Source organism: Ruditapes philippinarum, unplaced genomic scaffold (assembly GCF_026571515.1).
Source record: "Ruditapes philippinarum isolate M1 unplaced genomic scaffold, ASM2657151v2 ctg3577_1_1_1_1, whole genome shotgun sequence".
NCBI classification, from domain to species: Eukaryota; Metazoa; Mollusca; class Bivalvia; order Venerida; family Veneridae; genus Ruditapes; species Ruditapes philippinarum.
Window position 1 is genome coordinate 55332 of NW_026864304.1, and position 63240 is coordinate 118571.

The 63240-nt window shown below is 31.8% G+C and overlaps 3 protein-coding genes across 7 annotated transcripts; 1 reads left to right on the plus strand and 2 right to left on the minus strand.

Annotated features, from left to right (window-relative positions):
* Window positions 1–4980: 4980 nt before the first annotated feature.
* Window positions 4981–23658, minus strand: LOC132725138 (asparagine-rich protein-like). The gene is made up of 10 exons (XM_060710221.1): window positions 23499–23658; window positions 16582–16649; window positions 11773–11925; window positions 10216–10317; window positions 9849–9995; window positions 8387–8616; window positions 7389–7529; window positions 6920–7010; window positions 6334–6410; window positions 4981–5401 (listed from the first exon to the last, which is right to left on the minus strand). Exons 2-10 carry the CDS (start codon window positions 16640–16642, stop codon window positions 5300–5302), a joined length of 1104 nt encoding a protein of 367 aa, XP_060566204.1. The 5' UTR covers window positions 16643–16649; window positions 23499–23658; the 3' UTR covers window positions 4981–5299.
* Window positions 23659–26321: 2663 nt separating this feature from the next.
* Window positions 26322–28760, plus strand: LOC132725140 (carbohydrate sulfotransferase 11-like). The gene is made up of 2 exons (XM_060710228.1): window positions 26322–27038; window positions 27609–28760. The coding sequence occupies exons 1-2, from the start codon at window positions 26903–26905 to the stop codon at window positions 28700–28702; spliced, it is 1230 nt and encodes a 409-aa protein (XP_060566211.1). The 5' UTR covers window positions 26322–26902; the 3' UTR covers window positions 28703–28760.
* Window positions 28761–28829: 69 nt separating this feature from the next.
* On the minus strand, window positions 28830–51678 carry LOC132725139 (solute carrier family 13 member 2-like). Of its 5 annotated transcripts, XM_060710222.1 has the most exons (15): window positions 51533–51678; window positions 49803–49930; window positions 48931–49078; window positions 47689–47715; window positions 46393–46479; window positions 45410–45577; window positions 43232–43408; window positions 41157–41285; window positions 40399–40485; window positions 39606–39710; window positions 38186–38271; window positions 37439–37572; window positions 36651–36812; window positions 35833–35970; window positions 28830–35303 (listed from the first exon to the last, which is right to left on the minus strand). In XM_060710222.1, the coding sequence occupies exons 1-15, from the start codon at window positions 51637–51639 to the stop codon at window positions 35109–35111; spliced, it is 1878 nt and encodes a 625-aa protein (XP_060566205.1). In that variant the 5' UTR covers window positions 51640–51678; the 3' UTR covers window positions 28830–35108. The 5 variants fall into 5 exon arrangements, with proteins under 5 accessions (XP_060566205.1, XP_060566206.1, XP_060566207.1 ...); XM_060710223.1 differs by lacking the exon at window positions 47689–47715; XM_060710224.1 differs by lacking the exon at window positions 46393–46479.
* Window positions 51679–63240: the final 11562 nt, after the last annotated feature.

Here is a 63240-nt window from a genome sequence, read left to right on the forward strand (position 1 = left end):
AAACTGGTTTGACATTTGATGATGTTATATTGATTTTATTATTATTTGCTGATGATATGGCCATCGTGGGCAAGTCACAAATAGAACTTCAAAATAATTTAGATCTTTTATATTCATATTGTAATACTTGGGGTCTCAAGGTAAATACTACTAAAGCTAAAGTAATGGTTTTTAGAAAGCGTGGAGGACTTCTACCCACAGAACACTGGACCTACGACGGCCAAATCCTAGATATTGTAAATGATTTTAACTACCTTGGTACTGTTTTTAACTATACTGGTAATTTCACACTTAATCAGGAACATTTAATAGGGAAAGCATTAAAGGCTCTAAATGTTTTATTTTATAACTGTAAGAAATTTGATTTAAAACCAAAAACATTATGCCAGTTATTTGATGCATTTGTAGGCTCAATCTTAGGATATGGATCTGAAATATGGGGGTACACAAAATCTAAAGAAATAGAAAGAATTCATTTAAAATTTTGCAAACGCTTATTAAATGTAAGACCTAATACTTGTTCTGCTGCTGTTTATGGTGAATTAGGAAGATATCCATTATATGTGTCCCGTTATGTTAGAATAATTAAATTTTGGTGCAAGTTGAAAAACTCGGATAATATCATTTTAAATACAATGTATAGAGAAGGTGTAATTGATTGTAAAAGAGGGTGTAAAAAATTGGGTCTCAAATGTGAAGAAGTTGTTATGTGATTATGGTTTTGCTGATATTTTTGATAGTGATAATTATATAGATCCTAAATTGTTTCTTCAAAAATTTAAAAGTAGAGTTATTGATACGTATAAACAAGAATGGGCCAGTATCCTAGATCGAAGTTCTGTTTTATGTAATTACAAACATTTTAAATCGTGTCTTAGTTACGAAAATTATCTTGACATTTTACCACGTAAATTTAGAATGTATTTTTGTCGATTAAGACTATCTGTTCATCCTCTCAAAATACAAACAGGAAGGTATGCCACTAATAGCATTCCTCGTGAACAAAGATACTGTCAGTGCTGTAATGTTTTGGATATAGAGGATGAGTATCATTTCATATGTGTGTGTTCAAGTTTTGTAGATTTACGTAAAAAATATATAAAAAGTTACTATTATAACAGGCCATCTATGTTTAAATTTACTGAATTATTGTGTATTAAAAATAAAAAAATATTAATAAATGTTTGCAAATATATCAAAGAAGCTTTAAAGCTAAGAAATACAATTTTGAACTCTCAATTGTAGTTTATCCTCTCATGAATTTGGTGCTTGTAATTGTTATGTTTATATTTACTATAATGACTCGCCATACATATATTCATGTGATTATGTTGTATATATTATTCAATTCATGTTAACAAGACGATGTACTTTGTATCAGTCTAGAAAATAAAATTTCTGTTCTGTTCTGTTCTGTTCTTTAGAAGGGAACACGACTACGTGAAGCCCCGCAATACTGTCGTGTCACCATCGTATTTTAGTACGATGTCATCGAGATGGGACTACGATGAGGACGAAGAAAGCAATTTTTAGTGGCTCAAGCGTTGCATGTTTATCATGGTGGACATATAAACGGCTAGACCATCTTCCTCATCTGTCACTCTTGCAGATCTCTACAGAGACATCAAAAGCTTTTATTATTTGCAATTAATTTACAATTATTTTCAGTTTATTTCCTGCAGAATAACATGATTTGATGATGAGTCAACCGAGAAAATGAAGGCAGCAGCATTGCTACTTTTAAGACACCTTAGAAAACATAATGAGGCCCACAGGCCCACTTTGGGTGGTATGAAAACGTTTTATCAAATATGATAAACAAGATCAACAAGGAAAGGCAACGTTCAATGAACGCAACCCCCACACAACCAAGCAACAAGAACCAAGTAACACAAAAGTACCCCCAGAAAAACAGGCAGGGCGCAAGGTAGAGCACGGATAGGCTTATCATTTAAATGATACATAAGACGAAATAATGGTAAACGACAAGGAAATCAAAGAAAACAAATCAATGTAGATATATTAAATAAATAAAACTAGGGGCAAAAGGGAAAATACTTACCGTAGACGAGAAAACAACAAGGGGTGCCGACAAAAGTGTCATCAAAACAGTACGAATTACAAAGACATGCATCTGAGGAAACAAGAGGGGCGCCGCCTTGGACCGATCAGCAGCATAGGCACTGCTAGGGAGTTTAAACCGGTTAATAGTGCACTAAACCTCACTCTTAGCCCCACCATGTTCCTATAAACGAGACGGTGTAAATAAAATGAATCCCCGCCAAGTAAATTTATAACAGTTGTTATGGTTTCAAAAGGTAAAATAAGTAAAACACCGAGATGTTTATGTAGATACATATAAAGGAATACCCATATGACCATAACAAAAGTATTCAATAATTTAAAAGAACACAGAGTAACAAACAATCACCTACAAGGGCCCGACGAAGCAAGGCAGAAGACGAACATTAAGGCAATTCAGTCCCAAAGGGAATAAGAACTGTCCATCATAGAGTATCCCACTTGGTCCGTCAGATGTAATCAAAAGAGGAAAGGACTAATTGTTAAAGTGTTGAACACTAAACATGCGGTATATCTAAAAACGTTTAGTCAAAACCTCTTTTGGTTAAACGTTTAATAATTTTAGTAAAGGCAACAACGCCAAAGATCTTGCGAAGTTTGTAAATAACATCTCCATTAAAATCATTTTTGAATCACTACTGAATTTTGAGATTAAATCAAAGTTACGATTGTTAAATTTTGTGAAATATCTACGTAATTTATAACAGCGGTAGCCCTGTTTGAGTAGCATGCTAGTAATGAAAATATTTAGCTTGTTAAAATCCTTCACGTTGCTAAAATTTCTAGCGAATCTAATTTACTGAGATACATATACCCCGTCAGATGTTGCATGCGGTACGTCTCCATCTAAATGTGGATAGTTTACTAAACCATAATCAAAGTCATCACTTTTATTATAGATTTTTGTGTGAATAGAATTGTTTTTTGATAGTAATATGAAGAGCCAAAATAAAGTTTAAACGTAGGTTAATTAGCTCTTAAAACTATCTGCGCGGTTGGCCGTGGGTTGTATACCACCCGCAGGTGAAGGTCACTTGACGCCTTAGTAACCACGTACGAAGGCATCGTACTCAAAATACGATGTCGGGTACCTATCCTGTGACCTTCGCGTGTCCTGCTGGTAAACTACTTTGTACAAAATTGCATCTTTGAGGTGACTTCGTGTGTGTATCGGATGCGATCGCGTGACCTTCTGTTGGAATCGTGTGTGGCTCGGATGCGATCGCGTGACCTTCTGTAGGAATCGTACTTGTTTCGGCTGTTGAGAGACTGTCGACCAATTTCGGGACTATCTTCGCACGAAATTAAAAACTTAATATTCGTATACCCATCTGGTGTCAAATTCGGGACAGTGTGACGCCCGCATAATAATTACAAAATACATTCACGATATGTACACGATATGTACACGATATATAACGATATGCACGATAAAGTTAGATTTCAATTCATTTCTGTCTTTTTTTATAACCATATAAATGTACATGTATTTGTTCAGGAAATATTGCTTCACGAAATAATAGTATGCTGATTGGAAGCTGTGATGAGCGTGGTTTCCTCGGATACATTGATGACGTAAGTTATTCTAGTTTAGTATTAAAGTGTTTTTCCATATATACTTTAAATATATATATCCTATATAAATTTCTTTGCATATTTTGTAATGTACGGAAGGGGAGCGAGATTTACATTTAACAATTATTGCAATTTAGGAAATATGCAATTGAAATAAAGATGTTATGAATATTGTCTATCTACATGCATATACGAAATGAAGCAGCCAAGGAAAAGGAAAGGCAAATATCAGCAGTGAACATTCTCTTCACGAAACCCTTCGAATTTTTCCCTAAGAGTTTTTAAGCTGAAATAAAAAGATGGAAATAAAACGGTCTAAGGTCATAGTGCTCATGAATTATTAGATCACAATAAATATTTAATTGTGTATAAAAGTTTATTCCATATAGAATTAAAAATTGACAAATTGTATAATAATAGTGAAATGAAAACATATTTCAGGTACGTTTATACAGATGTTTGGCCTACTGATCTTGCAAACATTCTCTTGCAATAGATACCATCAACAATTGGTGCTACTATCGGAATACTTTCTTTTAATCGTCTTTTAATTCTCTTTTTATTCTTTATTTTATAACAATACCTAATTATACATACCAACGAAGAGAAATAACGGAGATAGACTGATTACATAATGTATATACATGTGAAGATTAACTGTACAATTTCAAAAAGACTTATGCTTTTGAAACATGTTGTTAATTTTATTGTGCATATTTACTCTCACAGTAGACATTCATTGTATATAATATATCTATAACAAGCATTATAATGGTATTATATGGCTGCACTTGGGTATTATGATTTATAGAGTATTTTAGGGGTTATGTGTGAGCGTGCGTGTGTGTGCGCGTGTGCGCTTTTGTAAGGGTGATTGTATATCTGTATTTTCCTCTGATAGTTAATTCTTTTTTGCTGTCCGATTACTACTAATGTATTTGTTTATGGTCACACAATTGTACGTATGTGAACTACAAGCATGTATTAACTATACCATATCCTTATTATAGAAATAACAAATGAAATAAAAACACATGCTATGCTAAATTTATGACGAACTCCTGGATATTCAACTGACAATTGTTAATTCACAGTGAAGCCAAGATAGAAATGCTAATATTTGGAAGTAAACGACATAGATTCATTTGTTTGCCTTTATTATTATAATTGTTAATATATATCAGCGATACTATGTCCTTTTCGATAGAGAACTTTAATTGCTTAGCTATAGTCTTATTATCGTACGTACGTTGTCCTCGTGGGTAAGACACCTTTATGAATTTACTTGACAAAAATCCAGAATGTAAAATAAATAACAAACTGTTATATAAATACGATTTATTGGTTTATACATGAATGAAATAATGATATCACAAATTGTGCTAAACAGTACAATTGACTGATTAATGCATGATCTGTTTTTAAAATGAGAAGTCTGTTAAAAAGATAGGTTATAAATTATCAGTTAATTTTCTTCTGTTGAGTTTGATAAACCATATTTTCGCTGGAAATTATAACAAATGTTTGTCAGGAACCTTAAGTACATATCTCATCATTTTATGATGAGCAAATATTGAGTTGTCTTTTTATATAATGCGAGGCTCCTGTTAAAATATCACGGCAAATGTTTCTACACAAGATTTCATGGCATATTAAGACTTGATGCCCCTGCGTCCATTCCTCCATTCCCCAATGCATTGTAGTTGTTTCTTACTCCTTCAATAAGGCATCTGAATAATCGTAACTAAAAGGAAAAAAAACAACAAAAAAAGTGGTTTATTAACGGCAATTGATAAATAGAGTAGTATTAATATGAACATAGCTTCTTTTTTCTCTCTTCTGAACATTCTGGTAAAGTATAATTATGTAATTTTGTATATACAATGTAAAACATCTATCAAGACCTCGTATTAGTTCGAGCAGTGGGGTCATTTTAGCATATGACAGTATTTTTGTGCTCCTTGTTCATATCGATGCTTGGATATACATTCCATGCTACGGACATTGGTGAAGTATGCCGAATTTCTACCTTATTTAGGGATAAATCATAGGTCTGATTGTAAATATGTAATTATATATAAATAAGTTGGCCCGTGCTAAAACTAATAGTGTTATGACGATATCGAAACACCTGTTTGACACAATATAACTTTATATAAGCTTAGTCTGCAGATTGTTAAAGTGTCAAACGACGTTAGCCAAAAAATTAAGGCGTGAAAGTCGAATTTCATAACAACAAAAAAAACAAACAAAAAAAACATTAATTAGCGAATTGTACATTGTTATATTATCATATCATAATAATATTATGTTCAATTATGTAGATAACATATTTGTAAGCTTTATCAGCTTATTTCATTTTATAAAACTACACTTTCGTATTCAATTCAGTTAAAATAAAAGCAAAGACGAGACATTAAGAAGTTTTTGTTATATAATGTGATTAACTAGATGCATTCTCATTAGTTATAGAAAAGAGCGAACAAACGCATTTAAATGTGAAAATTATGTATATCATTAAACATTGTAAATTATTAAAATACAAAAATTTAAAGTTTTATTTAAACATTAACATCTAATTTCTATTCGAAAATATCTTAAAGTCTCTTTTATGGTCTGTTTTATTGCAATCAAAGAAAAAGCAACTCGATGAAAAAAAGCGCTCTAGATACTTACGTCATCAATATATCCAACGTAACCCCGCCCATTACAGCTTCCAATTAACAAACCATTGTAGCGGGTAGTCACATGACCTAAAATAGACAATGATTATTTATGTGATATCGGGTAGAGAGGTATACTTCAGAATAGAAGTGAACGTGATACAACATAATTGAAAGTCACCAAATAGGCGCTTGAAAAAATTATCCGGAAAAATGAGATCCTTTAAGAGCAATAAAAACCAAAGCAAACAGTTAAAGACAGCACAAAATAAGGTGTTACCAACGCCACAGAGTGTTGCTTTGTAAACTTTCTTATTTTTCTTTGAAAGTTCAGGAATTTTGTATGCAAATGATCAGTACGTCACACAAGTTTTTTTTTAAATATTCACGAATTAAAATTACTTGTGTGATAACAACAATAATTTTGTTTTTAACATCCACAATTTTATGTTATTTAGACAGAAAGTTGTCAGAACTTATCGTGATAGTCCTGGTAACTCTATTAGAATAAAAACGGGACATTAAATGTCAATGTCATTGCTGGAAAGAGACATGAAAGTCTTTCTTATATATCTGTTGATGTTAAAGAAGTGTGGTACCTTTAAGTGGTGCATTAGCGAATTCTTCGTCAACTTGTGCAGTGACCATGTTTCCATCATACGTCATTGTTACATTCTTCCAGGCTTTCTCCTAGTAAGGTTACACCAGAACAATGTGGTAATACAATAGAATGCATAACGTAATTGTTCAGTTATAAAAAGTTACACAAATGATCCAACAATAATACAATAATTTAAGATTTTTGAAGAAATAAAAAACCCGAAATTTATATAGATCTAATGATAATTGATAATATAGAAAAACATACTAAAAAGAAACGCACAGCAAATCACTTTTATTTCTCAAGACTCTCCGAGCTTTTACAGTATACATTTAAATACCCTTGACATATTTATATTATATTGAATTTAATTCGTGAACAGTAAGTAAATTAAGATTGTAAAACGTTACAAACAACCTAATATAAATGCATAATAAAAAAATGAAAATGTCATGTTTGTAACGTACTCTAAATGGAAGACGAAGTTCAACTCCTTCCGGGAATTTCCCAACCCTTGCTTCAACTCTGAATATCACTTCTTTGGTTTGTTGGTTAAGAGCAATTTCTACAGAGCCTAGCTGTCTTCCAAAGCAATTGGATATCAATACCTTAAATATCAGAGTAAAAATATATAGCTATTTCAATTATCAACTTAGTTTTTAGGAATATTTTATTTCAATCAAACATATATACGTAATATTCTTATAATAAAACACACAAAAAAGGATTGAGTAGAAAGCTGCACGCTTTTTCCAAAAACTGTTTGAATTATCAACTTGTGAATTATGTGGGGGGAATTTGTATAGGTAATTTTTAACCACAGACCATTAAACAAGAAGAATGGTTAAAGGATCTTCAAGAGAGCATTATATCTAATTCGCCATGTCTTTGTTGTTTTTTTTTTTTTTTTTGTTTTTTTTTTAAAAATCAATTACAAAACTTGTAAATAAGCGCGTGTTCCAATTAAGAGTTGGTGAGGCAAGACCGAGGTATAAAGATAGTTATCTTCTAGATGAAACTGATTTTTTTCGAGTTTCGTGAAATAGTGAGAGTTTTTTTATTAAACGATACATGTATATGCTTTCCACAACATAAATCACATAAATGTATAAATATATATTTGAATTTATGTACGACGACAGACAAAGTTACGCAGAAAAGCTGATTATGATTAAATCATGAACCGTTAAGATATAATAAATGTCCTTCAAAGTACAACGTTTGTTAAATAGATATAAACCTTTCATACAAGCTAAACCAAACGTATCAACGTAAAGTGACGTATTACTCTTATCAACAAATTTTTTTCTACTTCTTATAACATAAATATATGTTAAAAATGTAAATTCATTAACATTAGCATAAATTCTCAAAAAAGCAAAAATTTGTGTAATGAAAAAACTTTGTATTATTGAATTACGCGAAACGTTCGTGACAACATTTACTAATATTAATATAAATAAACCTGTTCATCTGAAACGCCCCCTGGAAATTCATAAAATCGTAGATTGACCGACAACTGTGTGCCAAGATCTTGGTTGGCATATTGCCAGACTGTCAAGGTTCCTGTACCATCAAAACGTCCGGCGTTGCTGACATTAACTACGTTACCGTTGTTCCCGATAGAAATCTGGTACCCGGCAGAATCCTCTATTTCTCTGCCGTTAAAATTGATCCACAGTTCTGGTTGACATGCTGAAAAAACATTTTCAAAATAAATGAAAAGTTTTATTTAGCATTATATCATCACCCCGCGGGAAAAATCTTACTTTAACCATAACCAATGGTCATATATATGGCATACAGTTCTACATAGTTATGTCTTTAATTGAAGATCACATGAACAATTAGACTTGGTGCTTGAAGGGGCGTCCGATAACCGAGTTGTTAAGACTTCAACCACCATTTGCCCCTCACCACTGTGGGTTCGCATTCAGCCAGGGTCTTCGGATTCTTTCATGTAAGAAAGCTATTCAGCTCGCTTACAGAACGTCGGTAAACTCAAGTACCAGCTCGTACTTGGCGCAATGCAAGGAGTGACACCTAAGGTCTTCCTTCGGCAGCAAAGCTGGAAATTTGCCATATGACCTGCAATGTTTTGGCGCGAAGTAAAACCCAACAAAAAAGTTACCAAAACCGTTGTATCCAACTGCTTCATGCCTATTGTGAGTTAATAAGACATACAAGTGTGTATTAAATAAAAGTTTAACTTTATTTAGACTATGTCTTACATGGTGATTAGACAGATATCAAGGGCCTAGCAAAATGTAATTTGGCTCGGATCTGAACGCTATATTTCCTCAAATCAATATCTATTAAAGATCATTTTATTCTAACTCGTTTTTGTACACATTCTATCAATTTCAAAACCCAGATGATTAGTTTGTCTTGAGGCACTGATAAATGACTATGCAACGAAAAAATGTTTTGTCGTATACTTCTTGAGGCATGGTTATTAAAATATTATTAAAGAATGCCCAAAATTGAAAATGTTGCAGGCTCGGTTTAATTTGAGCATGTTCATGGACGGTAGTAATAAATACATGTTACCGTTCATGACCCCGGCTTAAGCAGTATTCAACATTTAATATAAAATGGTACAATTTTGAATTTTTAAACATCCGCAGATGTGTCCATATTGGGGTTTATGAAACATTCAATAGGACACGTTACTGTCATTCAGTCCAGTAGCAAAATACGCTAAATGTTAGCGTTATACTGTAAGCGCGTCAATGAAAAATGACATTTTGTTTCATTTTAAACGGTTTTTATTTTGGGTATGTGATAAATAGAATATTAAATTCGTGTAAGTTAATTACTGAATTTATTGCACTCGTTGAATAAATTCATGCGTATGTTATCTTTCTTCTTAAAAATAAGTACAAAGATGTGCCTACATGTGTAAGTAATATCAATCTAATACTCACTATAAGTTTGGTATGGGTCTAGGTCATGACATGCACAGGAGCTTGGGTTATAAAGAGTTCCCATTGGACATTTGCGGGGTATCCAATCATATCCCAGGATAAACTGTTCATACATATGTTTGTCCGGAAGTGGTCGGAGAGTACATGCTAAAAATAGAAATATAAAATTAGAAGTTTCAAAGAATACTACAGAAACATTCTTTAAAGAAAGGATCTATAGCTCCGAAATAGGTTTACTTTTGGTTATTTGAAGTAAATTAATACGTATTAACAGAGTTGTATGCATTTTGAGGTAATAAATTAATTTTGAAAAATAAATATTTAGACTTGTATTGTTTAGTTGTGTGGGTGGGAATATTATACGCACGTGCTCTTGTCGTTACAGCTGGCGTTGTCATGATGGTACCGGGGTCAATTGGTCCGAACCGACCACCTTCAATTGTGCCCATACCAGCAAGCTCTGTAGGTGCTAAAATGTAACAGATAATACTAGCTCATATAATTTCAAATTTGTTGTTGATGTTTATTTAACTGGTTGTGTAATGGAATATTTTCGCCTTCAGTACTTTTCAAATAGTTTATGGGATAGGAATTTTCTAATTTATGGGATACGTTTCTGATGTAATATAAAATGTTTAAAGCTTTTAAGTATAAATTTTATCAATAAAGAATATACATTTGTATACGCTTGAAACTATGATAATATTAATAGCATATTAAGTATAATTATATGATAAGTAAAATTAATTTACAAGTTTGAATGATATTCTTTATTCATGTGGTATTCTTTTAAGGTTACAGAATGCACAGTGTCATGCATTTTAATGAAATATGGTTTCTAAGAATATGTGCAATAGAAGTAAACTATTAAAATTAATTTATGAAAGATGACGATGTCATTCATTTATCATTCGATTTACGAGGGTATTGTCTTTGTTAATATAATAACCATTGGCTAGGTTAGGAACTTTTAACATGATTTGCATTTTGTACGCTTAATTCAACAGAAGGTGTCAGATTTTGTTACATGTGACAAAATTTTGCATAAAATTAGCAATATGTACGTGATAATTAATCTGCTAATTGTCGTCTTAAATAAGAAAGAAATTTTGTTTGAGTTAGGGTAGGGACTGTTACACCATGTTGCCTCTACACATTTTATAATATAGCCGACTTACAATAAATTTGGCTCTTTGATGAATGAGTACAACTGAATTGTGTATATGAAATATAGACATACAAGGAATATGTACGGGAGGACTTGAGCTTACTGTTATTGTCAGATTGACTGTAATCTTACATTGTTAAAGGGCTGAATAACATTTTAATGTTTTTGATGCTAACACATTTCGTATTTCAACTATAGGATGTAATCTATACATGTGATACGTGTCGTTACATCTGAGATAACGATACCTTTTGCAATATCCAACTGATCGAAATAGCAAACAATTACTGATCGGAATTATTTTGGTTGCACTAACTGAGTGTCTTCTACATTATACGGTTAATATAGATACGAGCTTATAAATTAAAGAAGTACATGAACATGTATTTGAGTTTTTATTGAATTACTTATTTTGAAATCGTAAAACCTTCTTAGAATAACCAGTCTCGACTACTTGCCCCAACACTACATTACTGCCTTGTTTACAGTGAGGTTCATGTATCAGTCTAAAAACAAGACTTGGGAGCCAGTCCAGTCTGTGAATTACACTTTGCACTGATTTATCGATGCTTACAAACTTACATTCTATTTGAAGACATTTCATATAATAATGCTCGAATTATTATTAGGTTCTTTAAAGTCGTTTCAAAAGGTAGTTTAAAGTTACCTTTTTAAGTAAACTTTACAGAAATTTTTATAATGATGACATTGTTATGTTAGAAATACTTACAAAATACTATAAATCATGTTACTTACATCGATTAATTGGATTATCTACCCAACCGCATCCACAATGGTTCACATTAAATAAGGTATTTTCGGGGCATGGGAACTGTCTATTGCCTTGGAATGGGGCATTTATTTGAAACATTCTTGGGTTGCCATCTACTGCTTTTAAGAGACATCCCGCTGAAAATAAAGAATTTAAAATGAAGCTATATGTCTTAAGTACTAAAAGCACAGAAAAAACAAACAAATGTGTACTTCTTAAGAAGGGCAAGCATAGATTTCATAATGCTTGAATAATGTTAGATGTCTGTTACCTCAAACGGTAGCGATAAATGTGAAAAATGCGTCATTAAAGTAGCGAAATGAAAACAAAGTAGTATTTTGAATTCCATACAAAAAACTAAGTTACTATATAACTGTACTTATAGCAAAAAAAAACAGATGAAGCAGATGGTTCAGGTAATTGGGCAATGAGTAACATTTTGGATACTATAAAAGTACACTAACATTAAAGAGCTTTGAAGAAATATAAGTATTTATGAGGCCAAATGGGCCTTTAAGTTTTAAACGTTTTAAATAATCTGCATGTGTGGTCATTTTTAGTAGGAAATAGAATTGCATCCGTTGTTTAAAATAGTACTCAGTTTTATTGATATAACCGCACAATAAAGATGTTACATTGTCTTATTTCATGCTGGTATTACCAGTGCAAAACAAAATGCTGCACTCACACAGCTTCTTGATAGCCAGCACGTGAAATTAACTTTTTAAGTCAATGTTTGTTAGCAAATTGTATTAAAAGGGTCAAAATCATGTGCAAGTTTGTTTGATTAATTGAGCGGAAATGGGAAATTAGATTGATCAATTGAACCCTTTGTGCAGACACTTGTCACTAATTATGACAGTTATTAGATGTAACTTACGTGCCTAAACAATTTATTGACTTGTTTTCGCTCAATGAATAATTTGAAATTGATTTAAAGATTAAATATAAACTTTAATTGCTGCTGGTGCTGATATAAACAATTGTCAAATAATAAACGTTAATATCTTGGCGAATTCATTAAATTCAATTCTCATTTCAACATTTAGCATAAGGTTTTGGCCTACAATCTAGATTTATAAACAACGCAAATGGCAAATGATGATGTTATATAAAGACGTGATTTAGATTTAAGACGGTGGGTGTGTTTGGCAAAATTGTCAAAAAATCAGTTTTATGAAAGTAAAACCGCTGTACGGAACAGAACACGTGATATAAACATGTCATTTCGGTAAAAAAACATACAAAGATTTATTTCATAATAGCCACGATCTTAATGGTAATTTCGCAGTCGTGTTTAAAATTTGTGAATACTAATTTTGACGCTAGCCTAGGTTTGTCTATAAAATATACAAAGGGGCATTTGGCCCGTTTTCGTTTTGTTTAATAAAGATTTATCATTCTTGCGGAATAAAAGTGTTTCCAAAAAAGTATTCACTTATATCCAAAGAAATGTAAAAAGGAGAAACTAAGAGGTTATGCTTTTACTACCATTAAAATGGTATGCAAACTCCCCAAGACGTGTTTGCTTCCCTATAAAAATGTTGTTATTCCTTATAATTTCTTTTTAATTCAGAACAATATATCTTTATCAATAAAGTTGTTAAAGATGTTCAATGATTTCAGAGAATTAGATGGAACTAGATGGAATAATTTATAAGCGTCTGAAAATGCTATTTTGATGCTTTACTATTAAGAATTTAAGATACGACCGACTTCAGCCTGATGTAATAATGTTATTTGAAAATAAAGTATGTTTTTGGAAAGTCCTCAAACTTGTAGAATGTATATTTAACATTGTTTGATAATTAAGTTGTATGCACTGTGATGGAAAATAAAATAAATGGATTTGTTCGGAACTATCCACTATCAAAATTTTGGATATCAATTTGAAAAGTTGAAGATATATTGTGCTCAAATTTTGTATTTGAGATTCTTGAAAATTGCTACACCTCTCTTTGTAAATATAGAAGCAACATGTTTCGGCTTCACACAAAGTAGATATGTAATGTTTTAAACTCAACACACTATAGGAGGACACAATATGAATACATAGTGTCAATTAAAAAACAACTGGAATATTTTTTTTAAAGACCAATTTTACTTGAACTGAAATAATGTTTTTATTTAAAGTTGATTTTTTAATCCATTTACATGGAGCCTAGTCAGACAGCATGGATGTGAAGGCTTGCCTTGCTATATACTGGTAGCAAGGCTAATCATACCAGTTACCGCACGTAAAAGGTTTAAACAATGCGAGTACATGTGGTGGCTGATTTTGCCATGGCGTAACTTGCTCCGCGGGGCGACAGGCGAAAACACGACGAAGTCACCACAAAGTCGTACATTCCCTCCGCGGGACAACTAACGAAAGCACGAACATGCGACAAAGTAAGCACTTTGTGGTACTTTCACTTCGCGGGGCGTCATACGAAAACTCGAAAATACGGCAAAGTATAAACTTTGTCGTATTTCGCCTGGCGCCCCGCGGAGCAATAAAACGACATGGCATAAATCAGTCACTATAAGTACAACATATCTAGATTACTTTGTATTTCATTAGCGAGTTCTTATTTTGAGCCTTCTTAATTCATTGATTAAATGCACATCATTATCCAATACTATATGCAAATACAGCGGTAACACTGTATAAAAATATATAGATATATCAGTATATTAATTGATAAATTATGACAGTTGACTAGATCAGGACTTTTCACTATGTGATGTATGTATATATAATGTATAGTTGACAACTATGACAATATAGACGTTTGAATCCCCTCACATGTGACAGTTTACATGTGTACATCACTATCTAGAGATCACTATATGAAATATCTGCATGCATATTTAATTAAATCAAAATAGACATGTGTTCTATATTTGTTTGATCTATAATAAACCGTTTAGTACATTTACAGATAATTATTCGAATATGGTAATCGTTTTCAAATATAAATCAAGTAAGGTGAGGATGCATAACTTACGGAAGACCGGTAGGGGATTTTAACTTCATGAATTCGTGAAGTTGAAGGGCTGAAATCGTGAATTCATGAATTGAATTCGCAGAGTTGAAATCGTGAATTCATGAAGTTGAAATCGTGAATTCATGAAGTTAAAGTCGTGAATTCGTGAAGTTGCAATCGGGAATTTATAAAAATGAAATCGGAAATTCATGACGTTGAAATGTCCCCACCGGTCTTTCGTAATAACTCGAGGTAGATTTATTCAAAACGTTTATTTCCACGCTACAAAACAATGCTTATGTTTAAATCGAAAAATAGAAGAAAACTTATTAAACAATTATTTTGAAAATATATTAAATAATTTAAAAACAAAACAAAAAAAAAACATTATTTCGCGGAGTTTAAACTTGAGGTAAAGTTTACAAATTTGTAGAATGCTCCTTTACATCAAATTCAAATTTATATATCTCATTTTAGTGGGAAAAACACACACACTCAAACACAAAAAAACTAACTCATAGAACTCTATTTACTAATGCAATGGTCTTCGATTAAACAAGAGAAGCATTATCTTGGATTATGTAAATTTACCGTGTGAATAGTGACTTTTACGGAAGATATTTTAAACAAAATAAACATAGAATTTCCATTCAATCATTCAATCAAAATTATAAATAAATGAAGAAATAAATAAAAGATTGATATTGACATATTGACATTTATATTTAAGATGATTAAAAAAATATCTTGAGTTATAATATCTTTGAAACAAAAATGTTTGTTTGTACTTGGTCATATTTACCAAACTCTCACGTTTTCAATGCAAATTGTATTTTTTATAATCTTCACTTAAATGATTTCGGTTGAAAAACAAAGGATGAATTTATTCAAATTAAACAGTATGTAAAAAACACACAAATGTTCGTTTTTAGTTCATGATATTATCTTCCCTTACAAGTTTAAGAACCTTTCATAATTTGTTTAAAACAAACAGTTCTTTTTCTTAATGTACAGAAAAAAATCAATAAAACGTTGTTTTCAACGTCACATATTCCCTACAGATATTTTTCGTAACTTTAAAAACAAAAGGTTGCTTTGTGTGGCAGTGTGATAGACATATTATTTTGCTATTAATTTGAGTTTTGTTAATGGCTACGTTCTTTGTTTGAAACAGTACGTAATGATTTGAAAATGTTTACTTGCACAATCGTTTTTAATCATACATATTACCAGTTTTGTATAAAACACCAAAAAAAGTACTTTCTTAACATATTATTAAATACCAAGATAACAGAGACCAGAAAAAGTAGAAGACAATTATGTAAAAGAACCTGTTAAAATTAAATAAAAAAAACAAGCGCATTTTATGTACTTAAGATGACATTAAACTGTAGTGCAATTTTATTCAAACAGCCTAAAATTCAACCATTTAAATATAGTTTGTGCAAATCCTCTTTCTTATAATCTTATCAAAAATGCATGCGTTATATTTCCTTCTGCTAAATTCTTTCCTTAAAATCTATATTGCTTTTAACAACGGTATCATCCTTAAAGTTCCTCACGTAGAAGCTGTGACATTTGGTCATTACTTTATAACTTACTTACATAGTACCCAGCGCTTTTTCGGTACTCTTTGGACTTTTTCTACGAAATGTAAGTGTCCTTCACAATGCAATATTGTCGTCTGTTAAATAGTCCCATTGAATATCACGACCTTGTGACATTTAGGTCAACGGAGTGCTGTAAGATGGGCGTAATAATGTACTAATTGTTTGAACTATGGGAGTTTTCTTTTGTAACAAAAAACCATAGAGTTATACTTACAGTTTCCTTGTTGAGCATAAATATAGGTCACGTATGTGAGCACTGTCAGTATTCGAAGCATTTTGAATCTGTAATTAGAAAAATGGGCAATTAAAAAGTCACATATTTAAAAGATTTATTAAAGTTTCGTAATAAAACCATCTAACTGGACATGTTGCGTGGCGGTTAATTGAAAAGAGCACCAAGGTACATATTCCATATGTACAACATTGTCTATAAATCGCGCTCTTTCCCTCTTTAGGATAAATGGATTCTCATGTTCTAAAATTCAGAACACATGGCACAGCCAGATTATCATGTAGTTTTGTTTAATATCCGGGTATTGAACGGTAGGCAGCTAACAATGTTTATGTCTTAAGATAAGAATTGCAAACTTAAGTATTTTCAGTATTATCTCTTATATTTTCCCATTTTAATTGCTTCAATTGATATATGTTTGGTTTTACATTTAGACGTATTTCTGATGTAGTTCCGTTAAAGGAACTCCGCTGAATCTAAAGGCATGAAAAACAAAAAAAAATAATAATATTATTTACATAGATCACCAGGGGCACTTAAAGGAGAAAGATATGCAAAAGATAATAAAATATATGCTCAGATTAAACGAAAATCGTGCCATTGTGCAATTCTTTGCCTAGCATTGCAGAGCTTTTCAATTTGGGTCATTTTGCACAATATGAATAATCTTTCTGGAAAAACAGATTGAATGAACGATGTGAAATTTCGCACACAAGTTATTGGTCTAGACCTACATCAAATGGAATATCAATCTCAAAAAAATATTTCCAGTCCCGTCATGTCAAAAAAACCTCAGTGGAGGCCCTTTAAGATATTTTTAAAGTATGCACCTGCTGAAGATAATAATGTTCTTTTTTGATTAAACAAATGTATTGAAGCCCGATTGTGGAAAAAGTCCTTGCAACTTTAATTAATCACTTTGAATTCATGGAAGTAACAAAAATATAAATATAGCTATTAAACAGGATGCTTTGCGTTTTGAAACTAAAAAGCTTTTAGAAAAATCCATTTTCAGCTGTCACGATCGTTTAATTTGGCTAATGGGTTACTTTGTCAAATTTTTAGACAATACTGTTGTAAGGTAAACAGCAATACTTAAAAATTAACTCGACAAGGTCAATATTAAAAAGTCACGTTTATATGTATCAAAAATATCAGTAAGGGCGTAAAGATTTCTTTCTTTTTATCTTCGAATGTAAATTTTGCAGCTAAATCTAAACTTTAAATGCATGTAGAGTTGCTGAAACTTTCTGTGTGTATATATATCTCTTTCTAACATACAAAAGAAGCCATTAACACAAACAAATCTGATTCTTTTCTTTTTTTTTGCCTTAGTTTATTATACAATCGGAGCCCGAGCGACACTTTAACGACCGGAAATCACTAAATATAAAAATGTTAGATATCGTGATCAAATTAAATTACTAAAAGTATTTATAGCCCCATAAAACATCGTAACATAATTTCATCACACTAATATTAACATTTGAAAGTGTATAATCGAAGTGTCCAATGAATATATATGAGCCGCGTCACGACAAAACCAACGTAATGGGTTTGCGACCAGCATCCGCGCAGTCTGATCAGGATCCATGCTGTTCGCTTACAAACCCTATTACAAGTAGAGAAACTGATAGCGAACAGCATGGATCCTGATCAGACTGCGCGGATGCGCAGGCTGGTCTGGATCTATGCTGGTCGCAAACCCACTATGTTGGTTTTGTCATGACGCGGCTCATATATGTGACGGGGTTGCTCCTGTCTCTTGTAAAGTTTGCATACTGTTAATGATTTATCAAATATTTTATTTTTTAATAGAATTTTATTCTTATATCTGAGTAGAGACTGTTACTACGACAAAGGTATGATAAGTTTTTAATAGATGTAACACGTTGACAAAGAGATATAATTATCTTATTCAGAAGGAACATATTCTTTGACGGTTTTCATCGACATTGTTTAATTCACAATACATGTTTATCGAACAACTGAATGTCTTTTGCACATGAAAAATATGCACAAGCAACATAGCATGTTTGTTGATTAATATTTTTTTTTTCTAAAATGGTGTAATCCATATGGGCAGAATTGTCCAAGAAGTAATATGCTGATTATTTTTCATTCTAAATGATAGTTTAAGATAGCAATCTAAACAAAGATGTTAACATTTCATTTGTAACATTCAAACATAAAAACAGGTTTTTTCCATTTGAAATGGCGGGTGAAAGGTCCTTTATCCTGTGGTTGTCAGTTTTCAGAGTTTACATGTATATATCGCGGCAAGGGGCGAGTGTTTGAAAGTCAACGTCCTTAAACAGTCGGCCACGGGAGCCTCACGACTTGTTTACACAGAATTTTCTTACTTGAACTACTTTTCACTCTGATCACAATTCAACAAATTATTTTAAAAAAAAATATATTAAATTGAAATTAAAAATTCTATTGATAATACTAGAAGTCGCTTTATATAAATCACAATATATTGTCATAGTTTGACAAACTAATAATACATGCAGATAGTCATCTTAACTCAGTTGATAGATTCTGAGAAAGTGACAGAATAATAATTCTCGCGGTCGTCATATTACTCCCTTATGAATAAAGAGCCGTGGCGTGTCAATTCGTTTGTAACACTTATTGATATGTACAGTCCCGCGAGTCACCTATACGGCACCTTTAAGGATTTATACGGTACCTTAAGACGGATATACGGTACAACTGGTGAAATATACGTCATTAGTGATGCACATGCATGGTACCGATTGTCGGTCACTTCTACAGACCTACATCTCGTTACTTATGTAATACCACAAGTGAACTTTACGATACCGCCAATCACATAATTTCTTGCATTGAACTATTTTATCTACCAGATTCAACAGTATTTAGAAAAATATGTATTAACATGTTAAAAAGTTCTTTGTTAATACGTCATGAGCGGCTTTTATGAATAAATTGCGTTCTTATCTGCAGATGTCACTTAAACGTTATGATTGAAATGACAGTTATTCGCTCTATAGTAAACTGCGTTATGATAAGAGCCGTTAGTGTAATTTCGTTTGTGAAAATAATTGATATGTTATATGCAGAAGATCAAAACGGCTTGTAAGAGGATATCTACCTCTAGCGGATACGTTCAATGGTGAAATCGGCAGATGCCCAGTTACCGACTGTAACGTCACTTCTCAGACCTACATATTCGGTCTGTATACCACAGGCTGTACGAATCTTATATGCTACCTTTAGTTATGTCTATGGTACTTTTACTCTATTATATAGTAGCTATAGTCTCGTTTACAGTACTAACTTCTATTCACCTATACGGTATACTGTACTTCTTGTCACGTACATTACCTCTACACTAACTATCACTAATACTAGTACTGTACCACAAGTCCGCTACAAACGCTAACATTTGTCACGCGTGTGGTATCGATGGTCACATGTACGTTTTCACTTGTCAACCACATGTCATCTATTCGATACTATACATTACCACGTAATTAGAAAATTACATATTTTGAAATTTAACCAAAAAGTCTGAAAGCTCTTGTGTTGAGCACACGCCTTGAAATATATTGAAAGTTAAGTTGTCACTAAGTCTTTTTGGCGTTTAAACGGTATAATCGTGCTAATACTTTAACCACAAAAAGCATTGGTATTTGGTAGTGACGTCATATATATTCCGTCTGCTTTAAAAATGGTGACAAACAGGCTGCCCCCTGGCGGTACTAAAACTGTCAACTATACGTGGCTGCGAAGCAATCCATTTGTTTACAAATATGGTGTATTAATAGTATTATAAAGATGACATGTTTCGCTGTAATACCGCATACTTTTAATGAATTTCTGCGCGAAAAAAAGGAAAGAAGAAGTTCGCACTTAATGATATATCTACAGGTGCAATATCATATGTTCATGACAAGGAATTTTGACAGTTATGTCAAGTTTACAGATATTCGTGATTCTAATTAAGTTTTAAGTTTAAAAGGACACTGACTTTAATGGGACATTGTTTACTCAAAATATATAATGCTTTTGTTTATTCGAATACAAGTTTTAGCATAATATCCAACGCATTTTCCGTCAAACGTTTTGTTGTATATTTTTGCTGATGCTATTTTAGTATTTATAAAGAGTTAGTTGTTAGTGTTGTTGTTTACAGCTTTTTACATTTTGTGCATGCATTACCTCATAATATATTCCTGTGTAACCAAAATAAATTATTGATAACTTGTAAGAAATAATTGAATTGATAATCAAATAATCAATAGTTTACTTGATGTATGCGTATATGTTTTGGAATGGTGAGAGCGGCTGTAATGTGATTCATTTGTAAAGAACAACTAGTGAAGAATCGCTTCTGCAGTTACCCATAGTTAAGTCACTTTTATGTCACCAAATAGTTTTTGAACATATTAAACCATTTTTAGGCAATACAGTGTCTTATCAAATGTCCTTTATAGTATTGTACCCCATTTATTATAATTCATTGATAAATCGAACCTTTTTAACTGTTATTTAATTGCATAGCATTTCTTTTTTAAATAAATATCGTCTTTATAAAGCTATCTCTATAACTAGAAAGTACCTTAAATATGTTGTCATTTTTAATGTAATTACTTACCTTACTGAAATCATTTATGATTAAGGTATATTGTTTTTTGTTTGTTTCATGTTTTTGCTTGAAAGAATTTTCACGTCTATTTGATCAGACCGGCAATAAAAGGAGAACGTAAGTTACTTTTTCTCACACCATCCTACTGAAATAACTGACAGTTTGTTGTTGGATATGACAAGCTTTGGCTGTAGAAATACCTTCTACTTTGTGATAAATGAATATAACGTTTTTATAACCTCACCTAGTACGTTAGATAAAACCACAACAACCATACTGTAGCGTTAATTATGGTCAAAAATGTATATTAAAATAGGTATAAAATTTCGCTAATGAAATTAACTCTGAGCGTGATTTATGGCTGTCATGGTTGAATTTTCAGTCGAAGTAAGTTTCGAGTATAGCAATTTTATATATTAAGTTAAAGCTACGTAGACTTGATTTCGAGTCATCGAAATGCTTCATCGTTTGTTTCCTCAATCAAAACAAGTCAGTTATTTTCACATTTTACTGTCTTCATTGCACATGAGGCCCTTTCCCTTACACAAAAGTAGATACTGTTCTAGAAAAATGAATAAATGGCTTATATAAAACAAAGACTTTAACAGAATGTAAAGGAATCGACGTGTTACTTACTACTCGATTAGCACATATTTGAGGATATCCAAAATTTGAAAAAATGAGAGGTGTATTAACAACAAGGAACTTTGTATGAATGTAGGTTCCTTTTCATATCTATGCAAGATCAACACTTGAATCGAGATTACGAATGTTGCATATGATGAAAACACATGATATAAACAAATGTTTGACTATTGTCAAAATAGATAAAATTGAAACATGTAATAGAGTAGATGAGTTATAGTTTTATTTGTTGTTTTTTATTGTTTAAATAAAATTGAAACCTGTACGAAAGCCCAACACGACAATATTGAAACACTGAGCCTGTTTGTGATTGTGTTGTTGGAAAAAGTATATTTTTCTCCATGAAAATGACATGTAGTCTCGCAAGATAGTGCACCATGGCAAAGAGCAAAGACACGCGAAAGTAAAGAGCGAAATGTTTTGGATTACGTTGCATCAGACATTGCATTTTGTTATATAGGCGTTTCTAGAGCAGATATAGTTTAATTTGTATTATTGCTCAAATTATTAATTTTCAATTTAAAAGACTTCATGATATTACATTTTCAGTTTCGTCCTCATTTTACTCCGCGTTATATTCTGATGGTCACATATATTTTGAATGTTATGAGTTTAAACATATGAAAACGACGCAAAATACAAGCTAATCAAATATACAAAAGAAATACAACGTTATGAGTCAGACATTTGCCATGTCCAAACACCTTTATACATGTAGTTTAATAAACTATATAATTTATACTTAATTTTACTAATACAAAAATGTATACTTGATTTTAGTTTGGTATGTTGGCTTCTTACTGGCACCGAAACTGTAAATGTTTTACTGGAGAATGAAGATCTTTGTAGGAACATTCGTGCATTATTTATGGCACAAAATTCCTGATTGAATTCTTTCTCATCAGTAGTAAGGGGAGAGACAACTTGCCCCTCAGCACTCGTATGTAAAGGCCCCTTTTATTAGATGGTGTAGAAAAAGCAATACACTTCTTGAAAACAGAACGACAGAACCACACAATTAAGATGATGAAGGAATCAGAATGCACGCGGTAAAAAGTTCAAATATTTTATTAAAAGCAAATGCATGTCTCAAGCTAGGGGCAGCTCTTAAAGTAAATACTCCGTTACTGTTAGAAGGAAGGAGTAATATGACGTCGTTAGAGGTTACTAACAGAATATGGAATGAAATTATAAACGTAAATCCACGTAAATATCAGAATGGAATGATGTTACAAAATACAACCAAACCGGAACAGACCGACGGAATAAAAACATATTAAATATTCTTCTTCATGAAAATTATATTAAGTTTAGGAGACAGCTACACGAATTTATAAGTATATTTCTTATATATTTATAACATAGCCTAGGTGAATATTGCGTTTTATTTTTCGAAATGTTATTTCGACAACTTACCTTAGACTATATTACTTATTATAAGTAAATATTCGTTATAATTTAAACGTAGAGCATGAAATCTAATTTTACAGTTATAATATGAAATGCACAAATAGTAATATTGATGAGAGATCAGAAATAAGAAATATTCCAAATTGGACAACAGAAACATTGTTTGAAAATAGTTTAAAACAAACTTATTAAATAGATTTAATCTTAAAACATAATTGTCACTCACATGTTAGTTTTCCCTTTTCTTCAATATTCCAAAACAAAAAAAGTGTATTGAAAACGTTATTACGTTATTTAAAGACCGTCATAAACAGCCTCGACTAAATGCACATATACACACGGACCGGGAAAACGTTAGTTACGACAAATGACAAGTAAATGCGGGAAGCTAGACAATTATAGGGTTCAGAAGTAAATCATCAACCATGGTAATACGGCTGTCATCTCCGAGTTACATGAATATTCGTGACAAGCACCTGTCTAAATCCGTGGTCAGTGTTATTATTTATGCTTTATTTTGATTCTATATTACATCATGAGGTTTTAGGACATACAATATAACGTAAAATTATGGATGGTTAATGATGAATATTTCTTGTTTTGAAATACGTTAATCTATGTGGCGATGCGCGTACCATTTTCAGGGTTTTTCATGGACTGTTTTAAAATGAAATAAATAAGTTTGCAACGTGTCATTTATCTATGTCTTGACATTTCAAATTAATCAGTGCCCATACATTTTCACTTTGTCTATCTTTATATTTCGCCAGTTTCTTATTTTCTTTTTAAATACATGTACTAATAAAAAATGACAGATAAGCGCAGAACCCATTTGTTTTAAAAGAAGGCAAAACATACATAATTTATGTTTGGATTGTAAGTCAGTCATTGACTTAAATCCCCAGTGGCGGTACCGGTGTTGTGGTGTTGGTATTTTACCAGTAAGCCTCAGTAATAAATACATACCTTGGCAGCATTGTCAGCAGAAACTGGTGGTCCATCGCCGTCTTAATTTTCAGACAGGAAGCATAGTACCATCTTATTTAGCTCCATGTTTTATTGTTTAATTATTATTATTATCATTATTATTAATATTATTATTATTATCATTATTATTTTTCATTTTAACATGGATCTGCTTCAGCCGGTGCTACGGCCAGCATCATTTTTAAATTTGCTGTTCTTGACGATATTTAAGGTTTCCATTTTTTTAAATCTTTTGACGATAACGGTAACATTTAAAACATTAAAGACTCTGGTCGGCCTGAAGACTAGCATATATATTAGATAATTAATTCCGATTGCTGTAAAGCTCAGTACTGAACGAATCAGTAGGTTTTATAAAGCATCCTCAGATAACATATCATTTAATCATTAGTTTTCATAACATTTGTTTTTAAATATAGTTTTAAAATTCATTTGAACGTTATTTTGAAATTGATATTATGAATTTAAATTATATATTTTTTTAATCAATTCAACTGTTTCTGACATCGACCATGTGATAACGGACTTTGAAACAGCACAATTTGTGTCTGTGCGGCAGAAATAAAGCTTGAAATAAACAAAGAAGAGCTGAGTTATTTAAGGTTATATCTTATGTGAATAAACATTGTACACGAGCTATTATATTCAAATGTGATGTTCCAGTGCTTTTAAATAACATTTTAATGTTTTGGCCGCTATGTTTCATTTGACAGATTTACCTTAATTGAAATTATCTGAATTCAAATATTTTTAAATTAAAAACATAAAAAATATATACAAAACTATCACTTACTGATTAAAGTTAAGGTGATTTAAATAAATATGATAAATTTGATGGTGCTACGGGTCGTGGACGGAAGTTTTCACTTCACGGTGCCGTCCATGAACAGGCTCAATCAAAAGCCTGTTCAATTTTGTCGTCTTGGGCTTTCTTTAGGGATTCTTATTTTCTCTATTTTATCGCCACATTAACGTGTGGAGGCTGTAAAATGTCGCCCGTACATTCAATCAGAGATGTTACTTAAAGATCGTTCAACACGACATTATTGCTGTGATTGTGTTAATTTAGTTCTTTCTATTCGGCTATTTTCTTGTTGGGTTCCAGTATTCCCCACTAAGTCTTGAATACTGTTAAATCACCCTTAGGAAATGTGGCCTGCATTTTGAATTTGTCCTACCGGTATCTTATCTTAACTGATCTGTGATATGCAGGCTTCATAACCTCTGATCCCCTTTCAAAATTCCATTTTATTTAGTTTTACCCATTGTTTTCTCGTTGAGGGCACACGCATTTTTATTTGGGGACCATACGCCGCTTTTCATGGAATGACTTACGTGTCACATTGAAGGTTCCATGATAACCGCCATATGATCACATCTGCGGATGTTTCAAAATTCTAAATTTTACCAGTTTACGTTAAATGTTGAATTCTGCTTAAACCGGAGCTAGGGGGCGTGGACGGTAGTTTGCACTTAACAGTACCGTCAATGAACAGACTCAATCAAACCGAGTCTGCGACATTTTCAATTTTGCCGTGTTGGGCTTCCTTTAGGGATTATCATTTTCTCTATTTTTTGACCTCTTGAATTATGAAATGATGTACCAAATTCAAGTGAGTCGATTAAAATACCATTTGAAATGCTGAAGAAATACTGTCATATATTTCAATAATCTGTGGAAAACATATGAACAAAATCAAATATACAGTATTTACTAAATAGACATTCATAAGCATGAATTCCAAAATACTTTATTAATTTTGTAGATTGTAATTCTTCATTTAATTTATTATGTATTTTCTAATTTTGGCTTATAACTTAGTCAATAGGTAGTTGATGCTGGTTTTCTAATTTTACATTGCTTTTTTAATTTTTATAAAGAAATTTAAAAATTGTAATTTAATGTAATATAGTCATAATAGTGTTTAAAGAATACACATTCTTTTTTCGAGACAACTGTAAAGGCAATTACAAATAACTGGTCATTTCATGTCATTTTTGTCACTAGTTTATATTTCTCAACCCCAAGGGTATGATTTGATAAAAAGATAAAGACAATGTAATTATCTGTGACAAAATCAATAAATAAAATTAATTTGAAATACCTATAAAAAATTGAGGTCTGCATATGCATAGATGTAAACAGTGAATGAATGATATGTTGTTTTCATTGATATAAAATATACAAGTGTATGTTAAATGTGATTTTATACATGTATGTGCGGAACTGTTTAAATCTCAATATTGTTACACAAAAGTTAAACGAATGCTAATTATAGGGATTTAATACGGCGAATTAAAGAAAGTATTAAAAGTCATTGAAACAAAAAGAAAAACTAAGAAAGGTTTATTTTAGACATGAAACCATACCGTTAATACACCGAAACTCGTTATGGTTGTGAAATTCTAAGTTTTAAGTGCTGAGGGGATTTCAGTTGGCATATTGTATCATAATGTAAAACAAATATTAAGTTTGAGGGATTTGCGTCAGAAAATAGATTTAAAAAATCAGATATTATATTAGGCAAGAATATAATGCGGGTGTCTATATTAAGTTTCAAAATCAAAGCACGCTGAAGATTTAGTTATTTTAAAATTCCAACGCTGGATAAACTTGAACTTAAAATTGTGGTCATAGTTACGATGCTGAGGCTGAAATTGAAGAAACTTGTTTTATTGGTGGTACTAACATTTTTGCTGACAGTGACAACATATCTACGATACCAGATGTTTTTAGAAGCCAACAACGTCAAGCCGGAAGTTGTTGTGCCTTTGCCAAGTAAGTTGTTTTCTTTCCTTTTTTATATTCCATTATATATTACTTAACGCCTACTTTGTTTTTCACAAATGTTCATAATGTTTGGCAAGTCTGAATCACTTTGCGCTGGAGTAATGACGCAAAATAATAAACCACACGAACGGTATTTTTTGGCTGAATTTCCATTTTATTGGATTTTGATTTGCTGTTTCCTTTTCTAATTTTCCACATGTTTGTCTTTTTCAATTATCTCACTGATTGACTCCAAAGAAATTATAAGTATGGGAGAAAATATAACAGCTCGTTTTCACAAAATGTACCGTTTTTTTATATTACATTGAATTTGTTTTATTTGATCTTTTCTTTTGTTACAAAAACAAATGATTTAAACATGGCTTTTCTTTAATTCTTTCTTTTTTTCCCGAAAATCTGGCAAAATTTGTGTCTGGATTTTATATCACTAAAACAACAAACCCTTTTATCTTCAAACGCTTCTTTTTGATATGTACATACAAAACTTGAAACGAAACATTTGACAAACCAAATGCCAATAAAACTGTATTTTGATACGATCTATTCACATTATTTCAGGACCAAGGATCGTTTTAAACAAGGCGGATGAAATGAAAGAACGTATAGCACATATGCACCGTTTTTGTTCCCAGTACCCCAAAAGACGTCGATTAGTAGCTATGTTAAAAACAAATGTATTTTATATTTCTGAAAAATACAAACTTAGTTATTGCCGCGTCGCAAAGGTAGGAAGCACGTTCTGGACGCAAGTATTTATGACGCTCGCAGGGATAAAGCCACAAGATGGACAATCATTGTTTAATGTTCCAAGGGATGAATCACATGATCAAATCAAAGAACATGAAGAATTGACGATGGATCTGAAGGATGATCGGATAAACAACTTCACGAGTTTTATGGTTGCAAGAAACCCGTATTCGAGATTGTTTTCGTCATATATAGATCAAATATTCTTGCCAAATAAGTGGTATGTGGCATCCTTCATGATTTTTGGAACTGAAAAAGGAAGCCGAAAAAGATGCGGAAATGACGTCACTTTTGACGAATTTCTGCGAACAGTTTCAAGAAATACGATAAGACGAATGCCCAATGACTTGCACTGGGCACCGATATTTTCAATATGTTTACCTTGTGATACAAAAATAGATATGTTAGCAAAGCACGAAACATTTAATGAGGATGCGGAATATATCTTAAACGTGACAGGCGTTGAGCAGACGACAAGAGACGAAGTTGATCGTGTTTTAAAGGAAAACTATATCAGTCATTCTTTGTCTACATTGGTTCATACATACGTCACAAAAGCACATGATCGTACGCAGATACGTAAAGGGTGCATAACTGAAATACAAATAGCAGAAAGAATATGGAAAGCATTTCAAATTCAAGGTTATATTCATAATGACTTGCACTTTCCGGCAGCTGAGTTTAAAAGTTCCTCAGCGTCTGAAACTGAAAAATCTTTAACAAAGCTCGTTTCAGAGGCATCTGAATTGCGACCTCTGACGTCACAAGAAAGAAATACTCAGAGACATAACTGGCAAATATATTACTGGAAGACAGTAACACCGGAAGTACTATTAAAAGTTCAGGACGCTTACTACGAAGACTTTCTTCTATTTAACTATGATTTTGACCCAAATACAATGTGATACCTTAACCTATATGGATACTATGATAGTATAAAAATAATCAAAATTTGGAAAAAAAGATACTTGTGTTACTTGTTTTTAATATCTCCTCTAGCAGATAGACCATATTGACTACCAACATCATATCTTTTCTAAATTCCTTTATTTTCATATTTAACATGATAAGGCGTCAACACATACATACATAACAGCTTTATAACACGTGTAATGATTTAAATATAAAAGAAAATTGTTTGAAATATGAAAATAAAGATCAACAATAGAGCGGACATGGAACACTTCTACACCCAAAAAAAACCTTTTTTCAAGAAATCGTTGCTGAATATCTGAAAAAAAATCTGTTTATTTACTGTTGAAGCAAAGAAAACAGTGCATAGCTTCCTTTCCTTCATCTACATATGATACAAAAAGCACCTTTGACTAAGAAAAAAAACAGACACACAAAAAAGCAAATATGTATGGTATTTAAATCTGTATGATTATTATAAAATGATGATATAAAAAAATGTTTCTATATCAGTAAATTTTTAATGCAACACACATATCGTGTTGAGAATTTCGAAGCAGGATGTTTAAAGTGAATTCCGACTACTCTGGAACACCGCCATAAGTGAAACCCGTGTGCAAAAACGTACAAGAATAAAATGTGTACATGACCCTATGTTTGTGATAAACGCAATGACAAAACACTTTGATCACACTTTTATACTTATTAAGAGGTACATATTCGATATATCCCTGAAGATACAATTTCGAGACCGGTATTTATTTTATGTTTTAAATACCTTTAACCAGAAATTTTTCGCAAATATGTATGTTAGCATGAATAAATGAGCATTGTAAAGGAGCATGCCTCCAGATGAGCAATCCTATAATTTACTATAGGGGAGATCTTATCGTCAATAAAACATTTAACATTATTCTACTGGATGTCGCCATGTGCTCTATTCAGTACTGGTCCGTCAGGAATCTCCCGTAACAAAGAAAACAAAGAGGTCCATCGCTCAACTGATATGCATTGCTATAAAAAGCCGCAATTCTTCAATGCAGAAGCTATGAAGGGCACACATTGGGTTGTCATTTTAACCCATGTTACGTTATTAATGAAGCGTTAAATGTTGTGCATGACCGCTTAGAAATGCTACATGACATAAAGCTAACTATAAATAAGATCAGACTAATATACCTGTAGGTGTTTTAATAATATAAGCTTAATAAACTAATTGACCCGCACGGAAGGGCAACAATTTTACCCTTGTGGGCATCATCACAGAACTTTTGTACAATACCATGGGTTGATGCTACATACTAAAAATCTAAGCTCTTGTCATTAAAGTATGTGAGGAGGGGGTGTTCTAAATTGGTCTATATTAAGTTCCTTTGACCAATGCATCAGATTGGAATGATTTGAACAACTTTTTGACATTTATTTCATCTTCAATTTTCATTTTTATAAAAGTGAAATCTTGGGGCAAGCTGATCTATTATGACGCCCAGGTGTAAAGAAGTAAAACCTTTCTAGTAAATAATACAAGTACTATTAAGCTGTATAGTCATAGTTCTTAAAAAGAAACAGCAAAAATCTTCCTAACAGCAAAGGTCTCCCTGAAATGTTTATAAGCCGCGTTCACCATTTCAAAGCACATCTAAGCAAAATAAAGAATACATTTTCTACTGTTATACATGTCATTCCATATGAAAGCCCTTTAACTTTAAGTTTGTCAGAACAGTGATTTTTTAAATGAAACCTGATTTGAATTTTTCTAATTTCTTTTTCTTAAATGTGTAACTGACTGTCTTTCTGACCTAATGAATAAAGACAAAATTAAATAAACAACACAATAAAAATCCAAAAATGTGAAAAAAATGTTCAACAAACATGCATGAAAGTATGTTTTTTTACTATTCTGTTTCATACTCCCCTAATTTAATTTTGATGATATATATCATTTTTACCCCCCGCCCCCCAAAAAAAATTGAAGCAAGATAGTTTAGTTATGAAAATGTGTATAAAACGTTGCAGATATCAATTGCAATGAACGATATTGAATGAAAGACATGTGAAATGATTGCAATTGTTTTTGTTTTCAGATATATTATTCAGTAAAAACGACGTCAAAAACACGAGAATAAGCCCCTGTATATACCTATCAAGAAAACACATATATACTTCTGATAACCATTGAGTGGGAAATAGCACTTTGCGCTCTTAAATACTTGATGATAAATATTTGTTAAAATCAACTGACATGATTATAAAAAAAGAAGAAAAAGTGTGACAACTGTCTGCAACTTTCATCATACAAGAACTGATGATGATGATGATGATGATAATGATGATAATGATGATGATGACATACAAAAGAAGCACATTTAATATAAATCCATTATGAATTTTACACTAATATATCTAAAATGTACATGCTACTTAGCTGACATATATGAAACAATAATAAACATTCAATTGACATCAATAAATTGCATTGATTTTCCCACTTTGGAGCTGCCTCGAAATTTTACAACCACGAAAAATAAAAACATTATTTAATCTAATAAAATCGATTCTACAATTAAACTTCGTGTTATGTCCTCATTAAAAGTAAGTATACCTTGCAAGTTTTTTACAAAATAATAAGAATGGCTGAAATAAAAATTGATATGTCTTAAATATTAATAAAATATAACAAGCAAAACATAAATGTTTTCAAAGCAAGCAAGGTTCATTGTATATTCTTTAATGTGGACGATATCGTTATTGTAATGTAAACTGTCGATTGCTTTTACTGGGAATCCTTTTTCAGAAAATTATGTAGGTAACGATCTTTCACAAAACAAAATAAATCAATACCATAAAAACGTGTTGCAAAAACTGACTCTCTCCACGATAATATTATAACAATATTTATTGCTAACACATTCGACAAATTCTACATTTACTCACAATAAATGTTTACCAGGAAAGCAATGGTTTAGTTGTACAGGAGCTTGGGTTCGAGCCCATAGCGAACTTTACTCACGTGACAAACCAACAATTTTGTTTCTGGAGGCAGACTCGATTGGGATAAAGATAAGTTTCTAGAACTGCTTCATAAGTGAACATGAATGAAAATGATAAATTCTCAGTTGAGAAGAGCATTTGAGCAAATCTAGTGTATTACCTTATAATACATAATTAACAATACTGATATTCTTATATTCAGTGCAAACATATACACTTATAGAGATATTTAATATGTATATTCATGTTTGAACAAAGTGTTGAATCTTAGATTTATTTTTCAAATGTAATCTGTAATTGAATGTTTGGACAGAACAATATGCATTTGTATTAAGATAAATGGTATGCAATTAAAGTCAGTAACTTTCATTCAATAATGTGCTTTCATTTTTTTAATTTTCTTTAACATTAATTAAAAATTTTGTGATAAAGCGGCAGCAAGTTTTTTTCCACTGAATTTAAATAAATAGATATGAGAGGGTACAAATCATCTAATGACAGCAAAGTTTACGGAACGCAGCCATGCAATACCGTTTAACATACGGCATCCACATGGTCAGTAAACAGGAACGGGGAAATCAATTGGGGTGAGACTTTAATTTCAATCCTTTAAAAAAAAGTAGATGAAAAAGTTGCTTTTATAGTTTCATTTAATATATATGCATGAACGCAAGTCATTGGTCCAGATCTATATAAAATAGTACACACATAGCAAAAAAAAAAAAAAAAAAAATAATATTTCAGCCCCGTCAAGTAAAAGAAGCGTCAGTGGAATGCTTTAAGCAGATTACTGAATGAAAACAACAGACTGTCGTCACACGTGACTATTATGAATAACACCAGTCATTATACGAGCCGCGTCATGACAAAGCCAACATAGTGCGTTTGCGACCAGCATGGATCCAGACCAGCCTGCGCATCCGCGCAGTCTGATCAGGATCCATGCTGTTCGCTTACCAACTCTATTACAAATAGAGAAACTGATAGCGAACAGCATGAGTCCTGATTAGACTGCGCTGATGCGCAGGCTGGTCTGGATCCATGCTGGTCGCAAACGCATTATGTTGGTTTTGTCATGGCGCGGCTCAATTATAAATAACATAATTATATAATAACAAACATTCAATATAACATTGTTATTTGTATATATCCCATTAACAACTAGATGTACATAGAAATAATAGTAAACTGTTTGTAATATACGGTATAAAACTATATTGATGGTAAAGTTAATTCAGTGCACATGAACACACATGTATCTGATTTACTTGTTTGTCCTGAAAGAAATAAAATATGTTTTTCTCAGAATTAATTTAAATCTGCGAATGTATATAAATTTCAAATCGTACTTATGTTTTAAAATGCTCTTTTATGGGGAAAATAATTTATTGCAGAAATTTATTTAATACAGGTAATGTCTAATTTGAATAAAAGAATGCTCAAACTATGTTTTGGAAGCTGCAATCTCTTTTACTGGTCAAGTTGACATGGTCCTGTAAATAACTTGCCAGTATTTTTTTAATGATATTGTGTATTCATACTGTGTTTAACAATAATATATATACATATATTCTATGTATGTAGTCAAAACATGTTTCTTTTTTCTTATCAAAAGAGACAGAATAGCTATCATTGATTTCAAATGCACAACCATCTACACTTTATATTTTACCAAGATTATTGACACTTCTTACAGTCTTCGATACTGCCAAACATACATGTATACAATTTATTTTCCCTGTATGAACTTTAAATGCCAAAGAGATTTGATGTTAAAAATGCATAGCTTACAGATTTCAAAATAGTTGACATATCCGTAATACATGTTTTTGATACATCAGTATCACAATAGCGTTCCTCATTCAAAGATTAAAAACAAATATTCTCGGAAAGTAAACTGTAATGTATTACCTTCATATTCTCCCATGTTACCGTAAATAACTAAAAGCGGTTACCATGGAAAATCAGTACTGTCACTTTCACGCCAGTATTAATATTAATGTAAATAGCACATACATAAAACCTTTTCTGGATTATACAACTATAAAACTTGGTTACAATCATTTTATTTGTTTTTACAAATAATGAAAATAATTCCTGAGATAAACAAACAACTATTTGACTGACTAAATTAAACTAAGACTATTTAAGCCGCGCCATGACAAAACCAATTGCTATCAGTTTCTGTACTTGTTATAGAGTTTGTAAGCGAACAGCATGGATCCTGATCAGACTGCGCGGATGCGCAGGCTGGTCTGGATCCATGCTGGTCGCAAACCCATTGTGTTGATTTTGTCGTGACGCGGCTCATTTGTTTCTAAATAACTCGTGTCTAACATTATCAGCACTATCAATCCATAAACAGAAATATCATTTTCACTCAATCACATATTTATTGTTTAACAGTGTTAAGAGAAAATGACCTTCCACACATGAAGTTTATGACTTTAACCCTCCACCGATGAGATGTTTCTTTCATCTTTATTGCGCCACCTCGTGCAGTTGTATATAAATGCAAACTTTCTCCCTTCAAAGCCATATTACATCAGTTATTGAAGTTATGAAATAACGTTGTAAACATGACATGGTCTTTACTTCTTATACCTTTGTCAATTCCAACATAAATGACGAATACTTTAATCAACTAACACTGAGAATATTATATGAAGACTCCGATGATGTTCTGATCACATACAGACCTATTATAATTCTCAAACATTATCTTAAGGCCATTACATAATTTGATTTCGATAAAATCCTTAACTGCATTCATATATATCAGACAAACTTTTTAATGCCTCTCAGAAAGAAAAAGATGATTCTTACAAAGTCGTTGACGGAATTATAAACGCAATCAATAAAGCAAAACTTTAACGATTTTTAATGAAGACGTAAACCCTCTTGACCAGTGATCAGAACAAATGCTTGACGCAAATGACAAAAACTGTTGTGTTATAAATGATGAAACTCATAGAAAATGTTTTTTTCGATGTCATGGACCTGGCTCGCCTTATTTTCACACTTCTCCGAACATGGTGTAATGATTCCATACACATTATTCATCTTGTTTCGACCTTAATGCTATATATATATAAACATGATTATCTGTTTACTTAACGAAGCCAGTTTGTCATGGATTTATCATCTGTTCCAACTTTTATTATTTTCTAAATATTTTCTTTACCGAATGTCACTAATCAATTATATAGTTTAAAGTCAATCGTTGATTTGCATTTCTATACAACATCTTTGACCTGTTAAGTCTTTATTTCTCGAGAAGATAAAGGGCAAATTATAGTCCATAGTAAAGCGAGGTGTTGATTGGTTTACGTTGTTACATCTTCTACAGTTCTTTCTCTGTTTTTCGTTTATATCCTATTCCCTCATTACTCTTCACTTATCTTCTACTCACGTACCTACATTGGTGATATTATAGCCTAATGTACTATTTATTACAGTTATAACTGGTGTGATCCCTGCCGTGTTATTTCTCATGAATTTTTCAGGTATATTGCCCAGATCGAATACAGGATAGATGAACGAGTTGAGAGCTAGACACAGTATCAGCACTGATACAATGTTGATCACAAATCCAGCTTTCATCTGGAAAAAGAAAAATACTTTATCTAACTCTTCATCACATTATTTGCTAAATGTTTTCAATGTATTTGTCCAGCTTTTAATTTGAAAAAGTAAGTTTAAAGTTTAAAGAATTTCAGAAAACACAAAATGTTGAACCAATACTGTACAGCCGTGCCAGCTTCTAATTGGTGTCAAAGTGCCTTTAAATGTTCGGTTTTCCATCCAGAAAATGATTCCGATATTTCAATATGAAATGTACGAGTTCCATTTATCAGGGTCGGGTCTTTCCCGTTCTCCTGCATATTTAAACTTACTATGAATGGATAAAACATGTACATCATGGCATTAAGTCCGAAACTGTTGGTAGCGTTAAGCTAAAAGACATGCTTTTAAATCCATTCTTTGACCCGACCAGTACTTCGCAATAAATATTAGGTGTCCTACTCAAAGAAAAGTCCTCCGATATAAAAAAAATCTTACTTACTTCCCTTTGTGCAGTAACAGAAAATACATTATTAGGAATTGATAGAAATTGACATATAATACAAACCATGTCAGAAACTTTGAGGTATCCAGTTGAGAAAACAATTGCATTAGGAGGCGTACCAACAGGCAACATAAAGGCAAATGAGGCAGCCACTGCACATGGTATCATAAAATACAGAGGATGAACAGCCAGACGAATTGCCTGAAACACAAAACAATAGTAAGATAAAAATCAGTTCAATTTGTAAAAGTATGTTTTTATGTTGTATACGTTTATCTAAAAGTCGCCATCGGTAATTACTATATACCACTCACCGCATAAGACTATCGGTAACTAGTAATGGGAGACAACGGTTGAAAACATCATTATACTGGACCTCGAAAAGTTTGAATAGCTGGAAATCAAACTTGTAACCCCTGGATTTGAAGTCAAAGAGTGTACCACTAGAACACTACCGCTTTTCTTTCTTGTTAATATAAACAAATTATCTAAGATAATGCAAATGATGGTTTACACTTCAATTGATTTCAAATAGCTGTCAAATGTATGAAATTAAATATTACATTGTGCTTCTTTATTCCATTCTTTAACGAAAATAACGTTATGTTAATGGACAAAAATAAAAAAAGTGGACAAAGCTTTCAGATGTTATGTTGGCAACTTACAGAAAATTACTGAAGCAAAAACTTCCATATGTAGACGGGAAATCACATAAAACAACATTAAACAGAGTCATACTTAAAGAATATTAGTTACTGACTAGAAACTCACTGTTTTGTAATCATTATGAATACATGTACAAATTTAGAAGGACACTTATTGACAAGGCTTCAAGCCCATCTAAATATCGTAATGTTAATTTGAGATGACCAGGTGCTCACCAGACTTCCAACAATGGGTAAGAAGAGAGTGGCAGTAGCAGCGTTACTGGTCACGTTAGTTATAGCAGCGGTAATGTAGGCTAATAGAGCAGCTGTTAACCATTCAGGTAAATCTGCAAACACTGTCAACTTCTCACTTAACCATTCTGATAAACCCGATTTCTGAAAAATTCAGATAATTTATTAGCCATTACTATAAATACAAAATAAATACATAAAGACCACATAAACTGGTCTGTTGTTTTATCCAAATAAATAAACGCACATACATTGTCATATGCAATTACTTAATCATGTTTTTAAACATTAGTTTACAGATCTGTATTTCGCATTACTTTCATTACTATGAAACTTGGTAAATTTCTCACAAATTTCGTTTTGTTTGAGTGTCTTACAATCCTTTCCCGGAAAGAGCACTTCTTTATTTGCGGCTAAATGAAGCCTTTGAAACAGCACGCTCACCGATTTGTGTTACTTTTTATGAGAGTAAATCGTGTAAATTTAGTGATATATCCTAGCGCATGGCACACACGTCCCCACAGAAAGTGCCTTAACTTGTTTAAATTTGCAGAAATAAATCATACACTGTAAGTAGAAAGGTCGAAGTTTGATGATTAAAAAGTAAATTCTGTTTTATTCACAGTTACACCGGGATTAAATATAAATTAATATATTTCTTCAACAGATATAATTTTCTTTTATTTGATGTTTTGAATATTCATTTGACTCATCGGTGGACGTGCAAACATATTTTAGCATTGTTTTAATAATGCATGTAATGAACTAACACTGCAGCCGTCAGCGAGCGCAAATCCTCCACCCATCAGAAGTAGAACTCCCCATGCCATCTTATCATTTACATATTTCCATGTCAACAGTGGAATGTACGGATGTGTTGCCGTCAACTCGTCAGTTCTTTGAGCTAAAACACAAAACACATGCGTTTAAAAATACATATTGATATACATGTACAATATAATATTCCGATGTTTACTAACGAACATTTGAACTCAAATACAACAAAGGGGAGTAACTAGTGATTTACTTCAACACAAGCTGATAATGGACTACCTTCCATATCAGTTAATAAACATATCGTCAAGTTTTCAACGGTAATTCTTGTAGCCTATTATCTGATATTTCAGATTTACATTGATTTATTAATGAAGTTAGCTGATTCCAAAGTACAAAAAACATTAACATCAATACAGGTCAATAAAGAGAAACAAGAAAATCATTAAAAGTAACAAAATAGAAATAAACATTTGGACAAAATAATGTTAAAAATTATCTAAAGAAATACAGAACCACTGACGAAAGGCGAACATTTATAATATAATCGAAATATCCCGTCTACATTTTGATCATATAAAGCAGGCATTGCCCTGTTTGGTGTCCTGCTGAGATCCTTGACGGTGGTCCCGTGTTAGGGGTTGCCTTCATTTAATGCCGCCCTCCCTTATTGATTTGGTTTTCATATTGTACTGTTATTTGTCATATTGTATACAAATTGTCTATTTGAAAGTATAACTAACCTTTTTTCTTAAGAAAGGGTAATTCACTTGGAAGGACAAACAAGATTACTGACATGAAAATAGCTGCTGTAGAATCCTGCACGTATCTGCAGAAGTATAATACAAATAAAATACATAATAATTGAGCCGCGTCATGACAAAACCAACATAGTGGGTTTGCGACCAGCATGGATTCAGACCAGCCTGCGCATCCGCGCAGTCTGATCAGGATCCATGCTGTTCGCATCAGTTTCTCTACTTGTAATAGAGTTGGTGAGCGAACAGCATGGATCCTGATCAGACTGCGCGGATGCGCAGGCTGGTCTGGATCCATGCTGGTCGCAAACCCACTATGTTGGTTTTGTCGTGACGCGGCTCAAATAATGCAAATAAAGTACATATAGTGCAGATAAAATACACATAATGCAAATAAAATACATATTATGCATTTAAAATACTTATAATACAGGTAAAAAAGATATAATGCAAATAAAATACATTTTGTGCAGATAAAATACTTGCAATACAGAATAAATACATATTTTGCAGATTAAGAAATATACGTATAATGCAGTTAAAGGACATTAATCAAGAGTGCCTTTCAGAGCACTAAAACAGTAACATTATAAGCATCTTCGGGCCTGTTGTACTTTTATTTATGTCTGCTACCAAACAAATGCCTACAAGTAGGATTCATTGAACGCCACATTTCCTTGTTGATATTGTTTACCATATTTCAACACTAAGTCTTTATTAATCTTAATTAATCTTAAACTTTTTGTTTGGCAGTTAAACAAGTTCCCTTTGCCGTGCAAGTCCTTAATCAAAATGTCTAAAAATATTAAATTAAGTTTTTTTCTTAATTAATATTAAGTTGCAAACAATTATGAAGAAATTCCTACTTCTCTTTATATGTCACTCAATGTACATTGTATATTGTTTATTAATTCAAGTTCTGAAATGCATGTATGCACATTTATGCAAACGAGTACGAAGTTGACAATAAATCAGCAATAGATAAAGATGTGTATAAATAGTATAATTCAGGGTCCGAGGTAATAGAGGTAATAAAGAAATTCAATCTGCTAAAACTCAGACCTCAGACATTTGAGAGGTCATAAAATGAGCCGCGTCATGACAAAACCAACATAATGGGTTTGCGACGCAGTCTGGTCAGGATCCATGCTGTTCGCTTACAAACCCTATTACAAGTAGGGAAACTGATAGCGAACAGCATGGATCCTGATCAGACTGCGCGGATGCGCAGGCTGGTCTGGATTCATGCTGGTCGCAAACACACTATGTTGGTTTTGTCGTGACGCGGCTCAAATGCAGACTGACCAATGATAATCACGGGATTTGAGACAGACCTCAGAAATATTTTTAACAACTTCAAAGCCAGAAAAGTTAATATGTAAGTAAACAAGATTTATTCATTTACCTTTCTCGAAAGAGTTTGCCCCAACCTGGCATGAACACAGGGTTTCGCATGATCCATAACAGAGCTAATGCAATGAAATCTATAAGGACTACTTTCTCTGCAAAGCTAGAATTTTAAACAAATATTATTGCATGTAGTGAAAAACATAGAATAGTGGCAATTAAAAAATAAATTAACAACTTTTTTTGTTCTGAAAAATTGTTGATATATCAATTAAGACGCAGCATAATTATTCAACAAAACAAAGTCAAATATTTTAAGTAGAACATTCCTCGCCAAATGCAATAATTGTATGATGTTATCATTGCAATATCATGTGCAATCAATATTCTTCAGGAACAGTGCTGTTGCTTTTTTTCTATTCCTTCGCGATAATCGCTTCCTTTCCTTTATTACGTTGAAGATGACATAATGCAAAAGACGGTTACACCACTGTGTGTTCGAAATATTGCACCTTTAATTTTCTCTCGTCAAATTGAGCCTTAAATTTTCACTTTTCCTTGTTGATTTCATTGCTCTTCCTTTTCACGATAGTCATTATTAGAGGCATTTACTCAGCACTGTCGACAATTATTACAGTAGATTATATTAAGTGACAAGTTTAAAGTTACTCATATTGTTTAAATTATAGAACCAGTTGTTATGGACATCAATACTGCCAGAACAAAATAAAACTATTCGATGGTTGATCGCAAAACTGCAGTAACTAATATGAAATAAAGAAGGACATACAACATATAACAGTTTAACCCTAGAATTGCTCTTATCCAGAGGCACGTTATTATTCACTTACCTCATAGGACCAAGCCTGTGATACTCGTGCTTGAGGTGAATTTTTACTGCACTATAATCTTCATCTGATTTTACACAACACAAACATCTATAGGAAAAATAATATTGTATAAGACTTTTCATCTCTTTATTCCTTTTTTTGTTACTTAAAGCAGCATGCCTCCAGATTCATGCAACCTTTCATGAAAATTTTGAAATTGTATTAAAAAGTAATATATTGTGAAGTGAATAAAGAAAGTAATTTACACATCGCAAATGCACTTACAATCCAAGTAAATTGCCTAAAACAAGGTCAGAACATACATAAACACCACTTACTGCGATAGTTACCCAGTAGAATTATAGTGATTGATACTGCAAAATCAGTCATTAATCGCACATAACATGTAATTAATTAATTAAATATTGAATATTTTTACTTTTCTTAAGATCTTAATACATTTTTATAAAGATTGAATTTCTTGAAAAAGTTTGGCTCATCTGGATGCGTGCAGCTTTAAATTTAACATAAAATAAAGTCGTTTTTAGTGAAAGATATAACTTATTTAGTGGATGCCAGTGGACCGCCGGAAAATAATTCAATGTATGTCGACCCTACTTATACAAAACTAAGTCTCGAAAGCTAACGTCTCTTACTACTTTCAGGACTGTTCGAGACAAGACATACAAATAGTCCATAATACAACATGTTAACCGATTATTAAAACATGCAGACTGGTTTCTTTTATATGTCCAGTTAACATAATTAAGAACACTTACTTTTTTCCAAGAGCGTAAACCTGAAGCCATATCCATGTTGCGATGAAGACGACTAGAGAAAGTGGAATGCCGACAATAAGCCAATTGGCAAAGGTTATAGCCGATGGCATATCATATTCGCCATAAAGACTGGAATATAATTACAGCAAAACAATACATCAGTAATTTGCATTTAAAATTATGCATATCTTTATATCGAATAATCTCTGTATCAAGTTTCTAATAACATATTATGCGCACATGCACGAAATTATTTTTTAAAAAGATTCATTTAAACATGTGGATTTAGTTAAGGTCCTTACCAACTTAAATTTTGTATTAACAATTTACTTAGGAATTCGATGAGAAGAATAATGCTTTAAAAAAAGTAATTGAAACATCATTGTTGCCAACATAATCTTTATTCATGAACTTTTAGACTTGAAATAAGAGAACCTAACGTTCAACTTAGCCGTTATGTACTGCTACAGTTTCAAAACATTACTCATTGGCCATACAGCTAAGCTATCCTTTGCTCTTTTTGTATGTTTGCAATTAGTACAGTTTAAGTGATTTCGTAATCTTAAGGAAGTCAAAATACTGATTTGATTACGTTTTGACACCATTCTCAAAAACGATTTCTCATTTGATGCTATTTAATTTAAGTGATAGCCATGTAAAATATTTTAAATCCATAATTACAACATAATAAAACACATGCTTGCCCTTTCTCAATAAAGAAACAAAATAAGGGTGTCAAGTGGCGCCTTGATTTTACTTTAAATGCCAAATATTCTGAACGATGCTATATGACATCGTGTTATACCTAACGTAAAAAAATCGTCACTTTTCTACAGATGTATATATGTGTGTAAAGACACATCAGGGTATTATATATTATAATACTTCACCTTTTCTTACGCCGATTTTCATTGAATCATAGTGCCGTTTATATTAAAAATATATACAACAAACTTATGTTTAACGTTTTATTCAAATATGAGAATGAAGAATGATGACGGGTGTAAAACAATTGTTTGCTGTATTACCATTTCCTAGCAGCCCTGGTTATGTTACAACCGTTTACAGCTATGTGACCTGTCCAACATTTTTATAACTATTATTTTAAACAAGTCTGATCACCATATTATGTACTACTAAACCTGACATTTGCCTTTGTCATCAGGTCAGTGCAGGCTGTCGAGGCTCTATGAACTTTAAATGTTCGTCCTGATATCTTGAAATGGACGATGTAAGTTCCAACGTTAGCATTAAACTTTACACGTATTCCTTCTTACGTTACAAAAAATATAAGCAACGAAAACAAAGTGAACAAATTAAATTTTCGAAAGCGCACATTTACACAGACAAATCATCTCACGAAATAAATATATAATTGAAAAGACAATGACATTTTCTTGTTGACATATATGTGAAAATAAAAACATTGATAAAATAAACTGTAATTGACAGAAGCACTGTGAGATTAAACTGAATACTATATACATGTATATGCCATTTCATTTCATATCGCAAATTATGATTAAATTTTAAGACCATTCCAAGACATACATAATCATTAAATGATATAAATTATTTTATATAAAAAAACTAAAATAACGTGTCAACTATAAAAAAAATACACCGAACTAAAATATAAAAAAAATATAAGTAGAAATTATTTCAACTATAAAGATGTAGAGTCTATGTTGTTATTAATATTAAGTGACATATGCTTTGAAATGTTGAGAAGAGATGACATGCTTTTTGTTATTTTATCTGTTATACAAATAGCTTAATATTGAAAAAAAATGTTTTGTAGCCATTATATTGATAGAGCAATAACATATAAAGCAGAACTGCTATTAGTTGCAAAAAGGCTGGCGAACAACGTGCAGGAACAGGAAATTGAATCAAATACACACATTTCCCTTTTGCCAACACATATGCAAACACATATGTAAACAAAGAATCAACTACACATAACATAACCTACCTTTCAATAACAAGCAAAAAGCAACCGAACTTTGCTTTTATATCTTCCTAAGCTTTTAAGCCTTACTTCTAAATTGAGATAAATTTTATACAGAACTTACATGTCCGCTTGTCCTTTTAAAATAATATTAGGGGGCGTTCCAGTCAGTGTGGCCACTCCCCCACAGCTAGCTGCGTATGCAACGCAGGTTGCAAAAGTCTTCGCCAATTCTTCAAACTCTTTATCTGTCTTGCTTTTAATGTGTGCTCTTTCTCCTCGGCTGACATTCGACATTGGTCTTGGAAGGTAAGAGAATTCGTGATATATTTAGACTGGGGCTTTCAATAAAAAGAAGCGCTTTTGATGTCAACTTACGTGAAGAAGTATACATCGGTGAAAGCGTCCAAGCCAGAAAAAGCGGTGTATAAACGCCACGTTTTCATGTGCAGAAAAATAAAGTGCCTTCAAAACTGTCTTCTGTGTCTTGGTATTTGAGAATACATGACTAACTTGTTAATGTTTGCTCAATGTGTTACACTAGAGTGTTACCATCACCGAAACATATATATGCATTAAAGATTCCTCGGTGCAAAAATGCGACAATGTATAAGACCCTTCCTTGTTTAATATATTGAAATGTTTTTTAACAACATTGTATTTAGTTATAAATAAAGCTATAATAGCTATGAACCAAACATTTAAGCTTTTTCTTATAATTTTGATCAACCCAGTCTTACTTTATTTAAAAACTATATATATTCTCCTCTAGGAAAGCGCATGATTAATCTTAATTGATAGCTTTTTATTTATTTTTTAAAAACATAGCCATGTACTTAAACTACTATTGTAAAAATCGTGCTTAAACAAAAATAAGAAACGTACTGAATGGTTAATAACAGAACTATCAAAAGAAAATAACTATATGTATTATAGAAAAATAAACACACACAAAAACAATATAAATGCAAAAGCTGACTTGAGTTATATTAATAAAATAATAACATGAAAGATACAACATCAAGGGTTACTTTAAAAAGCCCGAATCCGTTCATTCCTTTGGGTTACATTATTTACCAAATAAAAACTTATTGTGAAATGTTTGTTATTTTTGTCCGATCAACGTCTAACATTCATCTCATTTCATAATTTAGAGACTATTTCATATTGTTAATATTATTGACGTATTTATCGCTGTGTACCTTTGATCTTTGCAAAGCGTTTTGCATCCGTTTTCCTTTAGTTTATCCTTTCAGGCGAGACAATCCTACGATTTTTTAAAGCGGTTTCTATCAAAAAGCGTTTATTTTGTTCCGATCACCAAACTAAAGTATTTTCTACTGTTTCTTCTTACTTAATCTTACCTGTTGTGTTACATGGCCGGTACAATTCTAAATAACTCGCACACATACTAGCGATAAAAGCCGATATAAATTGTTTAGATGTTAGATAATAAGCTGTTTCGTACTCTAGCATTTGTAAAGCAAAATATATGAAGCAGTATATGCATTGAGTGTGAGGCGCATTGGAGTGAAGCATTCGGTTAAATATGTGTTCTTTTACATGTGATAATGTCTGTGAAAAGTTGATATAATCAGAGCAATGGCTGTAAATAATGAAACGGATTGAAGAGGTCATAGGCATGCTCTTGCAATAGAAGCAAGCATTGCTTATTGATGAGGTTGCATCTATGAATTCTTGTGTATTTTTATATCTTTCGTTATGTTATATAAAAACATTATTGATTTGGCTTTTAAAACCTATAAAAAAGTTATTTTTATTAAAACTTTATATCATTTGGACAATTTTCAAAGCAATAAACTTATTTATATGTTTAACGTTATATATACAAAATATTAGTGAAGTTTTCAGTTCTTAGCATTTTAAAAAGCTTTGTTAACACCACGACTTTAGCTATGTCATCTAAATTAATAAAAAGAGGATCAAATTCCTAGCATGCCTATCAAGTGGACACAAAGAAACAAAATAACTAAAATTATTAATTTTGTCAATAGTTTGCATTAGTTAAAAACATATACTATGACATTGTAAATCAAAAAGATGAACATTAAATTCTGCTACATGTACATATACGTATCTATAGAATGTTAGTTTGGCTATACAAGAATAAAATTAAAATATGCTTCATTCATACTGCCAGAAGCTAAGAAACTCTCCTTATTTCATCAATACCTATTAGCTGAAATAAACATTATCTTTTGCAATATCAGTTAAGTTTTGTGAGTGCAATACGTGTTTTGTTCCTATGTGTCCAAATTTCACTCTGCAGTTGTATACTTACATATCAGCTTGACCCTTCAGGATAATGTTTGGTGGAGTACCGGTCAATGTGGCTATACCACCACTGTTGGCAGCATAAGCTGTACACAAAGCAAACGTTTTCGCCAGCTGTTCATATTCCTTCTCGTTTTCTGACTTGCCAGCATTGTCATACGATACGTTCTCTGCTCTATAATAAATACATATCACATTATCAGTACCATGAATTCAGTAGTATATGCTTATCAAAATCAGTGGACATTTATAAATTTTCTGATTAACATTATGTTTGGCATAAAAATGTTTTAATCATTGCAGAAAACAGGCAAATGATTTTGGAACAATTTTAAATAATAAAACTTATAACCAATACATATAATTTATTGTTAATGCAGATGTATATATAGAAAGAGTATAATAATTATGCATAATTATTTCGTTCCTTCTCATCGGAAAATGTGTAATATATTAGGTCACTTGTTTGTTATATTATACATTGATAAATACGTTACTTCAATAGTGTACATGATTTGGTGCAAACCAAAATCCCATTTGTTAATAGTCAACTATGGTATATATTAGTATCCACTCACAGACAGACACGTTATTAATAGTTTATAATTATTACATCATTTATTATGTAATTTATTAATCATTTATTGTGTAATTTAATACATCATTTATTACGTAAACTAACACTTAACCTGCTGAATTTGCATAATGGATTCATCCGGTTTTGAATTTGTAATGGTCCGTACAAATACGGAGCTACCAACAGGATATAGCCTGGTAAAACTGCTCGTGCAATTCGACCTGGTTCTATACTGATGGCAAAGCCTAATTACTTCCGGTTCAGCCAGGTTAAGGGTTAAGAAAGGAGAAGTTTTCCTTTTGAAGATTAAACACTAATTGGATTAAAGCTATATGAACGTTTACAATTTTATCATGATTGCACTGTCAAAGAAAAAAGTAAGGTCATCAAATTATGGTTTATCTGTTAGTCACCTGGCGTGTTCGGCTGGCTGTGTTAACATGGACCGTGAGGTAAAGTCAACTGCATTTAAACTATTGCTGCTCTCTGTCCTTGTGAATCTTTGGAGAAAAGTTACAAGTAAAGCCAATTTGCATATTTAAAAAATGAAAGTGATGTTGATTCTGTCTATATTATGTAGCTGTCCTTTAATTCAAGGTTGTTGTTTTATTGTATCATAAAAAACATCTGAAACTACCAACTACTATATGGGATCACTTCATTTTTTTTGCAAACAGATCTTTTAAAATATACACGTTCAAATAGAAATGCAACCTGGAATATAATAACATTAAACTTAACATTAGTGCAACTCAAACATGCACGTGTTATCAAAGGGTAAACCTATAAAATTGTTCAACATCATTGGAGAGAGGGTGATGTCACAATATAGACAGAATAACTTAATTTAACCATTTTGAGAGACAATCATCAAAAGAAGAATCAAAATCCTAAAAGAAGAATCAAAATGCTTCCAAATATTCAAAGAAATCAAGCACTGCATTTCAAATTTAAGGAATAAGAAACACAGATTGACTGGTTAGCATCACTCAATAAACCACATCATACAGAGACTCTTAGAGAAAAACAATGCAAAATTTCCTTTTACAAATAAGTGCAAATACAAGTATTATAGAAGTGTATCGTTTCTGACTACGATTGTAAATACTGACCGCACGTTATAAGCATTGCTTTGGAAATAAATACGAATTTAAGCATTGTTTTGCGAAAGATAGACAAATTAATCAGTTTGGTTTCTAGGTCAACTTCCTTTTCAATCTTTGACTAATAAATTGCCTGTGGGAGGTACTGCGTGCAGAATTAGACAAAACGCGTCAGCTTAATTATCAACCCTTGCATCAAAATCATTCAACACTACCGTATCAATTCTTTTTACTTCTTTTATTGTTTGTTTGGTTGCTTGGTTGCCTGGAGCTGACTAAATAAATGGTCACAAATCAAACATATAAAGTGTCAGGATCAAGTGGGTACAACAACTTAACAGATGGAAAATGTAATAGCATATGCATGTTTTATTTAACTATTCAAATGCATGTGTTTTGATAATGGTTTAACAAACCAAATATAAGTGTCTGTATAGCATTAATCTGCTAGTATATTAAAATATCAATTTCTTCTATATCATCTGTTAAATATTTTGAGAAGTAATTTAACAGAATGGTATTAAACCTGGAAACCAAACTTGGTATAATGTCAAAGGGTCTATAGAAAGAAGAGAAAAACATCTTGAGAGTTCAATTATGTGTTACCTTTGTGGTTCTACCGGCATTGGTAAACTGAAAACAAATTCAATGAAAATATTTCACTTTGTTATAACAGGTATAAGAACATGCACAATTTAACACTGATACAGAGTAAATGTCTATCACCAAAACAAGCACTCTTTATTATCCATTACCCAGCCATAATCAACTTGAATAACATAATTTATATTATAGAATATTTTTCTTATGAATCTCGATTAACTTCTACCATACCATGCCAAGAATATGTCATTAATGGTTTTAATATTTGCAATGTGGTCAAACAAGGCGGAATTCCGTTGCCGCTGCTGTTACACATAAATTATAGAAATCCGATAAGAAATATATTTTCAAAAAAGTTGGTGTTTGAAATTAAAATAATTTTTCTGCGTGCATAAACATACAAATTTCATACAATGTATTTTGCAAATATTCGATTTGCGTGTCCATTAAAGATTTAAAAGCAAAATATGCATTCTAAAGGCAATTTATGCATTCTCGGAAAAAATCGCAAATGTGTTAAATAATATTTCAAGCAAATAATTTCTTACCAGTTCAAAAAAACTACAGAGAACGAAAATTAAAATGATAATCACAATGGTTTAAGGTGAGCAGAATGTTTTGTGTACAAATAAATTATACCTTGGACCTTCAGCAATAAGTCTGAAACGGTCAATGCTTTTTTATTTCTCATAAGGTAAATATTCAGCATATTCGATGTTTTGGGTCATTATCACGCATATTTCATAGTAAAAATAGTCGTTCCAATTTATCTGCAGCTACAAGAGGGGATCAACTTGCTTGAGAAGGATTATTTGAGTTAGACTGGAAGTAATTTCGTAATGATGCGTTTTCTGCATTTAATGTTTTATTTGTGTCTTAGAACATACACTTATCTGATCATCTTAATCGCCCAATATTTCTTCATCAGACAAAGGCAATTTCACTCCTTTTGGATATGCATGCGAAGTTGACATTAATACGCCTTAAGAAAGAACTTAACCTATATAATTTCACCAAAACATATATACGTATCTGACTTTATTAAAACATAGTTACATACTAAGTCATATACAGAGTATGATTTTGCGTACTTTTCAGCTTTAAAATCATGATTTACTTTCATTGTAAATTCGTCTATGGGTACCTTCACCAAAACATAAAACAAAAGTTAAATTTCACAGTATACAAAAATATCGTCTTTCTGGAATAGGTGCAAATATAGAATTCAAATGGATAAATTCTCACGTGACAGGATGTCCGGGTTCTAGAATGTTGTCCATCTCTAATACCACCTTCACATCGCGTTTGTGCGGTTCACTCGGAATATGTCCGTTCTGGGGTTCTTGCAAACACGTGGTTTCGTCATCACTATCACGTCTTTTCCCTTCATTTACTAAAATGTTTTTAATTTATATAAATAGTCATATATAATGATCCTATGGTCCAGGCAATAAGCTTTTATGCAGGTTTAAAAATTGAGTTTTAATTTGTATGGGAAAATCTACAGTTGGGTAAGCCCACAAAGTTATCTTGCATTTCAAAATAATGCCATTTGGAATTTACTTGGGTATCGGTTTGTTCCATTTCAAACTTAACAGAGAAGAAGAATGAACATTAAGGACCTGATATTTGATAGCTTATTTTCCTTAAATATTTATTTTCTATATGAAAGTATTTACATCAAACTCCTTTACTAGACATTATATTTAGTGATGATGGCAATTTGCAATGATAACTAATTTACTATCACATTATTTATGTATGATATATAATTCATCACTGCAAAAATTAATATTGTAATTGTAAGCTAAAGAACCTTTATTCCGTTCCTGTAGACATGAGAATTAAAACTTCATTATTTCCTTTATACATCAATACGACTCAGACAATATAAACGTCTTTAAATTACTGAATTATAATCACAAGCTAATTTACATTCTCACTAAGTAAAATATTTGGTTAATGCATTTTTTCACTAAAATTTTAGGAAATTGCCACAACAAATACAGAAGTTGAAATATGTTAGTTTTAACTAACTGGGGGTTTTAAACTTTTTTTATATAAGACTCATACAGTCCATATAATGAATCAATTACTACGTTTTATTATAATTATACCTTTTTCTTTGACCTCTCTGATTTGGGTCAAAATGGCGTTAAGTATGGGGATCATCATGGCAGTGGTGGCCGTGTTTGACATCCACATTGACAGAAACCACGTTGGCAACATAATTCCCAACATCAACCTGAAAAAACAAAACAAATTTCATTCTTTAAATGTATCCGTACCCGTGTCGCAAAGCCGTGCATACCGTCATATGAGTTCATAAGCGGAGTTCATTAGTGTTAAAGTATTTTTGCGTCATTGGAACACAAGTTGTTTTTAACTGTATGTAAGTATGCGGGAATATCATACATATATATTACCGGTATTTACAGTTAGGTTCAGAGGCTCGTATAATAGGATTTTATTCAACACCATCACCTAATTCAGTTTTGGCATGTACCTGTTTAACATCTTCTTTAAAGAACATGAATAATCTTGTTCAAAATTAGATATTCAAATATTAATAAATTTTACTATCATATTTGCATTTTAATCGAATTCTTTGGCTTTAACATTTTCAAAACAAGAGCAAAGTGTCATTGTACTTCTCATAAGTAATTATAATGACAGTTTATTATCACATTTTATCTAATAATAAGTACGATAGACCTTGCATATAAAAGCAGGAACTTCAGACGTTTGAGGGTTGATCAAAAAGTAACATTGACTTTGCCATTGCTTAAAATAAATTGGTTCTATGGTTATGGAAGGTTTGTCATATCATAATAATCATTTTTAAGTATTGAGGAGCATATATAAAACAACAACGGAAGTATTACAATGCTGTTGGTAAGTGTAATATACATGATCCGATATTACATATATATAATATAACAGGACAATAAATCGTTCTAGAACAAAATAGTTTTATTCATTATATAAACATTCATACTAAATCACTTTATCAACATTTTGTTCAAGACAAAGTACATAATAATATCCAAATAATACATTCCTAGTATTTAAATCAATATTTGAAATACTTTTGGAAAAAAAATGTTAACAATAGACAAATCAAGTTTACAAAACAATTCGTTAGAATAATGGTGATAATGGTAATAAACCATATATTGCAATTTATTGGGACATTCAGTTAAACTATAACATAGACAAATAAAATTAAGTAATAATGCAAGCACGAAATGTGATACATGTACTATAACGCATGGTAGCACGTGAATTTCTTTAACTCTGCCTTTAAGGTAGAACGCGACACTTTGCGAACTTTCGAGTAGCGTCTTGAAAATTGGCATGCAAAAAATTGACCATATTTCTGATTGGATTTCGTTAACTTTATTTCAATAGTTTCAGCCAATTTTTGTACTGAAGTTCAACAGTGTTTAACTATCCACCTACTTGCAAACACTCTAACACTTATAAATAAATGCGATTACTGTATTAAAACCCTGTGAGAACTATGTCAAATTATTGTATTGTTACACGTGATATTTTGACAAGTTTACACAAAAGAATCAGAAGATTAAATATTGAAGTTACTGGTCTAGACTAGAAATATTTGGTCAATCGCAGTGTAGCAAAGGCATTTATTTCCCCCAACGCGCCTTAAACCTAATAGAAGATTCGAGCACCTGTAACTTTTGCTTTTTGAAAAACAGGTTTGACATTATCAAGAAAGATGTCTCATTTTTCTTTTCTAAGCGAGTGCGTACACATTTTTACAAAAGACAATCAGTTAACATATGAGTCTCATACAAGACTGATATATATGATAGAAAGTTACCATCTTGGCTCCGGCCCAACTAGTGTAAGCGCCCTGAGAGCTATCCTCTTATGTAAGTTCCATCTCTCAACAGCAGCAGCAACTACCAAACTTCCCATAAATAACATGAGAGTATCCTGAAATATAACATAATGGATGAGAAAGCAATATTTTTTATATAAAATATGGAGGTTAGATAACAATCAAGAGCAATGAAAAGAGATTAAATCAAATTGATCATCATGGCAGTCATATAAGATTGTGGCTTTAGATTGATTGATTGTTCACATGTTCGCCTGCTGTCTATGCATCAGTTTTTCCTCTGTTTCCAAAATTTAAAAAAAGGCATTTCCTGAAAACAAGCTTTCTGTATTTTTTTTTAAAATATGCATCTGCCTTCGTACATACTGTGGATAACTTTCTAAATAGTCAAAAAATGTAGACAAAGAAAGTCACATGTAAATGCAATATGTCCTCCAAAAGGCAAACCTTTACAAACAAGGCTCACAACTTAGCAATAAGCCCTTGTATGATGTTTTGAATATTTAACACACATACATGTATCAATTATTTAAATTAATAATAAAATGAATACTATTATAAAATAAATGTCACATTCCGTTAATCTTGTACTCACGAAGACATGTTCATGACCTGTAATTGTATTATTTATGAATGCCAAGATTAACATTTATCTTCGTTGCACGTTACGTCTTGAAAATAAGCATTTTTCTACACTTTTATTGCCAAAATTGTGATAATATTTCTTTAAAGTTTATATATTTACATGCTTATTTACATTATTTGACGGAAGTAGGGGAATATTAATAAGAAATTGAAATGAAATCATAAAATGCAAAAATGAACTGGTTACAGGTTGAATTTTTGTTAAGACGACGGTTATAAATGTGTGCGTGCCCCCCCCCCCCAGCACCGACTAAGGCAGAATTCCGATAGTTAAGATTATTTTAGAAAATTCGAAAGTTTAGGACTTTGTTGCTGACATTCACTTTGAGTGCTAAAATACCAAATTTGTAAAATTAAGAAATGGATTTAAAAATGTAAACTTGATACTTGGTGATTCTAAAACAGATTGGTAATTTCCGAGACAACCGCTGTATACAGTACACATTTTTGCAACAATCGTTATGTTACTTGATATATGTAGACATCTATCATTTCTTTACAGACATGCTAAAGTAATTAAGTATTGACAAATGTTTACTTTATTCTGTATGCAATCTGTTTTGTTTGCAGTGTGGAATAGACAATTACAGTTCAATAAGTATATATCGTCAGTTAAAAATACAAATGTTTTAAAATAAAAAGATAAAATGTAGTAGCTAGGTCAATTAGTTTGTACGAATTCTGCTTAAGTCTCATAGTTTTATTTCAACTATAATTGTATCTCTTTAATTACCGCCTAGCCGAGGTATAAAGAAACAATTAGCTTGCGAATAAGGAAAAGACACATAATATTGATAATGTTTTAGAAGTGAAGTTGTTTCAGATTAACAGTATTTTAATTGAACTGAAAACTAGTAAATGATTTTCAATCAATAAGCACATATACTTAAGCACATATACTTGTTTGATTTTAACGGGTTCGACATATTAAACAAAATGCACATGCATATGTACAAATAAATCATTTAGTTCAGATGCTATATTCTTAATTTGAACAACAGAATATATACACCAACAGAATCTATGCACTAAGTAGGGCTGAAAAGATATGAATTGACATATCAATGAGTAAGCAATATGACAATAAATCAAAATACAAATGTTGACAATCATTTACGAAAGCAAACAACAGTGATCGAGTTTGACGTTCAATGCATTTTGCTTCTCCGAGTTCATTAATGTCAATATGGCACTGTGGTCGGACACCCTAAGTATAAAACAAGATATACACACATTTCAAGTACCAGAAGAACTTTCTTAGCATGCAAAATTACACCGTAATTAACGATACATCAATTGATGTCAAATTTCGATTTTACAACACTAAAAGTCTCATAGAAATCTATAAGTGTGTATAACAAACATCAAAATTTATATGTTTTCTACTTAACATAGTTATCGTCCTCGAGTGCAATTAAAGTGAAGATGCAAATTAAAATGAACTCATTACTTTCTAGTGTTTTTATTTGTTTACAAGCATGTATCAAAATATACTGAATGTTATATACTAGTACTTTCTGTCAATAAAACAATGCGAGTCTTAAATAGTGTATGTTAGACATCAATATATATTGATAAACTCAATGGACTGATAAATTATTGAGCCTATTAATAGCATCCTGCACGCGGCATTGACGTCACTATGACTTCCATAATCAATGAAAGCTTTTTATCGTGAAACCTTTTTGGTTCGAAATAAGACAACTTAGGCTTATTGCCAAAACAGTTCTATAGCTTTAATGTGTGTATAGTTTGTAGCTGAATTTGTCTTAAGCAAATAAAACGCATTAGACAGTTTAATTATATGTTTGATTTATTCAGAGTTATGAAACTTTATTATTGTTGAATAAATAAACATCTTGACATACTGCACTGGATAGAAACAAGTTTTAAATAAAACACAAACTTTATGATTTAAAGAACTAGAAATATGTCAATAGAAGTCGTATGCCCCTATTTCATTTGCTGTTACAGTAAGTACGATCCACGCTCCTAAAAGTATAGACAAAAGTATAGACAATCTTATAAATCAATGGACAATATTGATAAATATATAATTTATAAGATATATTTATTGCTTAAGAACGATTTTGAAAATAATCCAACTAAAGTTAAATGGTGTTCACGATTGAAAAATGTATTACAATGTATGTGTTTTAGGTTTTTATGAAGTTTGGTTACAGCAAATGTAGGAAATGCAGACATATTTCTAGAACTAGCAAAGCAAAGATTGAAAGATAATTTTGTTCAAAACTGGCATGATAGGATACAAAGTTCACCACGAGCATTATTTTATAGAATATAGCAGTTGAATATCTAGATCACATTGCAGTTAATAAGTTTTGTTTTTAATTGATAAGATTAAGAGTGTCTTCTCACAGATTGCAAATAGAGGCAGGTAGATGGACTAGACCATTAAGAACACCAATCGATGAAAGAAAATGTACTATATGTAATATGTTAGAAGACGAATATCATTTTATTCTTGAATGTTCATTGTACAATGATTTAAGGAAAATATATATACATAAAAGATATTAGAAGCATCCAAACATGATTAAATTTGTTGAATTGTTAACAATAGAAAATGTAAAAATTGTTAGTAAACTTGGAATTTATGTATTTAAAGCTTTTGAAAAGCGAAATAATGTGTTGTACGGAAGGTAATGCGTAGATGCATTTTTTTTCTACAACTTTCGATCTATTTTAAGATTACATTCTTATTAAATGTTAAGTATTATTACTTTAATGAAAGTAATAAAGTGAAATACTTGAATTTCGTCTCGTCAAGACAAATAGCTCGATATGGAGGTCGTTAACGACATAATGACTGAGATCGGTTTAATTTATCAAATATAAGTGATGAATACATTGTATATGAATATGATCTGCGCATTACATCCGTATGACTTATATGTATGTACGTGCGTGCGAGCGAGAGTGAGTGCATGCGCGCGTGTGTGTGTTCTTATGTTTGTAATATTCATGTTCGAACTTCTCCAATTATTGATGTTTAAGGTACATTTTTGCTTGTCATTGTTCGCCATTTATAACATGCTTGTAATGCCATCATGGGCATATTGCCTAATGGAATAAAAGAATAAACTACTTCTATATTATAATTAATCTACATGTCATCCATGTATAAGATATAGCAGTTGCATAAATAAGATGCACACGCGTAATGTATGAACAGCTTAACCTTTGATAATCAAAACATATGTCAATAAAATTAATCTGTCGTCTGTTGAATTACATGTATTTTGCGTTATTAAGGTCAAGAAAATACCTACTCAATGTGATCCGTAAAGATGATATAAAGTGAGTTGTGCCAGCTAAAAACTAATGATACAGTGATCGCAGGTATAATGTAATAGTAATTGTAAATGCAATAACCAATGCACATTGAATTTTATAGACTTTCAGATACAGTTACTTCTACACTATGGTTTTAGAGTGATCTCCCGATTGCAAAACGACAATGATGATTGGCGGCAAAGAAATGACACCCAAAGCTCCTATCTGGACAGGGTTATAATATGCTGCTGGTCCTTGTGGATCATTAATTCAAATACTTTATATTTCGAAAATACTTCAATATAGAAAACTGCCTAAACCGGTGGTAGAGTGTGGATTTTGTTAAAATTTCCGTAAACAATCGTGCTGTTTTGCGGTTTTCATATTGCTATGGGTTTTTCTTTGTTCTCTATGGCTCGCACTTGCATGATTATTTTTGGTGTTTTTTTTTTCAAAATGTTGCACACATACAAAAGACCTTTCCTAACTTATGTTGACATATTGTGCATTATGCGTTTAACGTCATCACAAGGTGTTTATTTATTAAGATATACATAACTAACAATGTAACGTAAAGTAGGCTCTATTTTTCTCACAATTTTATTTGAATATTAAATCCATTTATAAACCTAGGATCTAGCCTAGTAAAATATATTCTTATCACATTTTACATGTTCATATATTATCAAACATGTTGCGGTTTTAATGATTTTATGCTTTAATGACGCCGTCTAGAACAAAATAGCTGAAACTTATAACAGCATAACACTTGACATTATATAACGTAACAGTCTGAGTTGTATATGCATATAATTAGATAAGAGCTTGTAACATGTGCATGTAATTTCTCTCAACATGTTTTTATAACTGTTGTACACAATTATTTGTAATGGATATATAAATACAAATGGCCTATATTCTATGACTTCGTAAAATGCATGTTTGCTCATATTTCACGATGGGTTAAATAGACAACACTATCTTTTCTATCGATAAGACTCGGTTCGAATTTAATAGAATATATCTGTTACCTGATAAATCATCAATACAACATCTTTTCGTAATATTAAATGTATTATTGATAGCATATAAAATTATAAAAAAATACACTTGCTATCATTACATCATTGCAACATCTCCATTACAATACGTTTGGCTGATTGATTCCAGATATATGTAAAAATAAGTATTTGTAAGATTGTAAGGAAATGAAAGGACAATGATTCTATAATCTCAACATTTTAGATCGTGCACAAGGACCTAGCGACTGAATTCACCAAACACACACAACCTAGATAGGTTCTACTGAACCTATTATAATGCTATTACATGTATTTATTTTCGTAGCTATTGGAATTGTAATAATGATATTACTTTATTGTAAGAGGACTCTATTCCAATTCAATTATGATAATTAGGTTATTGAATGGATGAAAAACTTTACTTATTTCAATATTTAATATGACTTTACTTCAGATTTGTTTTATTTTTCTGGTCAGCTCCAACACGTTAGTGTCGAAGATTGAATCAACTTAAGCCGGTGCTAGGGTGTGTGCGAGATACTGCACTTTTACATCATCTCTCATTAGCAGGCTCATTCACGGAGTCTGCAATTGTAATATAATGTTGTTGTTGTATTTTTTTCGGGTGATCTCGGATTTTAAATCTTTCCATCATCAATATACATACTGTATATATAAATAGGTACAGATGGTTAAAAAAAATTTAAATTACGATTGTGATAAAAATATACTCGTTATAGCACAAAATGATATCAATTCAAAATTTATAACACGTGTAAACATCGTAAAAGTCCCAAATATAGATAAATAACATTATCTATCAAAAGTGATAACAATATAATCTTGCTATCGTAAATGGGAACAAACATTAAATTATGAACTATTTTAACGTAATCAAACGTCTATTTCTGCACTACTATATATTATGTTTGGAGTGGTACGTACGTCCTTAAATAGAGTTTATGGTTTTATCTCTGAATGTATATTATTATATGCCATGCCCTAAAAACTGCCAATTGTTAGATTAAGAAGAATTTCAAGTTTTAATATATATTAAAATAGCCGCGATTTTTCAGCATTGTCCATTGCTGATGAAACTGTTTACATCGGACAATTTCGCACTTTTATTGCCCTATATTACTCATAGATTCAGATGTCTAAAGATTTATTGTTTTCTTGTCTGCAGTTTGATTATTCTTGGTTTTAATTACGCTGACATATGTATTTTAATTTGCATACAGAATACTTAATTGAATATTTAATTAACCAGACAACCCACATTTTTTAAATATATCAACCAATGTTATAGTCAAGCTAAACTGTTAAACTATATGAACTAAAGTCTACTGTCTCGTACGATTTTATTGTTTCCACAAACAGTGTTTTCCGACCGCTTTGTTACAAAGCTATGTAAAACTCTGTTAAGGAAAACATGCCTAGGAAGCAACAGAAACAACAATATGACATGAAATTTGCAGACTCGTCTTGATCGAGTATGTTCATACGGGATTATGGAAAAGTGCAAAGTCCCTTATGACCCCTAGCACAGACAAACGGCGTATAAATTGGCATATTACAATTGACATGATTCAAATACTAGTAACAAACGTTTTGAGTTGATGCATAAGTATATACTATTGAAGAAAATAATGGCGTCTATAAGTAATTACCTTCACATACATCGGTATGATGACAATGGTGGGTAGCTCAAAATCTATTTGTAAAGGACGCTTTACTTTGTTCTACTTACACAATTGATATTTGTTTATCATAAAACGAATATATGAAACGATCAGATGCTCAAAACTTAAATTTAAACTGTCAATTATAAGAATTAAACCTTTCGATTTTTTTGACATGATTAAACGTAATTTTATTTAACTTTTAACCGACTTGGGCTGGACGATTAGTCTTTGCCACGAGTATTGAGCCAGACAAGGAAGCGCACACATTCGTTCAGCCTGGCTAGGCTCTATATTGTTGGCAGCTCGATGTTTGATATCAAAATCCCTTAAACTTTAAATGAACTGTTCCAAATTCAAAGCTTTGAGACACTTATTTACCAGGGCGTACTTTCATCATGTTTCATAACTCTCTCTTGTCTTAACACAAGGACACTAAGTACTACGTAGTTCAAGGCATCATGTGCTGTCTACATAAAAACAGAACGTAGGCAAAGTGATAGTAGCAAACATTGACGTGACAAGAACTATTGTAAACATTAACATTAACGTTTTTATATATCCATAACCTTCACAATGGTGGCATGTTGTGAATGTTCCACAAGGCTCTTGGTATATAAATCTTGTAGCATCGGAACGACATTATAATGTTACGTGTTAGTGCAAAAACTCGTAAATGATGACACAATAATAAACCGACGTCAAACTGACTTATGTCTTTTTTGGCAGGTAGGCATAAAGGTTTTTTTTCAAAGAAATGAAAATGTTTTATTTTACCAAGGACTAGTTGATCAAAAGAATGATTATATTACAGGCATTATTGACGTGTTCAGAATTATTTGACCGGAATTTAGGAATTTAGTAAGATGCTTAATTTGTAGGCCAGTCATCCATAATATAAAATATTTGTCTTGTTTTAAATTTTGCTTTTAAATACCAGTACAGACATGCTTTTTTCCCCCATAAGTTGATAACATTTTCACGTTATTCGCAATAAATAGTCAAACAAAAACTGCAATGCAATTTCAATATATGAGCAAGCGACAGTTTTAAAGTGTCAGATTTGACTGTACTTATATAATATAAAGATTTATTTGGACAAAAAATGATGTGTATTGTCTTGTCGAATTAAGCCTTAAATATAAGTAAAAAGTTCAAGTTAACAAAGGGAACAACAGACAAAGTGTCACTATATTATCACATGCAAAGGAAATGTATCTCTAAAGAAGATACGCGATATGGTGTCAATAACCATATGAGCCGCGCCATGACAAAACTAACATAGCGCGTTTGCGACCAGCTTGGTTCCAGACCAGCCTGCACATCCGCGCAGTCTATCAGTTTCTCTACTTGTAATAGGGTTTGTACGCGGACGGCATGGATCCTGATCAGACTGCGCGGATTGGCAGGCTGGTCTGGACCCATGCTGGTCGCACACGCACTATGTTGGTTTTGTCATGACGCGGCTCATATTATTGTTACATTATTGATCATGTGATTAACCAATTTCATTACGAAGCTAAATTCCAGTTTAAACAAATAATTATTGTTGTTAATAGTATTTTATATCATTGTTGTGTTACACAAAAATAAATGTCAAGGCATTGCATTATATATGATACACCAACAAAATAATAATAATATTCGTTGAAGGATAAAACAATATATACATAGCATGACATAAAACATTTATATTCAAATCAACAGTCTTTTAAAATAACGTTGAAGGACGCATGTGAAATGACTGCAGACTTAAAATAATTGCATTAAAAACTAAAGCAGCTGTTATTTGTATATCTGAAACATGGCTAGACAAGTCTGTTACAGACTCAGAAATTAATAATGACAATTATACAGTTATTAGTTGTGATAGAGACAGGCATGGAGGAGGAGTGTGTTGCTATGTGAGGAATGATATTGGTTTTACTACTAGACCTGACTTAAATGTTTTTAATGATGAAATTATTTTTATTGAAATTCTTTTACCAAAAACCAAACCAATACTTGTAGGTACTATATATAGACCTCCAAAACAATCAAATTTTATTGAACATTTTGAAAATGATTTATCTAGTCTTAGATCAGATTGTGAATGTTACATTCTTGGAGATTTTAACATTTGTTTTTACCAAAAATATAGTTCAATTTTTAAATCCTACACTAGCATTGTATATTCTAGTAAGTATATATCCAAGGACCCCATTGGAAATAAGCCTTCGGGCTTTCATGGGCAATCCGAGGTTATTACTTTAAACATGCTTCCACTTAAGTCGTCACATTAGATTTAACTGGTAAATTGATATCTAGTCATAGGAAAGAAAGATTTTTAGATTTTATTCTTTATTATTATATTTTATTATTTAATGAGCCTTCTGTGATATTTATGTTTGACAAACTTCCGAAATATTTTATTACAATAGTGTCATCAGTTTTATATAAAATGCTTAAGTGTTTGTATTATGTATATGTGTGTTTTAACCTGAATAAATATATATCTCTCTATCATTAATGATATTCTGATGGTTCTAGCAAGGAGCTCGCGCGTGCCGGAAGACATAAACGAAATATTGGAAAGAAGTTCCGTACAGTCAGTAAAAAAGGTGAAACTTTTCAAATGACCTTGCGAATGTCGGTGTATCTTAAAAGCCGACAAAACAAAGATCAACTGATTCAGTGTACTTTACTATTTCGCTTTAATCCCTTATACATTGTCAACGAACGTCATAACAAAGGTGCATATCAAGCTACGAGTGAGACCAATGAATACAATGTTCAGCCGTGACATCGATGCCGTCTGATCTTGGTCTGCACTGTCCGCTAATCAGTCAGTACATGTTTTGAAATTTTACCTCAAATGATCAATGGTCTTTTCTTGATTGAAGGAAGAAGTCCATTTCAAACAATTAAACATGAAGTAGTTTATTATTATAAAACAAAGTTTTATTTAGTTCCGCCAATTGTTTTCTCGTTTGGGGCAAAAGCATTCTTTTACTTGGGAACCATACGCCGCTTGTCATGGAATGGCACTACTGTGTCACATTGTAGGTTCCATGATAACCGCCGTATGAACACATCTGCGGATGTTTCTAAATTCAAAGTTTCACCATTTTCGTGTTAAATTTTGAATTCTGCTTAAGCCGGTGCTAGGGGGCGTGGACGGTAACTTGCACTTTCCAGTACCGTCCATGAACAGGCTCAATCAAACCGAGCCTGCAACATTTTCAATTTTGTCGTGTTGGGCTTTCTTTAGGAATTCTGTATTTATCTATTTTATGATTATCTCAAAGCACTATTGTTTTAACGATGTCTTGGTATCAGTTATTATAACTTGGCATGCGTAAAACGCTTAAAGCGATTACTAATGGTACTGGAATTGACAATTGTAACATATGACATAAAGAGGTTACTATAACAGCATGCTTAATTCAAGGTAATCAAATGAGAATAGCGTGATCGTATTCCTGCATAATTTCAGAATATTTATATCTACATATCTACAACAAATGATAGATATATTGTAAAATTGTATAATTATGTTGTCAGGCTAAATCTATATAAAAAAATTTATGCATGAAGGATTCAGATGTGTGAAGTTGGCGGCCTGGCGGCCTGGCGGCCTGGCGGCGTGAAGTTGGCGGCCTGGCGGCCTAACGGCCTGGCGGCGTGAAGTTGGCGGCCTAGCGGCCTGGCGGCCTAGCGGCGTGAAGTTGGCGGCCCAGCGGCCTGGCGGCCTAGCGGCGTGAAGTTGGCGGCCTAGCGGCCTGGCGGCCTGGCGGCCAAAAATTTTAATGTTCTAGAAATGTTTTTTTAACAATAAAACGGCATTTAATGAAGTTTTAAAGATAATTATTGTTATTTAAACGATATATCTAAAGAAAAAATCACTTTCAGAGATTTTTTTAAGTTTGTCATTTTTGTGAAGTTGGCGGCCTAGCGGCCTGGCGGCCTAGCAGCCAAAAATTTTAATGTTGTAAAAATGTTTTTTTAACAATAAAACGGCATTTAATGAAGTTTTAAAGATAATTATTGTTATTTAAACGATATATCTAAAGAAAAAATCACTTTCAGAGATTTTTTTAAGTTTGTCATTTTTGTGAAGTTGGCGGCCTAGCGGCCTGGCGGCCTAGCAGCCAAAAATTTTAATGTTGTAAAAATGTTTTTTTAACAATAAAACGGCATTTAATGAAGTTTTAAAGATAATTATTGTTATTTAAACGATATATCTAAAGAAAAAATCACTTTCAGAGATTTTTTTAATTTTGTCATTTTTGTGAAGTTGGCGGCCTAGCGGCCTGGCGGCCTAGCAGCCAAAAATTTTAATGTTGTAAAAATGTTTTTTTAACAATAAAACGGCATTTAATGAAGTTTTAAAGATAATTATTGTTATTTAAACGATATATCTAAAGAAAAAATCACTTTCAGAGATTTTTTTAAGTTTGTCATTTTTGTGAAGTTGGCGGCCTAGCGGCCTGGCGGCCTAGCAGCCAAAAATTTTAATGTTGTAAAAATGTTTTTTTAACAATAAAACGGCATTTAATGAAGTTTTAAAGATAATTATTGTTATTTAAACGATATATCTAAAGAAAAAATCACTTTCAGGGATTTTTTTTAATTTTGTCATTTTTGTGAAGTTGGCGGCCTAGCGGCCTGGCGGCCTAGCAGCCAAAAATTTTAATGTTGTAAAAATGTTTTTTTAACAATAAAACGGCATTTAATGAAGTTTTAAAGATAATTATTGTTATTTAAACGATATATCTAAAGAAAAAATCGCTTTCAGAGATTTTTTTAATTTTGTCATTTTTGTGAAGTTGGCGGCCTAGCGGCCTGGCGGCCTAGCAGCCAAAAATTTTAATGTTGTAAAAATGTTTTTTTAACAATAAAGCGGCATTTAATGAAGTTTTAAAGATAATTATTGTCATTTAAACGATATATCTAAAGAAAAAATCACTTTCAGAGATTTTTTTAAGTTTGTCATTTTTGTGAAGTTGGCGGCCTAGCGGCCTGGCGGCCTAGCAGCCAAAAATTTTAATGTTGTAAAAAT

Bases quoted from the DNA above. Each gene is read 5' to 3' on its own strand.
- LOC132725138 (XM_060710221.1), bottom strand. From the start codon at position 16,642: ATGCTTCGAATACTGACAGTGCTCACATACGTGACCTATATTTATGCT. The intron at 9,996-10,215 runs GTGCGTATAATA...TTCTATTTTTAG, and splicing joins AGCTGTAACGACAAGAGCAC to CATGTACTCTCCGACCACTT. The intron at 7,530-8,386 runs GTTTATTTATAT...CTGATATTTAAG, and splicing joins GGGGCGTTTCAGATGAACAG to GTATTGATATCCAATTGCTT.
- LOC132725140 (XM_060710228.1), top strand. From the start codon at position 26,903: ATGCTGAGGCTGAAATTGAAGAAACTTGTTTTATTGGTGGTACTAACA. The intron at 27,039-27,608 runs GTAAGTTGTTTT...ACATTATTTCAG, and splicing joins AGTTGTTGTGCCTTTGCCAA to GACCAAGGATCGTTTTAAAC.
- LOC132725139 (XM_060710222.1), bottom strand. From the start codon at position 51,639: ATGTTATTTATGGGAAGTTTGGTAGTTGCTGCTGCTGTTGAGAGATGG. The intron at 36,813-37,438 runs GTTAGTTCATTA...TGAATTTTTCAG, and splicing joins CGCTCGCTGACGGCTGCAGT to AAATCGGGTTTATCAGAATG. The intron at 35,971-36,650 runs GTGAGCACCTGG...TTTGTGTTTCAG, and splicing joins TACCCATTGTTGGAAGTCTG to GCAATTCGTCTGGCTGTTCA.